Genomic DNA, 72089 nt, shown 5'->3' with positions numbered 1-72089 from the left:
AGCTGTCACATTGAATCCAAAGTTCTTCTTGAAGGATGAATAAACCTTTATCAGCACAGATTGGCTTTCTTGAAGGATCCTGTGAAGTGGCCACTGTATCTCTTTTCCTCCCTTGTACTTGAATACTAACCTTTCAGGCAGATTCCTGTAAACATCAATCCCTCTAACTTCTTCCAGTTCATCTAGATAGAGGTTTAAGTTTGAGAATTCCTTGACATCACAAATGTACATGATGTCTCCCTTGTAGACTTTGGTTTGAGCTTTGGTTAGAGATTTGGATCTGAGAGTCGATGGCTTCACTTTCTTGAATGCTCTTGTCTTTGTCTTATGTGGCTTCATGAATTGAGGTAGATTGAGTTCAGGTATTGGTAGACTATCCCAGTCTATTGGCACATCCTTTGAAATGATAGGTTCACCATGAAAGTTCTTGGATGGATCTATCTTGAATTCTCCATGTGCCACAGAGGGCATGGATGTTTGAGTTGTTGCAGATGTAGACTCTTTGGGAAGGTATCCTTCCATCTCCTCATCACTGAAATCCAACTTTCTTTTTATTCTTTGCTTGTACCTTGGCTTCTTTGTCTGTGGAGGTTCATTTTGCATTATTTGATCTTGAGATTCAACTGTTTCAGATGGTTGTGCAGAAACTTGTTGTGTAGGTTTCACAGCTTGTAGCTTGGCCAAGATAGCAGTTTGCTCCTTTTGTTTGACCTTTTTAGTATCTAGAGCAGCTTGCTTCTTTTCTTGCTTCAATCTTGCCTTTTCTTCTCTCTTTGCTTCAGCAAATTGAGGGTGTCAGCCACCACACAAATTTCTTTACCATTCCTGAAAACTTTAGCAATTCTTCTTTTCAATGCTGAATCAGCTGGATCCTTGTCGAATGTTATGGACCTGGCCAACAGCTTCTTTTCATCAGGCTCTGATGTCTCATACACTGTTTTTAAGGGGTTCATTAGTGAAGATTTTGGATAGTTCACCCTTGGCTTCAAAATTAGCTTAGCCTTTGGAGATTTAATACAGGATGGTTGTCCTCTTTCCAGATTCTTCATGCCCATTTCATTCACAGATATTTGCCTAACACGAGAGTGATGAATGGCTGATTTTTTTGCCTTCTTTACTAACCCAAATCTCTTTTGTATATCTTCATCAATTTTCTCCCAGTTGATTGGACTCAACTCCTTCTTCTCAGTTGCTCTCAATGTGGCTGATGCTTCATTTATGAGATCAATACTGTTTGTTGTTGGTGGCTTGGTGAAAGCAATTGTAGGCATAATTACTTTACTGACTTGAATGTTAAGCTGTTTCTCCCCCTCACTTGATCCTTTCTCCCCCTTTTTGTTATCATCAAGTTGTGTGGGAGGGTGTTGAGCTGCCACCAGTTGTTGGAGTAATGCAGTTTGAGCTTCTTGATTGTCTAGTATCTTGGCCATTGACTTCTCTACAGCGGATAGTCTCGAGTTCATGGCCTCAACTTTCCTGTTTAGATCAGCCTTCTTCCTTAGTTTGTGAGCAATTTCAGTCATGGTGGTTGCAGGGAGTCTAACATCCATCCTTTCTATAACATCCAGCTTGACTTCAGAAATTTCCTGCTTGATGGCATCCACACTCTGACTGTGTTGGAGGGCTTGAATCTTATGCAGCTGTAGTGCTTCAAGATGTGCTTTGAGTAGTTGCTTTGTGCTAGCATTGGAAGATGCCTGAATGGCTGCTTGGGTGTCATGAATCAGCTTGAAAAGTGTTGATTGGAGATGTGAGTAGGAGCATTCTTTTGTGAGCATCCAGGCAGGAGTATCTGTATTTCCCCCTATGTCCATGCTACCTTCCTCATCATCACCACCATCATCCCCAAAATAAGTCTCATCCAGTTCTAAATCACTGCCAATGTTGGAAGGCATAGCAGTGATTGCATCCTTTACTCTTTGTAAAGATTGTGTTGTATGCACCAAATTCAGCAATCTTTCAGCCTCCTCATTGCCCTGTACAGCTAGAGTTTGGTAAGCTGTCACAGGGTGAGTAAATGTCTCAGCATCAAGGGAAATGGAATCTATAACAGCTTGATATTTTTGCTGAAATAACCTTTTCCTTTCTGCATCATTGACACTCATTGACTTACTTGCAATGGAATTCACCCTTATCACTCATGTACCTGCATTTCTCTCTTGATCTCTCTTTTGTTTCATCAAGGTCTCACCTTGGCTCCCCACCCTCACACCCTCACCTTCACCATCTAAGGTGGGACTCCTCACACTCACTTTTACCAACCCTGAAGAACTGGATTGTATTTGGTCACTCTTTTCCTCTCCTTTTTCCTGGGAGCAACCCAGACTCTCACTCATTTCACTCCCTTCCCTCAATCCTAGGAGTGATTGCACTACCACTAAGTCTTCTGCACTTGTGATAATTGAGGAAATTTGAAGTTGTGTAGAGACACTCGACAGATAAGGGATAGCCGTCGGGTTAGTGGTTTGCCTATCCGACGGATAACTGCTGTTAAGCTTATCCGTCGGGATACAATCACTACTCGACGGATGAACAATATCCATCGAGTGAGTAGAAATGAATGTGTTTGGAGTGAAAACTATTGTGGACTCTGTGCAGATTGATGAGAATTTTGGCACAGATTTCTCAACAGTTTCAAAAAGAAATGCCAAGTGAGCCAACAAATCATCTAAAAGATGATGCTCACTTGCTTGAATTTTTGACTTCTCCAACAAAGTTAAAGATGGAGAATTTGGAAGTGATGTGTTTATCATGTCAACATCCAAGGAGTGTGTGGAAGAGTTTGGTGTTTCAGGGGATTCAATTGTTAGAGATTTTGGCTGTGACTCCACATTTGTTGGAGCCACATCAAACTGACTTTGAGAAGGTGCAGTGATTGTGTCTTTAGCACCAGTTTGTACAGTGTGTGAATCCTGTGTATCCCCAAAGGTCTTTGGTTTCTTCTTTCTAGTATAGGTTTGGGGTGAGCTTGTGTCCCTTACCCTTTTGGCCTGTACTCTTGGTTGAGAGCTTTGTTCAATAGTCACATCCTTTTGGGAGGATGCAACTAGTAATGAGCTTATATCCTTATTAAGCACTGCAGTTTGTTGGGAAACTGCAGTGTGGCTAGGCTGGGAAACACTCACCTCTCCAACCTTATCCTTAAGGTTCCTTTGATGTTCACCCTGTCCCTCACCTTTCTTACCCACCTTCACACTCCCCTCTTTTGGTTTGGTGGATTTTACAACTGGCATCTTTTGAGAGACACCAGAGGGGGCTTTCTTTGACTTGGTTTTTGAAATTTTGGATTTGGTAGCTTGGGCAGGCAACTATTGGGTCAATGACACAGTTTCCATAGCTACACTAGAATGCAAAGAAGTGTGTGAGACTGGAAGAGTAGAGACAGATGAACTTACCTCACTTACCTGAGGTGCCTCCATAACAGGAAAATAGAAGAGTGGCACCTCTTTGTGATGGTTTGCCCTGTTCAAATCTGCAATAATTCTCCTTTCTTGAACCCAACAATCTAATTTTTTGGTTGGGTTCTCAAGCACAATATCCTCAGAGAGGTGGTTAGCAAACATCATTAAAAATTCTAGCATATTAAACATTTTTACCCCTCTTATTTAACTCTCCTAACTTAAACCCCAACTCAAATATGACAAGATTACTAAAGTTGAAAAATTTATCAGTAACTAGCATGTAAAGAATGTTAAGCATAGAGATATTGACAGAATCAAAATTACTGATTTTACCAGAAAATACCTTAGTAACTACATCACATAAATAACTTCATTCCTTCCTAAGACCCAACCTCCTAATTTCACTTAACTTAGAAGTAGAGAGTGCATAGCCCATGGAGTTAAGCATATTAACAATGTCAGTGTCTGTGTGTGGTGAAGTTACAGTATTATCAGGAATTTTGAAACATGCTTTAACAATATCACTATTAACATATAATTCCTTACCTTTAATAGTGAAAGTGATAGTCTTATCAGCTGAGTTATATGTTGCAGTCGTCCACATCTCTTCAACACCTTCACAGTATATGGTGGGTGATTCCAGCATGGCATAGTTGAGTTTGCAGTTCTTCACAAAATCCATCATCTTGTGGTAGTCACCAGACTGTTGAATCCCCTTGTTCACAAGAGCAATGAAGTTGTTCTTCTCATAGATAAATCCAGTTTGAGACACTATCTTGACGACTGGTGGCATTGTTAGAGAGTAAAAACTTGCAGAGAGAGAGTAAGTGCTTTTGAGAAAGAGAGAAGTTAGAGCAGAGAGAGAGTAAGTGCTTTTGAGAAAGAGAGAAGTTAGAGCAGATGATTTGAGAAAGATAAAAGAAAAGCAGTGAAAATGAATTGTGTTTTTATACTCTCTCAAAAATAATTGTCAAAATTGTCAAAAATAATAAAGTAAAATAAAGCAACCAATAAGAATTGCCCAAAATAGCCGTTTTAAAATAAACTGTAAAAATTCCATCAATTATCCGTCGTGTTATACTTACTAACTGTAAGTATACTCGGTGGATAATGTTCAGGAAATTAACGGCTAGGATTCAGACAATTCGACGGATGAGAATAAATAGTTATCCGTCGAGTCATAAAATATTCAAGAAAAATAATTGATTCCATTGACAAAATGTATACCGACAGATGATCAAACTCGATGGATAATGATCATCCGTCGAGATGTAAATTTTGACTTAGCCAAAATTTCATCCAAGACTGAAAAACCAATTAAATTTATGGTTTCAATACAACTTACAAATTATTAAAAAGAATTCAAGAGTAATTTAACATACCTAACTCACTTACCAACCTTGAAAAGGTGGATTCATCCAGTGGCTTGGTAAAAATATCTGCAAGCTGCTTTTCACTTAGAACAAAATATAGTTCCACAATACCATTCATTACATGTTCCCTTATGAAGTGGTACTTGATGTCTATGTGCTTTGTTCTTGAATGTTATACTGGATTTTCAGTGATGGCAATAGCACTTGTGTTATCACAGAAAATGGGAATTCTTTCCACTTGCAGACCATAATCTAACAATTGGTTTCTCATCCACAAAATATGTGCACAGCAACTGCCAGCAGCAATATACTCAGCTTCAGCTGTAGAAGTAGAAACTGAATTTTGCTTTTTACTGAACCAGGACACAAGCTTGTTTCCTAGAAACTGACGGGTTCCTGTTGTACTTTTTCTATCAATTCTACAACCTGCATAGTCTGCATCTGAATAACCAGTTAGATCAAAACCAGAATCTCTAGGGTACCAAATGCCAAGTTTTGGTGTTCCCTTGAGATATCTGAAAATTCTCTTAATAGCTACCAAGTGAGATTCTCTAGGATCAGCTTGAAATCTAGCACAAAGACATGTAGCAAACATTATATCTCAACCATGCCCCTATAACTTGAAATATCCACAGACTTTTCAGTAGTGTTTAATTCAAGATTAGTTGCAGTGACCATGGGAGTTTTTGCAGATGTGCAATCCATTAGATCATAAATGTATTTAGTTTGACTAATGAATATTCCATCACTAACTTGCTTAACTTGCAAACTAAGAAAGTAAGTTAATTCTCCCATCATGCTCATTTCATACTTACTTTGCATCAATTTGGCAAACCTTTTGCAAAAAATTTCATCTGTAGAGCCAAAAATAATGTCATCTACATAAATTTGAACAAGTATACTAGAGTCATTAACATTTCTAAAGAATAAAGTTTTGTCTACAGTACCTCTAGTGAAGTGATTCTCTAAAAGAAATTTTGACAAAGTGTCATACCAGGCTCTAGGTGCTTGCTACAGTCCATAAAGTGCTTTCAAAAGATTGTAGACATATTCTGGAAAATTTGAATCTTCAAAACCGGGAGGCTGACTGACATAGACTTCCTCCTCCAAATCTCCATTCAGAAAGGCATTTTTGACATCCATTTGATAGACCTTGAAATTGGCATGGGCTGCATAGACTAAAAAGATTCTGATGGCTTCAAGTCTTGCAACAGGAGCAAATGTTTCATCAAAATCTATTCCTTCTTGTTGACAATAGCCCTTAGCAACCAATCTAGCTTTGTTCCTGACTACTATGTCATTTTCATCCATCTTGTTTCTGAATACCCATTTAGTGTCTATTGGATTCTTCCCTTTAGGCTTGGGCACCAGCTTTCATACCTTATTCCTTTCAAACTGGTTTAGCTCCTCCTGCATAGCTAAAATCCAATCAGGATCCAATAAAGCTTCTTCTACCTTCTTTGGTTCTTCCTTAGAGAGGAAGCTGCTATAAAGACATTCTTCATGAGTTGCTCTCCTTGTCTGAACTCTAGAAGATATATCACCAATGATGAGCTCAAAGGGGTGATCCTTTGTTCATTTCCTTTGTTGAGGTAGATTAGCTCTAGATGAAGAGACCTTATTGTTGTCTTGATGTGTGATTGAGTTTTGATTGTTAGAAACTCCCCCTGAATTTATGGATCTTTGATTTGAGAAAGGAGAACTTTCTGTAAGTGATCTATTCTGACTTTCAGCTTTTTTTGATGACCCGACGGATGGTGAATTTTGAGTACCGACGGATGAAGCTGGTTGTCTCCCGACGGATAAAGCAGATTGTCTCCCGACAGATGAAGCATTTTGCAACTCGACAGATGTTGAATTTTGTGCTTCATTGGTAGTGGATTTTTCTGCATTATCCTTTGATACTGTTTCTTGATCACTTTCATCATCACTAACCATCTCTACATTGTCAAATTTGAGGCTCTCATGGTAATCTCAATCTTTCAATCCTTCAATCTTTTTATCATCAAACACAACATGTATTGATTCCACAACAATGTTGGTTCTCAGATTGTAGACTCTATATAATTTACCAACAGCATATCCAACAAAAATTCCTTCATCTGCTTTAGCATCAAACTTCCCATTCTGATCAGTTTGATTTCTCAAGATATAACATTTGCAGCCAAAGACATGAAGAAAACTTAGAGTTGGCTTCTTGTTCTTGAACAATTGATAGGGAGTCATGCATTTTGCTTGATTAACCAGAGAAATATTCTGAGTGTAGCATGCAGTATTTACAACTTCAGCCCAGAAATATGTTGGTAACTTAGACTCTTCAAGCATTGTTCTTGCAGCTTCAATAAAAATTCCTTCATCTGCTTTAGTATCAAATTCTCATTCTGATCAGTTTGATTTCTCAAGATATAACATTTGCAGCCAAAGACATGAAGAAAATTTAGAGTTGGCTTCTTGTTCTTGAACAATTGATAGGGAGTCATGCATTTTGCTTGATTAACCAGAGAAATATTCTGAGTGTAGCATGCAGTATTTACAGCTTCAGCCCAGAAATATGTTGGTAACTTAGACTCTTCAAGCATTGTTCTTGCAGCTTCAATAAATGATCTATTCTTTCTTTCTACTACTCTATTTTGTTGTGGAGTTCTTGCTGCTGAAAATTCATGCAAAATCCCATTTTCTTCACAAAATAATCTCATGACAGAATTCTTGAACTCAGTTCCATTGTCACTCCTGATTCTTCTAATTTTGAAATCAGGATGATTGTTGACTTTCCTTATGTGATTGATGATGATTTTACTAGCCTCATCTTTAGACTTAAGGAAATATGTCCAAGAGAACTTTGAGAAATCATCTACAATTACTAGGTAAAATCTTTTCCTTGAGATGGACAACACATTGACTGGTCCAAACAAATCCATGTGTAGCAGTTGCAAAGGTTCTTCAATTGTTGAATCAAGCTTCTTTCTGAATGATGCTTTAATTTGCTTTCCCTTTTGGAAAGCATCACACAGTCCATCCTTAGAAAACTCCACTTGAGTAATGCCTTTAACCAGTTCTTTCTTTACAAGTTCATTCATGGTCTTGAAGTTTAAATGGGATAGCTTCTTGTGCCATAGCCAACTTTTATCTTGACTTGCTTTCCTGAGAAGACAAGTAACAGATTCCGCATTTGATGAGTTGAAGTCAGCTAAGTACGCATTTCCTTTTCTCACACCAGTGAGAACCACTTTGTTGCTTTTCTTGTTCGTCACAACACAGGCCCCTGAGGTGAAGGTTACTGAATTGCCTTTATCACACAGCTGGCTGATACTCAACAAATTGTGCTTGAGACCATCCACTAAGGCAACCTCCTCAATGATGACATTGTCTTTTGAAATCAAGCCATATCCCACAGTATAACCCTTGTTGTCATCTCCAAAAGTAATACTTGGGCCAGCTCTCTCTTCGAACTCTGTGAGTAGGGTAGAATTACCAGTCATGTGTCTTGAACAACCACTATCCAAGTACCATAGATTATTTCTGTTTCCCTGCACACATTAAAATCAAATCAAGTTGATTTTGGTACCCAAGTTTCCTTGGGTCCTGCCTTGTTAGCTTTCTTTTTCTGTTTCTTAGGTTTGATCTCATTTGACTTAGGGATATCAGATTCATCCTTAGTCATTTGAGTTGGACCTTTGAAACCATTCATTACAACAGAATTATCATGCACATTTTGATTAACAGGAAATGGCATGTTATTAGTAAACATGTTATTCCAGTAGGGCATGCTAAATGGCATTTGAGGCATACTAAATGCAGCATAATAAGGATTAGGTGCAAATGGCATATTAGCAAATTGTGCATTCATAATCTGTGTAGACATAGCATTCATAGGCATAGAAGGCATGGCATTCATGTTGGGAAAAGGAGGTGGCACAGATATGGAAGTAGGCATGGCAGTTTTTCAATTAACAGACAGATGATTTGTACTACCACTCACAGATTTTTCTTGGAGCATACTTATCAGGTGTGTACTTGTTATGCTTGTTAATCCCTACTTTACCATTTCTATTGTTTTTCCTTTTAGCCTCTGTTTTAACCTCAATCTTTTCTAGTCCGTCATTTAATTACTTGATAGACAGATGACCAACATTCACTTTTTTTTCCTTCTTCACTTGACTAGATTCTCCTGTAATGAAGTTTTTGGAAACTGATACATATTTTTCATTTAACTTGGCTAGTTTGGCTTTACTCACAGGTTTGCTCACAGCCGACAGATGAGGATTTATATCACTCGACGGATAATCCTTTTGATTATCTGACGGATGACTCTCATCATCCGCCGAGTCCACATCTGTTAGCAATCCTTCAACCAAATTGGATTCCAGCTTCTCCTTATTCTTCTTCCATGCTGCATCACAAAAGGACACAATACCTTGAACTTTGGTGATTTGAGCATGAACATCCCTAGATATTTTTCATGCCTTAATCACCTCATGTTCTCGTTCAAGCTGCTTCTTCAAGATCTCTTCTTTCTTCAAAGACCTAGTTAATTCATCCTTAGCAATTTTACACTCAATTCTTAATTTTTTAAATTCAATAAACTGAGATTCTAGCACATTATTCCTCTCACTCAAAAACAAATTGTTTTCTTTGATTTTAACATTTTCCTTAGTAAGAGACTTGAGTATAACACGCAAATGATATAATTCTGTAGACATGTCATTTATTACATCATTACACTTAGCTTTAGATAAATGTGCAAGGTTAGTGGTGATTACCTGATTACTTGAAGAGTTTGTCTCTGTTTCATCAGACTTGGCCATTAGGGCTAGATTGACATAGCTGACATCTTCATCCTCATCCAGACCATCTGCTGCCTAGTCATTTTCTTGTGTAATGAAAGCCCTTTCCTTTTGTTTGAGCAACTCAAAATATTTCTGTTTATAATCCACAGGCTCAAACTTCTTCTTGCTGGAATCTGACTTTCTACACTCACTGGAAAAGTGCCCTGCCAAGCCACATTTGAAACATTTGAGTTTTGATTTATCCACCATGTTTCTATTTGGCTTAGCTGCTCCAAAGTTCTTCTTAAACTTGAGCTTGGTAAATCTTCTGGAAAGAACTACTAGATGTTCATCAATATCCTCCATGTCATCTTGACTCAAAGAATCTTCATTTTCTAGCTACCAGCCCCTTGCCCTTGTTTTCACAGACCTTTGAAGTAGACTCAACAGCTTCTATCTTCACCTCTTTCTCTAACTCAGCAACCAGTGCAATGGACCCTCTTTTCTTTCTCCATTTCTCCATTCTTTTATCTTACTCTATTTCAAGCTCATAAGTGTTTAGAATGCCATACAGTCTCTCTAGTGTAAACTCCTTGTATTCTTGTGAGTTTCTCAAGGAGACTGTCATTGATTTTCATTCTTTTGGTAGGGATCTCAGAAATTTGAGGTTAAAATCTTTGGTTTGGTAGACTCTTCCATGCAACTTTAGAGCATTTAGTAGCTTTTGAAATCTACTAAAGATATCAGTGAGAGATTCACCTTCTTCAAAGTGGAAATGCTCATATTGCTGAATTAGTAGATGCATCTTGTTTTCTCTAACTTGTTCAGTGCCATCACAGATGATCTGTATTGTATCCCAAACTTCTTTCGCAGTTTTGCAATTGATGATGTTGTCAAACATGTCACCATCAACTCCATTAAACAGAATATTCATGGCCTTCTTATCCTTCCTGACTTGTTCAATATCAGGATCTGACCATTCATGCCTTGGCTTGGGAACTGATGGCTCATTTCCAGTTACAGCTCTCATTGGTACATGAGGGCCTCTCTCTATACAATCTACATAGGCCTCATCTTGAGAAAGTAAATGAAGATGCATCTTTACCTTCCAGTGATGGTAATTATCTTTGTCCAGAAAAGGAATCTTGACTCCAACATCCTTCTTGTTCATCTTGCTATTTGTTGTGATCTTTAAACTCTTTGTTCTTTAAGAGTTTGCTCTGATACCAATTGTTAGTCCCTAACAATGCAACAAGAATTACAGAAGGGGGGTTGAATGGAATTCTTGAACCTTTTTCAAAAATATATAATGTTCTAACTTAAAATATATATAACAGTGTTTTAATTTGCAAAGTGCGGAATAACAAGTTAAATATGAATCAAAACACAAAGTAATAAAAACACAAGTCTTTAAAACTTTCTGGTGGATTAGAAAGTATCCACCAGAGATATATAAATATATCGAGAGAACTCTGTGAAGCTTGAATAGCTCACAGCTACTTACAAAATAAGAACAACTAAACTTACAGAAAAATGCTAAGAATACATCTTACAAATATTTCTCTGAGAATTTACTTTCTTAGTCTTGTTGTTGTTCTAATTGCTACTCTTGCTTTATATATCACCAAGATTACACAGTAATAAGACAAGATAATAAAACAAAATCTATCAAGTCTAATACTATGCTACTTCATTACTCTATTCCAGCATCTTTGAATATCTTCATAATAGCATGGAAATGACAATGCTTCTTTATTCTCAAAAACCCAGTTGAATAGGCTTCCACATTCCTTTTGCATACACTCGACGCATGTGACTGTGTTGTCACTGTCAACAAATGTTTGAATTGATTATCCGTCGGGTACATGATCATCCGTCAGGTTGCCTTGTTGATCATCCGTCGAGTAGCATTATTGATTATTCGTCGGGTAGCTATTTGGCACTTGACTTCATTTCATTTATGCAGAATTACAAGACATCATCTATGTACAATTAATCAACCTATTCTGCATATCTAATTAAAGTCAACATGACTTATGTGCTACTACAGAATCTAAACAAAAGGTGTTTGCAGAAATGTGCTTCATGACTTATTATTACATAAGCTACTCACTCGATGGATAACAAATCATCATCCGTCGGGAATATATTGAGTCATCCGTCGGGACTTTATTCCTTATCCGTCGAGTGCTATATTTTTCACTAAGTTAAATCTACTAAGGTGTTTTGTTAACGAAATCATCAAGTCCATAACATATCCATAACAGAACTTCTTCATCATCTTCTCGTGGTCGAAATGGATCTTTATCAGGCTCTAAAGATCTAACCACCATTGGAGTAGTCAATGGATGAGATTTATCCATGTAAAATCTGTTCAAAACCTATTCTGTATATGTAGATTGGTGGAGGAAAATTTCTGATGACAAGTGCTCGACTTGTATACCAAGGCAATATTTTGTCCTTCCAAGATCTTTCATTTTAAACTCTGTCTTTAGGTATATGACAGCTTCATCAACCTCTATAGTTGTTCCTACAAGGTTTAAATCATCGACATATACAACAATAATCACAAAACCAGATTGTGATTTTTTGATAAAAAAACATGGAGAAATTTGGTTACTAATATGCTCATTCTTTTGTAAATAACGACTAAGTCTGTTATACCACATAAGACCAGACTGTTTCAGTCCATACAATGATCGTTGAAGTTTATTGGAGTATATATGACGAGGTTTCTTGAACTCATCCATTTTTAACCCTTCTGGGATTTTCATAAAGATTTCACTATCAAGTGAACAATATAGGTATGCAGTAACGACATCCATAAGACGTGTTTCCAAATTTTCTTTAGATGTCATACCTAATATAAAACGAAAGGTAATTCCATCCATCACTGGCGAGTATGTCTCTTGATAATCAATGTCTGGCCTTTGAGAAAACCCATGTGCTACAAGTCGGGCTTTATATCTCATAATTTCATTCTTTTCATTTCGTTTTCTTATGAATATCCATTTATTCCCAACAGGGTTTACACCAATTGGTGTTTGGACAACAAGCCCAAATACTTCTCTTTTACGCAATGAATTTAATTTTGTTTGGATTGCGTCTTTCCATTTTGGCCAGTCTTTTCTTCGACGACATTCATCTACACTTTGTGGCTCGGGATCACAATTTATGTCGACATCTAACGTCGCAGAATACACAAATACATCATCGGTTATGGCTTTACTTCGATCCCATAATTTCATATCATGCACATAATTTATTGAAATTTTGTGATTATTTAATCCCGTATCTTCGAGGACTGGAATCTCTTCAGGAGATAATACCACTTCAGGGGTATTTGCTTCTTCTAGAGCATGTGCCACTTCAGAGGAAATTTTCTTTATTTTTCTTTTTCGTGGTGCAACATCTTTTGCACCGACCGGTCTACCACGCTTTAGGCGTGGCTTTAATTCTGTAACCATTTCTTTTATATCTGATTTTTGAATTGGTATATCTATTCTAGCTGGAGTATTTACTGCAAGTATATGAGATTTAGTTATATTTCTATAATCATTAAATACGTCAGTCATTTGGTTTGCGATATTTTGCATATGAATAATTCTTTTAACTTCAAGTTCGCATTGACCGGTACGTGGATCTAGAAAATATAATCCTGATGCATTCCATGTTATGTCAGGATTAACTTTATTTGAATGTTTATCTCCCCCTAAGGGAGGAAACATGTAATATCCCATATTTTCAGATATTATTTTTATAATTATTTGGAATTGTTTATGTGATTTTATGTGAATTTTGGTGAATTATCTGATAAGTGGAATTGATGTTTGGGTGTTTAGATGTGATATTATTTGAGTATTTAAATTTTTATATGTCCAGAATAAAATATAGATAATTGTGATATTTTTCTGGTAATTTTTGGACTGTTATATGATTTTATAATGATTTATGGATTTATTAATTATTTTCTGAATAATTAAAAAACTATTTTATAAAGCCGGGAATCGTCCAACCTCAACTGTTTTTGCGTTTTTACAACCCGAAACTCTTCCGAAAACTCCTTCCTAACCCAATCTGGTAATTCCAGACATTTTCCGTGTTTTGACTTTTTCGATCCGGATTACGGTTTGACCTGTGCGCGGCCCGGCGCAAGATTTTCGATACGATAGTTATTTCGGTAATCAACAAAACCCGTATTCTCGAGAGAAGGGATATTTTTACGTTATTTTCGTATATAGTGTTTTATAAAAAGCCCAGTTTTGATGATTATTCAATTCTGGTATTTAATTGTATCGTTTTTATAGTTACTTAGCGGCTAAGTAATCTATTTTCGGATCTGATATGTAAATGTAATTATCGAATTACTAATTAAATAAAATAAAGATTTGTTGCAGTTGTCAGCTATATGTTGTAGTCGTAATGGATTGCATGTGTGTAGTATTTCATAGTGAGTGATTTTATTTATCACTATCGTGTTTTGTGGATTAAATTGAATAATTATTAGTGATTTACCTGCAGTTTTATTTTTATAAAATTAGAATGTAATTCAAAAATTATTTTGAGTGTTTATAATTTCAATATGTATTTTTAGAGATTTTAGAAATTATGAAAAATTTATTTTATTGATTTATTATTGCTGTGTGATTTAATTAGTGTAATTAATGTTAAATTAGTTATTAAATTCAGAAAAGTTTCAAAAAAATTACGAAATTCGTATTTTATTAAATTTGGAATATTCTGAGAATTTTAAGATTATTATGGAAATTTTCGGATTAAATTCCCCCGCACATTTACCCGTTAATTTGTAAAATGCGCGTCTAATGCAAGTTTTATAAAAAAAATGTTTTTAAAATTTTGATTTTTTTCATTAATTCCTACTTATTCCGAGAATTGTTCTAGTTGTTGGGGAAATTCCAGGTTATTTCTACTCGTAAAGAATTCGTTAAATTGATACATTCGGTGCGAAATCAGAATTTTTCGAAGTAATTAAATTAGATAAATACACTTGATTTTAACCCCTGTTCTTGTTATTCCAGCCGACTATTTTCTTCTTCCTCATCTTTGCAGTCTCTCTTTCTCCATTTCTGTCGTCCTCTCCTTCGATCGATCCCTCTCCTCTTTCCTTTCTTTTTCTTCGTTTTCTCTTCTTACTTCCGCAGCGGTGTATTACCCTGATGCGGATCTTTCGAGTTGATCAGGACAAGACGTTGGATAAAGAATGAGATGAAATGGTATTGGATATCTGGCTTCTAGCAATCGCAGGAGCAACATATCAATAAAGTGTTGAAAATAGAGACGGTGATATTTTGAGGCAGAATGTCAGAATAGATGCGGTTTTGCGAGTGTGACTAACTGCTAAATCCCAAAGGCAAGTATACCTACCTTCACTTATTGTTCAAGTGATACTATTATGAATTCTATTCTGCAAGTACCCCTAACTTCACTTATTGTTCAAGTGATATTTTTAATTTTAAATCTTCTTATGCAAGTATTGTTTTCCCTATTCTCAGCTCAGAATAGAAAAATGTTTTACATATCGCTGAATTAAATAATTATGTTTATGCAAGTATTCTTCTGCTGCTATTCTATGTTCAGAATAGTCAAGTGATTTTACTTATCCAATTATCGGATTTACAAATGTTTTGGATTTTGAGAAAGTGATTTGGTTGCGAATATTCCTACCCAAGAATTGGGGGAATAAAATTATTTCGGGTATCGAGTATTATGACCCCATTTCAATAAAAGGTTTTAAGATTGGATCATAATTGCGTAAGTGACCGGGACTGACGGTCCAGCGGAGGGCTATTTCTAAGTGCCATATGAATATTATGACACCATTTTGCCACAGGCTAGTTATGCCTTTTTATTTGAGTACTCGTGTTTTTGGGGTCACGTTTCTAAGAATCATGACCTTGTGCTATCACACGGGCTGATCAGCATGTGATAGTACGTCCGTCGGAGAATGATCCTAATCTAAATTATCATATCATTTCTGATATTCATAGAATAAATGATTTATCAATTGATTCTGTTTTGGATTAAAAGTGAATTGTGGCTTTGATTCAATTTCTGATTTTGAGAATACTTAGTTTGTTGTTAAATATCAAAGGTGGTATTAGTATAGATGACTGATGTTGACTTCAGTATGGGTGTTGTGAGCATCAAAGTTCGTATTGATATTTAATTTGATATGACAGGAAAATAAGTATTGATTTCAAGAGTTCGGTTTGAGTAAAGTTTATGATTCATTCCATGATCATTGTTTCATGTTATTGTTGTTTACGATATTTCCGTAAACACTGTTTTACGAGTTTTATTCTCGTCAAGATTCAAAGTATTGCTGAAGCATTTCGCTCAAAAATATCAAAATGGTTTTGAATACAATTAAGGAATCAATTCTGGGATTCCTCAACTAAAATTTTATGATTCAGCAATTATGATTTTAAATGTTATGCTCTGATGCAGATGTCGGTTTTATATCAAAACGACCCTATATTTACTATAATGATCTTGCTGAGCATTTCTTCCGCTCATACTTGCCTGTTTTTAAATTTAACCTCCAGTGAGGATTAGCTCGTGTTGTTTAACTCCGTAATTCGAGGAAGCAAGAAGAAGTTTTTGGGAAGGTGGTTGGTCCAGGGTTTGCGGGCTAGTGTAAGTTTTATTGTATAAATTTGTTTATATTATATTATATTATAGTTGTGTTATTTTTGGGCCTAGTATACTTCTTTTCGAAGTTATACTAGGGGGTTTAGCCTTGAGTTTGGAAATTGTTGAAAAGAGTTTTAAAGAGAAAGTGAAAAATTATTTTGGATTTTGGGATTCTTGTTTCTAGAACTGTAACCTTAAAAGATCTTGGATTAGTTGGGGTCATTTATGATAAATATCTTCCGCTGGCATTTATTTATTAATTAAGCAGGTTAATTTGGATTGAAGTTTTATAGTGACGACCAAATCCTCTGACCCCAGATTTGGGGGCGTTACAGGTTGGTATCAGAGCTGAGGTTATAGTAAACTAGAAACGAGAATGTGTAGGAGTGTGTATAGCTATGTGAGGACGTTTGAGCTCATATCGAGTTCCTGTTAGACTACTGGATATAGTACCAACGAGTAAGCTAAGATTGACGTATTCGTTTGAGATGATTGTGCTGAGCTGGACAAAACTCCTGGCAGCTGTAAACACATAGTGTGGAATCTTCCGAGACTACGATTCGACGATGATGAAGATTATCGATATCTTTAGAACATGAAGAAGTGTCTAGAATCGGACGACGAGTCAACAGAAGAGCTCAAATAGAAGATAAGTATTAAGACTTTGGCAATACCTTCTGTTTCTATAATTTCTTTTGGTTTCTCTCAGAAAGGGATATCTGTTAGAGGATATATTCCCTGACACTCGTTTAATCATTTTGTTCCAGAATTTTGTTTTCTGGATTTCATTTTTCTTCAGAAAAATATCAACCTTGAAATCTTTTCAGTTTTAATCATTTGAGTTTGAATTTCTCTAATGCTCTTTTATTCTGACTGAGATGAACAACCCTAACTATTGGGGACACAAGGTATATCTGTCTGTGTGATAGGAGTTGGATGGGACGCCAGCACTTGTGTGTGTTGTGAATACATGAAGGTTAACAACCTTTAGTAGTGTCTTGATTTTGGACACGCAATACCAAGTTCATTTGATCATATTGATCTCTCAGTTATTCTTTCATTTCAACAACACTTTTCCACAAATTCAGATTTTGGTTCCGTTATGGTATCAAATTCTTTTCTTTTTGAAATTCCATGATTTTATCATTCCAAACAATCGAAGGTATGACAATCAAGTTAAGCTGAGTTATCCTGGTCAAGTCAAAGCAGGCTTATGTGATGGGATTACCACTAGCAACAGTGGACTGCGATGCGGTTATAATATTAGTGGCATATACCGAAGTCAATCTGTTCTTATATTTCTCTCTCTATCTTTCTTTCTTTTCTCCTCTCTATCTTTCTCTCTATTCTTCTTTCTCGCGATCGGTAAAATTGATTCTATTGAAGAATTGATTAAGAGGTGTGAATGGAACAGTGGTGCACAGTGAAGCTCCTGTAAAAGTTTTATTATACAAGGAATACAAGATTTGTTTGAGATTATGGAAAATTAAGGTTATTTAGAAATGAAAAGTTGGCTAGAAAATCCTTTAGTGCTTTCTTCGGCAGATTCCGAGTACGGAATCCTTATAAGGGGGGTAGATTGTAATATACCATATTTTCAGATATTATTTTTATAATTATTTGGAATTGTTTATGTGATTTTATGTGAATTTTGGTGAATTATCTGATAAGTGAAATTGATGTTTGGGTGTTTAGATGTGATATTATTTGAGTATTTAAATTTTTATATGTCCAGAATAAAATATAGATAATTGTGATATTTTTCTGGTAATTTTTGGACTGTTATATGATTTTATAATGATTTATGGATTTATTAATTATTTTCTAAATAATTAAAAAACTATTTTATAAAGCCGGGAATCGTCCAACCTCAACTGTTTTTGCGTTTTTACAACCCGAAACTCTTCCGAAAACTCCTTCCTAACCCAATCTGGTAATTCCAGACATTTTCCGTATTTTGACTTTTTCGATCCGGATTACGGTTTGACCTGTGCGCGGCCCGACGCAAGATTTTCGATACGATAGTTATTTCGGTAATCAACAAAACCCGTATTCTCGAGAGAAGGGATATTTTTACGTTATTTTCGTATATAGTGTTTTATAAAAAGCCCAGTTTTGATGATTATTCAATTCTGGTATTTAATTGTATCGTTTTTATAGTTACTTAGCGGCTAAGTAATCTATTTTCGGATCCGATATGTAAATGTAATTATCGAATTACTAAGTAAATAAAATAAAGATTTGTTGCAGTTGTCAGCTATGTGTTGTAGTCATTATGGATTGCATGTGTGTAGTATTTCATAGTGAGTGATTTTATTTATCACTATCGTATTTTGTGGATTAAATTGAATAATTATTAGTGATTTACCTGCAATTTTATTTTTATAAAATTAGAATGTAATTCAAAAATTATTTTGAGTGTTTATAATTTCAGTATGTATTTTTAGAGATTTTAGAAATTATGAAAAATTTATTTTATTGATTTATTATTGCTGTGTGATTTAATTAGTGTAATTAATGTTAAATTAGTTATTAAATTCAAAAAAGTTTCAAAAAATTTGCGAAATTCGTATTTTATTAAGTTTGGAATATTCTGAGAATTTTAAGATTATTATGAAAATTTTCGGATTAAATTCCCCCGCACATTTACCCGTTAATTTGTAAAATTCCAATGCAAGTTTTATAAAAAAAATGTTCAAAAATTTTGATTTTTTTTTATTAATTCCTACTTATTCCGAGAATTGTTCTAGTTGTTGGGGAAATTCCAGGTTATTTCTACTCGTAAAGTATTCGTTAAATTGATACATTCGGTGCGAAATCAGAATTTTTCGAAGTAATTAAATTAGATAAATACACTTGATTTTATCCCCTGTTCTTGTTATTCCAGCCGACTATTTTCTTCTTCCTCATCTTTGCAGTCTCTCTTTCTCCATTTCTGTCGTCCTCTCCTTCGATCGATCCCTCTCCTCTTTCCTTTCTTTTTCTTCGTTTTCTCTTCTTCCTTCCGCAGCGGTATATTACCCTGATGTGGATCTTTCGAGTTGATCAGGATAAGACGTTGGATAAAGAATGAGATGAAATGGTATTGGGTATCTGGCTTCTAGCAATCGCAGGAGCAACATATCAATAAAGTGTTGAAAATAGAGACGGTGATATTTTGAGGCAGAATGTCAGAATAGATGCAGTTTTGCGAGTGTGACTAACTGCTAAATCCCAAAGGCAAGTATACCTACCTTCACTTATTGTTCAAGTGATACTATTATGAATTCTATTCTGCAAGTACCCCTAACTTCACTTATTGTTCAAGTGATATTTATTTTAAATCTTCTTATGCAAGTATTGTTTTCCCTATTCTCAGCTCAGAATAGAAAAATGTTTTACATATCGCTGAATTAAATAATTCTGTTTATGCAAGTATTCTTCTGCTGTTATTCTATGTTCAGAATAGTCAAGTGATTTTACTAATCCAATTATCGGATTTACAAATGTTTTGGATTTTGAGAAAGTGATTTGGTTGCGAATATTCCTACCCAAGAATTGGGGGAATAAAATTATTTCGAGTATCGAGTATTATGACCCCATTTCAATAAAAGGTTTTAAGATTGGATCATAATTGCGTAAGTGACCGGGACGGACGGTCCAGCGGAGGGCTATTTCTAAGTGCCATATGAATATTATGACACTATTTTGCCACAGGCTAGTTATGCCTTTTTATTTGAGTACTCGTGTTTTTGGGGTCACGTTTCTAAGAATCATGACCTTGTGCTATCACACGGGCTGATCAGCATGTGATAGTACGTCCGTCGGAGAATGATCCTAATCTAAATTATCATATCATTTCTGATATTCATAGAATAAATGATTTATCAACTGATTCTGTTTTGGATTAAAAGTGAATTGTGGCTTTGATTCAATTTCTGATTTTGAGAATACTTAGTTTGTTGTTAAATATCAAGGGTGGTATTAATATAGATGACTGATGTTGACTTCAGTATGGGTGTTGTGAGCATCAAAGTTCGTATTGATATCTAATTTGAGATGACAGCAAAATAAGTATTGATTTCAAGAGTTCGGTTTGAGTAAAGTTTATGATTCATTCCATGATCATTGTTTCATGTTATTGTTGTTTACGATATTTCCGTAAACACTGTTTTACGAGTTTTATTCTCGTCAAGATTCAAAGTATTGCTGAAGCATTTCGCTCAAAAATATCAAAATGGTTTTGAATACAATTAAGGAATCAATTCTGGGATTCCTCAACTAAAATTTTATGATTCAGCAATTATGATTTTAAATGTTATGCTCTGATGCAGATGTCGGTTTTATATCAAAACGACCCTATATTTACTATAATGATCTTGCTGAGCATTTCTTCCGCTCATACTTGCCTGTTTTTAAATTTAACCTCCAGTGAGGATTAGCTCGTGCTGTTTAACTCCGTAATTCGAGAAAGCAAGAAGAAGCTTTTAGGAAGGTGGTTGGTCCAGGGTTTGCGGGCTAGTGTAAGTTTTATTGTATAAATTTGTTTATATTATATTATATTATAGTTGTGTTATTTTGGGCCTAGTATACTTCTTTTCGAAGTTATACTAGGGGGTTTAGCCATGAGTTTGGAAATTGTTGAAAAGAGTTTTAAAGAGAAAGTGAAAAATTATTTTGGATTTTGGGATTCTTGTTTCTAGAACTGTAACCTTAAAAGATCTTGGATTAGTTGGGGTCATTTATGATAAATATCTTCCGCTGGCATTTGTTTATTAATTAAGCAGGTTAATTTGGATTGAAGTTTTATAGTGACGACCAAATCCTCTGACCCCGGATTTAGGGGCGTTACAAAACATAAACTCGTCAAATTGACAATCTGCATATCTTACGGTAAATAAGTCTCTGGTTAGAGGCTCCAAATATCTAATTATAGATGTGGAATCAAAACCAACGTAAATACCTATTCTTCTTTGAACTCCCATCTTCGATCTTTGTGGTGGAGCAATCGGTACATATCAGCACTTCCGAAAATTTTTAAGTGAGAAATATTAGGAATTTGACCAAGTACCAGTTGTAGTGGAGAATATTGGTTGTAGGAAGTTGGTCTAATCCTAATAATATTAGCAGCATGAAGTATTACGTGACCCCAAATAGATGTAGGTAATTTTTCTTCTAACAATAGCGATCTTGCAATAAGTTGGAGTCTTTTGATAACGGGCTCAGCTAACCCATTTTGTGTTTGTACATGGGGAACTGGGTGTTCAACTGAGATTCCTACAGACATGCAATAGTCGACAAAAGTTGCCGATGTGAATTCGCCGGCATTATCTAAACGAATTGACTTGATGCAATGATCTGGGAATTCAGCTCGTAATTTGATTATTTGGGCAAGTAATATTACAAAAGCATCATTACAAGTTAAGAGATGACAAACATGAGACCATCTAGTTGAGGCATCGATTAATACCATGAAGTACCTAAATGGGCCAGATGATGGGTATATAGGTCCACATATGTCGCCTTGGATCCTTTCTAGAAAAGTTGGGCTTTCAAGCTGAACTTTAATAGGGGATGGTCGAGTAATCAGTTTTTCAAAAAAACATGTTGAACATGGAAGGTCATTGTTGGAAAGAACTTTAAAATCTTTAAGAGGATGACCGGTATAATTCTCTATAATATGACGCATAATAGAGACGTCGGGATGACCTAATATTTCATGCCAAGGTATAAAAGATTTTGGATCTATGAGTTTGGAAGCAATGACATTTTGTGACTCAATAGTTCTAATTTTCATCTTATATAATCCTGAGGAAAGTGAGTGAAACTTTTCTAAGATTTTCTTGTTGCTAAGTAGCGGAAGTATTAAGAAGATATTCTTTATCAGCCTCAGAGGTAGTTTCGATGTGAAAATTATTGAGTCGGATATCTTTAAAACTAAGAAGATTTCTAGTAGACTTACTGGAATATAATGCATTTGGAATGTGTATGTGGGTACCATTAGGTAGGACGAAACTAGCTTTTCCAAAACCTTCGATTATATTAGATACGCCGGAAATCATTCGGACTTGAGCTTCAGTTTTGGTTATTTGGGTAAAATATTTTCGGTTCTGTAGAATCGTATGAGTTGTACCACAATCAGCAATGCATATATCTTCAGAATTCATTCTGTATATAATTAAGAAACATAATTTATTTGATAAGAACATAACACACTACATAGTTCAAACAAAATAAAGCACACAATACATACTACTATAGTAATTATATGAAAGTAATCTTCAACCTCCCATATGGGAGTTTCGCTAGGTTCATTCGGACCATTAATGCTTATTCCTCCAGTTGTGATTCTCGGAAAATCATCTATGTTATTGTTGGCGAAATTTGTTTCTACCATTTTCTCTTTTGATTTTTGAGAAGATTGGTACATCTTAACAAGATGATCTGGGGCATGACAATTACGTGTCCAGTGCCCATCCATGCCGCACCTATAGCAAACATTTTCAGTTTTTCCTCCTCGTGGTGGCTTTCTTTTACTCTGTGATTCAGATGGCCACTTCCGGTGACCAGAGTTGTTATATGGACGAAAATGCCCATCTGGGGCATGACAATTACGTGTCCAGTGCCCATCCATGCCGCACCTATAGCAAATATTTTCAGTTTTTCCTCCTCGTGGTGCCTTTCTTTTACGATGTGATTCAGATTGTCACTTCCGGTTACCAGAGTTATTATATGGACGAAAATGCCCGTGGCTCCGACCTCGTCAACGGTACCGCCCTTGGCCCCGTCCACCTCTATACCCTTTTTCCACGTATATTCTGTTGGAATGACATGTTATTTACTTCAGGTAATGGGGCAGATCCTGCTGGACAGGATTAAAGATTCTTAATCACCAATTCATAATTATGTTCAGCAACGAGGAGAGTTGATAGAAGATCCCCGAACTTAGTAAATTTGCGCTCCATGTACATCTCTGCTAAGTTGATATTGTTGGGGTGAAAAATTGATAGTGTTTTATTGATTTTTCTTTTTTCCGTAACTTTCTCACCACACATAATAAGCCTAGAACTTATTTTGAACAAAGCAGAGGTATATGCTCGGACACTCTTAAAATCCTGAAATCTTAAATTAGCCCAATCATTTTCAGCTGCAGGTAGATAAACAAGTTTCTGGTGATCGAACCTATCCTTTAGATTTTCCCATAAAATAAAGGGATTCTCGACTTCTAAGTACTCAGATTTTAAATCTTCATGCATGCCTTTATTGTACTCAGATTCTTTAGTCATAGATTTATTTTATGCCTTTATTGTATCGCTTAATTTCTTTGAACTCAAATGCAACTTTACATCTTGTACCCATGATAAATAATTATCGCCAGAAATGTCCAAGGCAACGAACAACAAGCTTGTAATATTTGTCATACTAAATCTGAATTAACACGAAAATTATTAAATTTTAATTCATCAATGTAAATATTACATAAAATCCTAGTTAATCGGGTGCGTTAACAAGTACGCAATAATCAACGTATATATCATTATTATCATTAATATTATAAACAGATCTATATATAAAATGACAAATGGATTTTCACCCGCCATACGGACGTCTGTGTATGCAAGTTATCTCCGACTAATAATAAATTAAAGTGGACAATCCTGCATAAGTTAGTTAAAGGCAAAAATTTATTATTCGATAGTTATGCAAATTATAAATTAAAGTTCCCACTATACTTGAGTATTACCCATAATTAAATGGTACCGTAAAATAATAGGTGGTGCTCCGGCCATATATATTTAAATTATTAGTAGAGGGTATAACCACGTCTACTTCGGTCATATATATATTTAAATTATATGCAGAGGGTGTAACCACGTCTACTCATATATATGTACATTTAAATTAAAACTATACCTTCTCAGTTTCGGCAAGGCTTCGTACTGATAACGTGTTGTAATATACTAGCTTTAATAATATTAGAAGGGGTTACTAAATCTAAGAGGGAAAGACTGATAATCGTAGTGAGATAGAGAGCATATATTAGGATGCTTCGTGCAAATTTTACATTCACCAAGGCCATGTATTTATAGCCAAGATGAAGAACAAAAACAATCAATGCATTAACAAAATTTCTACTCCTAAAGCTTAGCCCTACTATTACAATATTTGACCACATGGCAAATCAATTCACAACAAGTTCCCTTTTTTAAAAGGGAAAAATATTTTTTTCATAAAGAACGTATTCTTACAGTTTTTCTTATTTTTTTTAATAATAGCAAAATAAGGGCTTTTCATTTCGATAATGACTTTTCTCATAAATCATTTTCATGTGTTTGGCTAAAAATAATGGAAAATATTTTTATTTGATATAGCCAAACACAGGAAAATAATTTATTTTACATGAAAAATTCCAAAAAGATGTTATTTTCTGCGAAATAAATTAAGGCTCTGTTTGGGATTGCTGTTAAAAATTGTTGTGCTGCTAGAAAACGTGCTGCTGAAAAAAATGCTGTTGTAAAAATCAGATGATTGTTTGGTAATTTTTTTGGTATAAAATTTTTATAAATCCAGTATTTGGATAAGCAAAAACACTGAACTATTTTGAACTTAGAATAACAGAGAGTACTTGCATGATAAACATTTAACTCAGCGATATGTAAAATATTTATCTATTCTGAACTGAGAATAGGAAAGCAATACTTGCTTAATCATAAGCAGTTGGATATGAAAAAATATTGAACTATTCTGGAATTAGAATAGCGTAGAAAACTTGCCTTTGGTTTAAGCAGTTAGTCATACTCGCAATGACACATCTATTCTGGCATTCTGTCTCAAGACATCACCGTCTTTATTCTACTTATCCTTTGACCTGCTGCTCATGCAGTGCTACGAACCCAATATTTCATACTATTCAACTCTACTTTTCATCCATTTCGTCTATTCCTGGTTGTCTCGATCGACTTGTATCTATATAGTCAATATATCGGTTAGAAAGTGAAGTGGAACAGGAATTTGGTCTCAAAGTGAGAATCGGCCGGAAAATAAAAGGGAGGAGAGGAGAGAATCACCGGGAGAGGAAGGAGAGAAAGGCCGAGAGAGGTTCTACAGAGAATCGGGACCAGTAAGAAGAGAAAAAGAAAAACGGGCTGGGTACCAACAGAACACCTCTTATAAACAGGTATCTAATGCTGGGTACCAACGGATCAACCCCAAGCTTCTTTGAGATGCCAACTACATGGATGCAGGGGAAACCTGCTATGACATGAAAACAAGATTAGCCTTAAGCGATCCTAGCTTATTATCATATCTACACTAAAGAACCTACTTTAAATGCACCACATGTGATCAAGCAAAAGAAAAATGCATTACATCACCTATTTTGTCACTGACTGTTCTAAATCAAGGGATTTTACAAATTTTACTATTGTATAGTGCTACTAACTGAAAATAAAATTCAATAAAGAGAATTTACATGGAAGCATGATGTTTTATACTTCTGTATACCTATAAGGCTATTATAACTAATACAAGAACCAAGCACAACTAATCCATCTCCATGCATAAGAAACCTTAGAAAGAATTGGTCACGACAGTTCAACACTTCCCTTTTCACCATGCTACAGGGAGCTCCATGTGCGCTTTTCTCTTGCTCAGTGAAGTCATATTGGTTGTTTCGTTTCTAGGCACCTGAAACAAATACATTTTCTACGTGCCTAGTCGAATATCTTGTAGCATTGATGAACATTGACATGTACTTGATCATAGCGTCATTTACATGAGCAAATCTATGCTTTAGCAAGCTTATGACTTATTTTCTTATTTGATTCAATTAAGATTATTCGCCACACTAAGGAATTTTAGGCTACCCCAAGCAAAATAAGCAAAATATAGCGAAAGCAATTATGTAGATTAGAAGCATGGGTTCTCAAAATTAACGCTTTTTCTTGGAGTAGGCTTAAGGTCTCATACGGCTTAACCATTGCCACACCTCACTTTTGAGTGTAATATACGGGATATGTTGGTTACACACAAGGAAAAATATCTAAAATTAAGGATTCAAGAACAGAAAAAGCATAGATCCATACTAAGATAACATGGAAGGGACAAAAATTTGAAAGGTCTCAAAAGGGACTAGAAATAATGCCACATGCTATTAAAAAGAGGCCGGGAGACAAATTGGAAAAAAGAAACTATTCTTGCTTTACGAAACAATGAATCTTTAGCAAAGAAAAGCTCAAGTAAAAAACAGACAATTTTTCAGCTTTTGACAAATGGAAAAACTAAAAAAAACTCTTACTAGATGTACCATCAATCACTGTGACACTGACTACTGATCAACTTATCCTCCATACATTTGCCTTAAGGTCTCAATTGCTGGATCAAAATTGGAGCGCAGAGGAACAACTGATACAACTCTTTCATGTTGTGCATTTGCATTTTTAGGTTTTGACAGCGTCACTCTCAACATCTCGCCCTCTAGAATCTTCCCTGCAGTAAGAGCTACATAAAAACATCACCATGGATCAGAAACGATGAGAAGTGTTTCGACAATCTGTACGTCACACATACACCAAAAGCGCTTAAAAGCTACATAGTCATATTTACAATATTATCTATCCCTTTACGTTAATTATGCAATGACAATTTATGCATTTGCATTACTTATTTTTCATGGTATTGATGTTAGTTATAGATTAAAACTCAAACTCTTCTCCCGTTTCTTTCAAAAAGTACTAGTAATCGAACCAAAATATATACTAGAAATGTTACACCATAAAAATCCCAAAAAGTACAATTTATCATCCGCGCAGAGCAGAAAAAATCTCTGTATGAAACTAATGTAACTACAATATAAATGTGAACACACGCACAGGAAAAGAATGCACAAAATGGCACAATTTTGACAAAGATAACCCAAAATGCCCCAATCAAAAAAAGAAAGAGGCTCAACTTTTTACATCAAGTACGCATTTTTAATTAATTCGAAAAGTTGCACATTCTTAGTAAGTGAGATAAGTGCATCTTTATAACACGTATATGCAAGATAAACATTTGAAAGCACGATGTAAAAAAAAGAAGATGATCCTCATTCTGAAAATTACGCAACCAAACAGAAGTAAAAGGGGGGATTTTACAAACCCGAAAAGGGATGCAACTTGGCAAAATGAAAGAAGTCATCAGCAGAGCAACCAAACAGAACTCTAGCTGCTCTATCAAACATAACCACCACAAACACCTCTGTATCAGAAGCTAAAGACATCTGTATCAAAAATCAAGAAAATCACACAAAACCATTTTCATATCAAGGCAAAATCCAAACCTACTTGCATATATAAATGAAGCCCAGATAGAAAATACTTACAAGGACACGAAAGAGGCGTTTAGGAGGCGAAGGAGAAGAAGGGTTGTTGAAATGACAGTGATTGCAAACAGGAGAAGAGGAGGGGTTGTTGATATTATTATTGTTGTTATCTGGGGGTAGAGATTTTTGACAGAGAGAACAAACAGAGTAGTAATAATTGGAGTGATCTATTGCCACCACTGTGCAATTTAGTGTTCTTGAATCCCCTGTTTCCATGGCGCTACCCTGCCTTGTCTAGGGTTTTTTATTTAGGCGCGCTTGCTGTTTCAAATGTATACCAATTCTGTTGTTAAAGAGGAGCTTGTCGACAAAGTCAAGCGGTCTTGGTTGATTACTGGGTTCGGTTTTGCTTGAGCGGCGTTTCAAGTGATTATTCCAAAAAAAAAAAATGAAAATAATAATTTATTTAATGAAATTATTCTGGTTGCTGTGTTCCCGAATCTAGGATAGAAAAGAAAAAAATAGAAAATAATCAATTTTCCTTTCTCTTCTAATCTTTCCAAAAGTGGGAAGAAGATTTTGGAGACAAAAATAAAGAAAACTTCTTCCCAAATCTGCAGCTTTCTTTTCCTTTCTTTCATATAAGTTGTTCGGGAACAAGTTAAATGTATTCTTTACATTTCTTTTCTTTTCCCTCCAAAAAAAGTTTCTGGAACACAGCGTTAATGTTAGCTTGATAATGAAAAATAATTGGGTATTTGGGGAAGGGAAAACCTTAAAATATAGAGTGACCAAAAACTTAGATTTGTTGTAAATAACGTGTTGTAAATCTTGAATTACTTGATTATGAAAATCTTGAATTGCTTGATTATAAATAACTTAATAATTGCACGTATAGAGAAAATAAAAGTTGAAAAAAGAATTGTATTTCAATATAATTGAGTATATCTGATTTCAATAACTGAAAGTTCTATTTATAGAGAGGTTGGTTGATAAGTCTTACTAAACAAGTTATCTAAATCTTTTTTTATAAGTATAGTAATTCTTTACGAGTAAGTATAGTAATTCTTTACGGGTAAGTATAGTAAAAGCATCTCCAATGATGTTAGTTATAATTGTTTGGCTATATTGGACCTATAGGATAATATATAAAATTTATTGAACATGTAAGACATTGTACTTCGATAGTATTAGCTATATTGGTTAGCTATATTTTAAAAATAGTACTCCCTCCGTCCCACTGGATTCTTTACGTTAATTTTCGGCACGCTTTTCAATGCTCGTTTAAAGTATAGTTTCATAATTTTTTTTTTATAATTTTTTTTCTGAATAAAAGTTTTATGTTTAAACTTTTATTCAAAAAAAAAAAATTTGAAAAAACATTATGAAACTATACTTTATATAAGTCTTGAAATGTGTGCCGAATAGTAACGTAAACATCCCACTGGGACGGAGGGAGTATGTTATTAAAATTTTATGTTTTTATAAATAAAATATATTACTTCAATATGGTAATAAATGATTTTTTTTTTATTACAGGTCTGTAGTTGTTCGACAAATATAGCTAACATCAAGAAGTTGGATATATTTATAAGAGTAAATTGCAGTTTGCATCCCTTTGGTTTAGACAATTGGCACTTTGGTACCACTTCTTTCACTAATTACAGTTTGCATCCAAGACTTAAATTGGCGCTGCAAAACGCACCCTTCCAGTGCACCGTCAAATATGACCGTTAGTGAGAAATATGATAAGGCCTAAATGGTCTTAAATTTTGTAACTCTTTCTAACGGTACTGTTTTTTCCCCATGTATATAATAACCTTCCCCCCCTTGTAAATATGTATGTATATGACATTTTTGTGCTAAAACCATTCAGAAAAATGGCTGAGAGGTGTGTTTGTGGAGCATGGATTTATGCTAAAACGGCTTGGACAATTATCAATGCTGGTCGACGTTTTATGTCATGTACTCGATGTAGTTATTTCAGATGGTTGGATGGTCCATTGCGTGAGCGAGCAAGAATAATCATTCCCGGTCTTTTGCGTAGGATTAACCATCTTGAAAGCATACAAAAAGAAGCTGAAATTCAGAGGGTTGATGTTTGTTTGGATGAAGGTGAAGTATGTAAGAATCTGGGCTACAAAGTGTTTGATGAAAAGCCAAGTAGCAAGTTACCACTTACTTTGTTGATTGTGACATGGATTGCAATACTACTGTATTGGATTTGCAAGACAGAAGCTATAGAGAAGATGTAGTAATTTAGTTTCCTTTTATTAATGTAGAAGAGACATGTGTTTACTTGATCTTGATTGTAAGAAACATGGTTTTATTGATATTTAGTTAATTTACTTAACTTGGTTGTTTTGTTGATCCTTTTGTTGTTTTAACCAATATGATATTGATGTAGTTGGTTTAGTAGTTAGGAAATTTAAGTGCTGAATTGAATTTGAATTGATGAGATGCTATAAATGCAAACCAAACTATGAAATGAAAAATGACAAACAGATGAGATAGCATAAATGTTCAAACTTCATCAAATACAAGATATCACAAAAGTGAGAACAAACTCACATCCCATACATTCACAGCCATTGTTCAACAAAAATCTCATCACGAGTGACCACAAAAGATGTGAACTGAATCCCAAGGTTTAGCACATAATAAAAGCTTAAGTCTAGTAGATATTGAAGAACACAAGTCTAGTACAAATTCATCAAACATTAAGGTTCCTTTTCCTTTTTCCCAAGGCTTTTTTCTTCTTTACCAGTGCAGCCTGCAACTGTCTCAGTGTTACTTGTGCTGGTGGTTTGAAGGGCTTCACAACTCCTCCATGCTTCACAGTGTTGGTCTTCTTAGCATTGTCATGAGACTTCTTTAATGAAGATACTTGAGCACACATGTCATTTTGTGATTTTTGCAATTTTTCCAATTTCTCCTTGAAGGTTGGTTGCAATTATGCATCTGCATCTTTCTTCTTCTTTTTAATGTCCACAATCTGCACATTCATTCTCAACATTTACAGGGTGAAACTGAAACTTTAAAAATAGACATAAATTTAGAGGTTCATACCATAGAAGTGCATGATCTCATGTTATGGCCTTCTTCTAAGCAATAAGAACACTTCGGAGTTTTAGGTTGCCAGTTAACTCCCCCTTCACCTTGTGCTTCTTCAGCTTGCTAGAGAACAAAATTTACTGCTACTTAGATTAGTTCCTAAAAAAATACATAAATACCATGAATTAAATCATACCTTTCTTGGACAACTCCTCACATTGTGCTCCCATTGGCCACAGTGTGAGCACCTTAGAGTAGTTTCTTGTCTCTTCAGCATTGTGGGATTATTTGCTCTAGTAGGGACAACATCATTTCTCTCAACTCTGGCTTTTTTAGGCCTTCCTGGAGGTGTTCTCTTTAATGGAAGCAAGGGCTCCTCTTGCTCAGTTTGTTCCCAATAAGCCTCTCCACTTATTGGCTCCAAGATATGACTGTAAACCTGCAGGTAAGTTTCCTTGCTATAGCACTGGTGAATGAAATCTAGTGGATCCATTTTCTGGAAAAAAAATGCAGGACACGGCATGGAAGCATGGTATTCCAGTCAACTGCCATTTTCTACAAGCACATGTTCTATGCTTCAAGTCTACAACAACCTCATGTCCACCTGCTAACATGGTGACATGGTACTTGTCTCCACCATTCCACACAGGAGTAGCTTTACCAGCTAGTTTAATTGCCCTAAAAATTAACATAATTATTTGCACATGTACTAAACAACTGTTATAGTAAGAGTAATTTTCTGAAACTGGTATAACTTACTGATTTATTTTCTTCATGCTCTTGGTACAAAATCGAGTATTTTTCTTCTCCATTTTTGATTTCCTCTTCTGTATCCTCTGCATTCAAGTCTTGTGTATATTCTTGAACATAGTGACAATGCCATTGTCTCTGTATTTTTTATGGCATTGTTGAAACTTTCAAAGTTATTATTCACCAAGACATCTGACTTGCACACTTTCCTAAAACCAGCCCTAGACCACGGGGACTTGGGTTTGGCTATCAACCAGTCATAACAAGTCTTGCTCAGCCGTCATATATTAAAAAAGTGCTAAATGGTAAATATGATATGAAACTGTTAAGTGCTAAATATAAAATGTTAGTACTTGAATTACCTTTTTTATGGATTTCATGTTCATGTTAAAGAAGTAGTCTGTTGTTGATCTTGTTGCCTGCCACATTGTCTTACTAATGCCAAATCCATTACTTATACTCTTCATATTGTTGTATAAGTGCATGACACAGAATCTATGTTCAGATTCTGGAAAATGACTTTCAAGTGCATTAATAAGTCCCTACAAGTGAACACATACAAGAAAGTTATAAAACACTTAACATAAACAAACTACACAAAAAGTGCATTAACAGTTACCTTTTGTCTATCGGAGATAAATGTGTAAGTTCCAGTATTTTGAATCATCAAGTCTTTGTTCAACTTCCCCAAGAACCAATACCAACTTGAGGTATATTCTGCTTCCACTTGTGCCCAGGCAATAAGGTACATCCCTTCATTGCATCTTTGGCCTTTCTCAGAGCTCTGTATACCATGATCTCTGATACATGACATTGTAAGTCATTCACCACCTTTGCATGGAAAGCATATGTTGGCCAGGTAGGGTTCATCTTTATCTCATGTTCATATGCTCTGGCAATCCATGTAGAATTCAGTTGTTTTTGAACCCATATAGGGTTACAAGTGTGTAGCTTGTACAAGGTCCTTATCTGAATATTACTTAATCTTTGTTGTTTAATTCCATAACATTTCCACTGACACCCTTCTACACAAATCCACTTTATTTTATCAACTAGGTTCTTATTCAGTCTAATCCCTCTTTGCTGTGTAATTGCAAGTTTTCTAACAGCCTCCTTAAATACCTTCCCACTGCTGAATAACATACCCAATTCAAACTGAGGATCCTCCATATCAGTGTTTTCATTAAATTCTGGGTATTTTATCTCTTCCTCATCACAGGAAGAGATGGTCATTCTATCTCCATTGTTATCATATGAACTCTCTGAAGAGTCACTATCATAATTACCATCTTCTCCTTCAAATTCAGCACCCTCACCTTCAGTCAATACACCTTTACCTTCTTGCTTACTACCATCATCAGGATCCATCACCTTTTGCTTGGTTTCTAATGAATTGTTCCCATCCCCTGTAGTTGGATGCATCTGTTCCTCACCCTCTGCTTCATTCTCAATATTAGATGATTGACCTTATGGAAACTGATCCTCACCTTGTGGCTTGTTATCATCAATTTTATTTTTACCCTTATCTGTGGCATTTTCTTTTCCAAGTTTTTCCTTCTTTGCATGATCTTTATCCTCTTGTTTCCCACTTTTTGCCTTTTTTCCCTTTTTTAGGTTTTTCCTTCCCGCTCTTTTTGTTGTCATCATCAATGTCATTATCACCATCAAGTATGACAGGTGTATCTTCTGTGTTCTTGAACAATCCCCTCAACATAGAATATCTACCTCTCCATCTACTCCTGTAAGGTGGATTGGGAGGTGGCACTCTCTTCACTCTCTTCTTAGGTTTAGGATATTGACCATCACTGGAGTCCATGTTGGAGCTGTCACCAAGGAAGCTTACTTTATCCTCTCCTGATTTTTCTGATTCTTTTATAGCCTCTACCATCAACTCATTCAAATATCCTTCTACTTCAACTCTAATGTCTTCTATCCTCTTAATTCTTTCATCTATAACCAATTGTGTGAAGGAGAAATCCATATTTTCATCATTCGAATCAGGACAATTTGAGGTTGCATACATGGTTATCATTTTGTAACCGGACTCAACCCAGTCAATTTTTATATCCAAATCGCTTTGAGTCTCAAGAGGAAATAAATTATCAGCACACACATCCAGTTCATTCGACAAAAACCAAAAATTCATTATTCTGGTACTAGCTAGATCCTATTTCTCCATACATAGCTTCCATTTCAGTCAATTTCAGTTTTTGAACAAAATACGCAATCTTCCCACCAAAATACAAAGTAAAGTCTTTGTTGAATTTTTCATCAAAATGCAGTTTAATCGTAAAGTAAGGACTAATTTATGCAAAATACATAAGCCACATGCAAATATAAATTGAACATACTTTAACAAGAAAAAAACATGCAAAATCCTGTTAAAACACATCAATACATCACTTTAACATATATCATACTGCATGTAACAACATATATTAATCCGCAACTACGTTAATATGCAAGGTTATTATAAAAACGATACAAAGAAAATTACCCTTATATGTCGGATACTCTTTGCCATCAGAAAGACCAAAATCGACCACAACACCCCCGTCTTTACTGGATTCAACTTCATTCTTCGATTTCTCGGGAGTTTTATCGGATTCAAATTCATTCTTCGATTTCTCGGGACTTATTACATGATCAGCATCGAATACAACTCTCAATCGACCTCTCATGGCTCTAGATTAATGGGATTTTGTGTTTGTAATTTGGGAATTAGGGTTCTCAAACATTACATACATGTAATAGAGGTTTGTTTTGGGGAGACAATGTAATCGACGCTTACTTTTAACATTCATATGCCAATTAAAATATAAATTGTATTATGAAAAGACTGAAATGCCCCTGACGTTAGACATATATATAACAGTCAACTTTAACTGAATGGGTCAAAAGGGTGTGATTTGCAGCGCCAGTTTAAGTCCTGGGTGCAAACTGCAATTAGTGAAAGAAGTGGTATCAAAGTACAAATTGTCTAAAACAAAGGGATGCAAACTGCAATTTACTCTATTTATAAATAAGGGGAATGTACCATTGGAGATGAATTTTTTTACATAATCTCTATATTTTTTATTTATATTATGTATTAATGATTTTTAGCTAAGTTTCTATGTGGTTGGAGATGCTTTAAGTCTTCCTTAAAAAGTTTTACAATTTTTCCTTACTAAGTTTATTCTTCTAAGAAGCTCTGCAAGTATTCCTCAATAAATTTTGAGAGATTTCCTCGATAAGTTTTATAAGTCTTTTGGATTAAGTTTTGACAATCATTATTACTCCCTCTGTTTTTTATCATATGACGTTTGACTTTTTGGCACACATGTTTAGGAGGTTTGACCATATAGCTAAAATAATTTTTTTCAAAAAATTATTTTTGTGAATAAAAATTTTGATCTCATATTTTTATTCAATTTTTTTAAAAAAAAAAATCATAATTCTAACTATGTGGTCAACCCTCCTAAATATGTACCCTCCTAAATATGTGTGCCAAAAAGTAAAACGTCATATGTTAAAAAAAAATATATTATAAACAAGATTTACATTTTACAATCATGACTAGGGAAAAGTGATAACCCTTTATTTTTCCAAAATTACTGTAGGACCGAACAATGGCTAAATAGTAAATACTAGTCCCAACTCCCCAGTCACAGTGTACTCCTGCTCCTGGCCAACATTCTTAACTTCAGTCTTAAATACAAAAACCATCACGGAATTAATAATTAATTAGTAAAACAATCTTCTATAATTTACTCATTTGTTACTCAAATGTTTGTACAACATGATGTTCACAATATGACATATACATGCAACACCGGTTCCGGTTGCAGAACTGGCTACATCATCAGTGTTGAAGAACCATACATTTATACAAGAGGCACAAAAATACAATATACAAGCAGACCAGACTCCAGAATCCAGATATTGAAGAAGATGAAAACCCACTAAACCACTCTTAGAAAAAAATACAAAATTATCTAAATACTAGATTGAAGCCATCTGAGGAGTTTTGTTTGTATTTTGCTGAACAAGCTGTATTTGAAGTCTACTTTAGGGACAACATTAGTAGAGTGCAAATTATTTGTGTTAGTGAATGGATCTCTGAAAATTCCCAAATAGGAAATTAGGGGATCTGCTCGAGACTTGTCGATAACAAGCCTTATGCCATGTGTTTCTGCTTTGGGGAACAATAAAAGCCTTTGATATCCTACTGTAGTGCCTTTAGCCACTTTCTGCCACTCTCCTTTCTTATTTAGAATATCAAGATGGAATTTGATTATACGTTGCCCCATTTGGATTGGCTCTTGCACAAGCAAGACGTTGAATGTCACCAACTCTGGGAAATCTAGATACAACACCCAACTTGACTGATCCTTACGAGGAGCCCAATAGCTATAAATTCCCTCTTTGAGGACATTGTAAGATTCAAATCGAGAATCATTTAAACCTCCCCGTGTGCTGCTGACAGAGAGTTTAGCATTTTTAGCTAAATTGTGGGAAAATATAAAGCTCCGGAGTTTGGTAAATTCGCCTAGGACCTCTATATCTTTGTCTGATATAAGACCTGATGAATTAGGAGGTATGTTGAGCAACAAAAGACAGTTTCTGCCAACTGACTTATAGAATAAGTCAAGAAGATTCAACGCAGATTTTGGAACTTCATCTGTATGCCAAAACCAACCCGGCCTAATGGAGACATCACACTCGGCAGGTACCCAGTCATGGCCATAGGGGTCTCCTTGTTGAGAATACCTGGTTTTTCAATTTTACAAAGAGCAAATGATTACTGAGGTGTACATATTTCTTAGTTCAATGTAGAAAAAATAACAGGTAATTATTATGGGCATCACACGTAAAACAATTAAAGTAAATTTGCATTTTTCTAAAGAATCAACAGATCAGTTGTAGATGCAGTGTTGTGTACAATTAGTATATAGGAATAACTCTTTGAGAATCTGCCGTCTTGGGAATGGATATTTTAGAAGGAAATTTAATAATTCCATAACTCAGCAAACATATAGATACAAAGAATTTACTGGTTATTTAGCGGAACTGGTAAGGACAAAAAAAAGAGTTTGATCCACATATGCTTGTAAAATAAATTTGTTCTATGTAATCATCACAATAATATCTTGAATGCATACATAGTAATTGCATTACTCAACTGATGCGGGAAAACTATGAATTGTGATAAGTTGCCCTATTGGCTTAGGCTTATTCCATCAGATGATGTTATCAAACACAATAACCTTTTCAAAACAAATAGAATCACCATTTAACTAATTTGATCTTACTAGGCCTGCTAAGTAGGCAAGAACACTTCGAATAACAAGGACATATATTTAGGTCAATGGGAAGTTCATATCATCACATGAGAAAGCCTAACAATTTAAAGCCGTTGTCATCTAGTTGCATAGTTCTGTCAAATCCATGAAGAGCTGCATTCAAATTGCTGTTGAACTGGTGCTAGATAATAAAACACACGGGCTCAGCTTTAATATATGACCTCGTGTAAACATCCAAATGACACATTTTTTTCACTAGAATCAATTATGAAGATTTTGGCACTATATTCTATAGGAATATATATTTATCGAAGCTAAAAAAACTCACAGAATTCAATGTAAACTGATAAAGATATGTGCATTGAGAAAGGACTTACTGAGTGTCAGTGCCACCTATAGTTGCATCACTACGATTAAACAGGGACCAGCATGTATTGCTAGCATAACCAGCTTCATCTCCAACCCATCTTGTGTCCGGACCAGCATCAGAGAAAATGACCGCGCCAGGCTGCAGTTGATGAATGAGACTAAACCAATCATCGAAAAAATATTCCATATCCTTTTCATCCTCACCTTTGGCACCATCCAACCATACCTCCTTCACCTCACCATATCTAATATATTTCCAAACAAATAACAACTTATAACTCAATCATAAGTAACAAGTAAAGATTTCAACGTAATTAAACAAGCTCAAAAATCAATAAAAACCGAAATTCTACCTTGTAAGTAGCTCAGTCATTTGTCCCATATAGTACTCATTGTATTCCACTGTCTTCCCATAGACCCTTTCGTGCCGATCCCATGGAGAAAGATAAAGACCTAACTGAATCCCAGCCTTAGCAGCAGCCTCAGCCAATTCACCCACAACATCACCACTCCCATTTCTCCAAGAACTTGACTTTACTGAATAATCAGTAAAATCAGAAGGCCACAAGCAAAACCCATCATGATGTTTAGCTGTTAAAATAACTCTTGAAAACCCATTTTCTTTAGCTACATTGACCCATTGGGTCACATTAAGATCCATGGGTGCAAATACAGATGGGTCAGCATGACCTGAGCCCCATTCAGTGTTGGTAAAAGTGTTTGGCCCAAAGTGGAGAAAAAGGGCCATTTCTGAGAGCTGCCATGAGAGTTGAGGTGAAGTTGGGAGGGGTAAAATTGGAATTGGGGGTGGTATTGGGAATGATGATGAAGAAACTGTGAAATTGAAAATTGAGATGAGGAAGATGCAATTGAAGGTGAATCTTGAAAAGGGTAGTTGGAAAGTTGAGATTTTGATTGTTAGAAGATGGTGATCTTGGTTTGAGTTCTTGATTTTGTGCAGTTTCATTTTGGGAGTTGAATTGTGTTAGTTGTAGTTGTAGTTATTAGTTCTTGGTTTAAGAATGGACGCAGAGACTGTATTTAGCTTACAAGCAAAATGATGCAGGGACTGTATTGAGCTTAATTGTTTAGCTTACAAACAAATCAAGAACATAATCTGCTAGATGCAGTAAAAATTTGATCATAAACCCTGTAAGTATCAAATAGCCAGTAAAATTATTTAATTTGACTAACTAATCAGTGTAGATGACTCTTTCCCATGTATCAAGCGTTATAGATTTTGGAAATCGGAACTATTCAGTTGAGGTACCGATTTACGATTTATCGGACGATTTTTAAAAAATCGGATGATTAATCGGCGATTTATCGGAAATCGGTCAAATCGGACAAATATTTTTGACCAATTTTTGAGCGATTTATCGGCGATTTTTAAAAAATCGGCTGATTTTTATAACAAAGCATGTATTCCCTATATATACTATGTGAACCCGAGATAAATTGTGTAATAATAAATTTTTCTCCCTGAAATTGAGTGTGATCAATAGGATCCAACTAAGCAATCTTTGCTGGCATTCTATATATACTTAAAATTCTTCTCGTTGAAAAACGATTTATTAAATACTATTCCCTCCGTCCTTTTAATTTGTTATCAAAAAATTGGACACGAAAATTAAGAAATATGTATAAAGTAGCGAAAAGGATAAATAAAAGTGGGTGAAGTGGCGGGACCCATTTTTAATATATAAAATAAAAATAGTGGGGTAAAAATAGTGTGAAAAGAAAGAAAAATTGGAGAAATAAGAGGACCCATTAACTATTTTTGGTAAGTTTTGAAATGTAAAGAAATGAATGGGACATCTAAAAAAGGAAAGTGTAAAAAAATTAAAAAGACAGAGGGAGTATAAAATATCAATAATAATTTTAATTATTAAAAAAAGTTAATATGCATATGTTAGAAAAAATAACATGCACTATTATGTAAATTGCAACAAAAAAATTATATATAAATATTTTTTGTTACAATTTAATACAATAATTTTTAAATAATTATATTATATAATTAAAAACAAACAAAGAGTAAAAAAAATTATACAATTTTATTATTCTTTGTATTTAAGAATTAAGCCTATTTTCCGCTCATTTTTAACTATATTGTGATGTGGTAAGTATATCATATTGCTAAATGAAAACGTATGTTTGTAATTAGAATAAAATTACAAATGAAATTATAACCAAAAATTAAAAAACTTAAAGGAAAAGGGAAAGAAAAAGATCATATCAGAATCTTTAGTTCTAGCTAAATATATACTTTCTTTTTATTTTTTTGATAAATTTTTATGTATTAAATGTAATACTTCCTTTGGTCTATGAAAATATAGTAAAAAATATATTTTTTTTCAAATTTCTTTTTTTTGAATTAAAATTTAATATATAAATTTTTATTCAGAAAAAAAATCAGAAATAATAATTTTTAATTTATTTTCAAAGCCCCTAAAAATAAGTCAAACTACATAAATAATGGATTAGAGCGAGTACCAAATTTGTCAAAAGTGAAGAACATTATAGTAATTGTTGCAAATTTTTACTTTATTTAGCAATCATGATGATTTTTAAGGCACTGCCTCCATCTCATATTAGATATTAGGTGTCTTATTTTAATTATGATCAAATTTTTTATGTTTTGACCGTAAATTATTCTTTATTTATAATTAAATATAATTCAAAATTTATATTATCAGAAATTATATCTAATTTTCTTGTATTTTTTAATATTTTAAGATAACATATAAATTTATAGTTAAAAAGACATGTATGGAGGGAGTCATTTTACAGATATGAGCCTTTCATTTCCTCATTTCCTGTGCAAAACATATCATTTCTAGTTTTGAGAGATAAATTAAACATACATTATATAAGTATGTTATTTTAATACATAATAGTTTAACTTATATCTTGTATAAAATATGTTAAACCTGATTTTTTGAAAATTTTAACAAAAAAAATATCCATATTATATACAATATATGTATAAAATATTTATTCTCCTCTTTTTAATAAGTAAAACATAATTTAATATAATCATTCATATTCCATCTTATGTATATTATTATATTTTATACCTAATACATCTAACCCTATTTTTTGTAAGTATAACATATAAATAATTTAACTATACACATATATTTCATGCATTTACAAAATATAATATTTTAATTTATACATATTCTTCTTTTTTATACATAGTACATTTAATTTGATATAATCATGCATATTCAATAGCAATATTTTAACACATTGTATTTTATATCCAATATATTTAACTAGCTTAAATTTTTTGAAAATTATAACAAGTAATTAATTTAATTATTCATATTCTATTTCATGTACAAACATAACATATTAATACATTTATGTACTCAAATTTTTATATATAATGCACACACTAAAACTTTATATACTCGTTTATATTCTAGGTATATATACATATATATGACATATTTTTACTTATAATTTCATATATCTCTTTAGTATACAAATTTAAAATATATATCCTATCAGTCATCATTCATAAATCGGGGACGCATCATGAACCATGGGAGCTTCCTCATTTGTTATTCATCAAAGTTGGTAAACATCTCCTATCAAGTTTTTTTTAATACACAATTTTTTGTCTATCTTTTTTGTTAAAAATACATAATTTTATTATAATGTACTAAAAAATAGTGTACTAATATGCTCTTTTTTAATGTATATGTTGGATGTCTACAATATAATTTTTATATTTAAAAAAAATGTATAACACATAGTTACAATATTAACATATTTTTTATTTGTTCTTAGTCTTTTAGTTTCTTAGGGTTTTTTTGCCCTAGTGGAAAGATACCATTATTTTAATATATTATTTAACAAATCAATAAAATTTTATAGTTTAATCATTATTTACTTTATGGCTAATAAAATTTATCTTTTAGTTATATATTTAAATTATTTTAATTAATAAATTTAATTGTAATATAATCTGGATTGTTGATCTTTTTTTAGAGGAAAGTATTTGTTTAGTCATGGATGGAAAGAGGAATCTAACGTAGGTCTTATAATTAATTTGTTTTCCAAATATTCTAATATTTCTTTTGCTAAACTATTTAATACATCTATAAGTTGTTATCAATATTTACATTTATATTGTTTTTGCAGGATGTATATTTTGATCTCAATTCCAATAAATTAGTGAATATTGGTGTAACATCCGGTAATTTTTAAAATTAGATTAATAATAAAATATTAGGAAAAAAGGAATTAAAATTAGAAAAGGACTGAGATTTAAAATTTGATTAGACTTATGACCTAAAACTTGGATAACTTACGGGCTAAGAAATATGAAATATGGTTTTGTATCATTATACATACATCCTATTCATTTTTCTCATCTTTATCTTTACGCTCCATGTGCATCTGTGCTAAGTTAAGGGCTATATGCACATCCTGAAGTCTCTTTACGCTCCATGTGCATCTGTGTTAAGTTAAGGGCTATATGCACATCCTGAAGTCTTATATTAACCCAGTCATTTTCTGCTGCATATAGATAAACTAGTTTCTGGTGAGCGAACCTATCCTTTAGATTTTTACATAAAATAAAGGGATCTTCGAATTCTAATCACTCAAAATTTAAATCTTCATGCATTTGCTATTGCTATCAGAGAAAAATTATAGAAGTAAAATTTTCTTTAGATGTGAATTTATTTTATGCCTTTATTATCTCGCTTAATTTCTTTGAACCCAAGTGCAAACAAAGGAATTAAATGCACTGCACCATTTCCTTTACATGCTCAACTTTACTATTCTTTTACATGCCTAACGGAATTATAATTTGACAATGATAGTAAATTGAGATGACTAAATGCAATGCAGAAAATAATGTGTAGAAAAGTAAATAGAACACATAAGAATTTTAGTCAGGTTCGACCCCTAAACCCCTATAGTATACGTCCCGGTCCCTTACCAACTTGGTAAGAGAATATATTATTGATCAATGAAATTTACAACTACAAGATACAACAATATATCTCCCTTTATCCCAGCTGCTGATAATGGCTTGCTGAAACCCTGTTTAAGAACCTGCTCTCTAAGTACTATACTACCCCGTAGTACAAACTCCTCTAGCAAGTACCACTAAACCCTTGTTTCCCTTAGCCAACTTATCCAGCAACTAATCAATACATTTTGAACAATACAAATCAAATGATAAAGTGATTACAACTCAAACTATAGACTCTCTTAAATAAAATACGTGTATATAATTAATAGCTCGAGAGTATTTTCGAAACAATAAAGTTCAGGAGTTGTGAGTGTTCTTACTTGCAATTCGTCAGTCATAAAAACTGCAAGAAACCTCATATATAAACACACATTAACGTTTAAAACAACCTCAACAAATTACAACGGCTAGAATCCAATTCTACCGTTTAAAATCGTTGGGATGGTTTCCAACGTTCATGTATACGTTGGATAAAAGAGAAACAAAGATGTTCAACGATCAGAAAACATATCTTCTATATAGTAGAGTATAAAACGTTTTAACATATAGAAGAAGATAGAGTTTGATAGAAAAATAAACTCCTATAATTTAGGAAATCAATTTGAATAAGTTAAAACGAATTATACTTGAGCTCTATATATATGATGCACGTATATTTATTAGGGAAGTCCTTACAACTGATATATAAGAAGTTCCTGTAATATCTCCATGAAATTCGACTTCCTTGTTGAATCTGGACCGTGCAACTTAGCTTGCTGTTATTCTGAAAATTTTGATCATAGCTTGCTGAAATAGATCACTGTCTTATGACAACTTGCTGTCATGATACTTAAACAACAATGGCATTAAGCTGTTATATCCTGCAAACATTCTCAAATAACAACATGATGGCTTGTTGTGTTGTGATCATCAAAACTAAGGAGTTACAATCTCCCTTTTTTTGATGATTACACACATTTATGAGAATTATAGAACTCCCCCTAAATCTATGCATATCTCAAAATTTTATAACCTGTTTCTGTAATTAAAAAAAATATAAATGGCACACATGCATATCCAAACATAACTAACAAAACAACATATATCACCAAGTCTTAAAAATCAACAGTTAAAGCAAAAACAATCAGTAGCAAGCCTTAACAACCATCATAAACAAAGTAGTAAACACATACATAAGCTAACAGAATCCAAATCAACACAGAAACCAAGTCATAAATAAGTCTTTTAAAACCAAACAAAAATAAGTCTTTTAAAACCAAACAGAAATCTCCAAAATTTCTCCCCCTTAAAGCATAAAAAAGATTCAGGTTGAGGGCTGCTCAGAAGTATTGACAGCATCATCCTTTGGAGAGAAATAAGCATCTTGTTGATCTTCATTTTCCATATCTCCAGCAGCATTAACCAAGTCATCCAGTCCAGTCTCCAAATCTGCATTTGATTGAGAAGCAGAGGGTTTTGCAGTAGACATGAAGTTAAGCATAATGTCTTTCAAACCCTTAATCTCAGTCTTAAGCTGGTTTACTTGTTCTGTAGTAGCAGCCACATGACCAAAAAGCAGAGTATTATCATCTTGAATACCCTTAAGCATCTGGATAATTTCAGACTCAGAGTGGCTAGAAGGAGCAGCAACAACAGGGGTTTTAGTAGGTAGAGTGGGAATGATCCTGACCAACTCACCATTTTCAATATGCAAGTTTGACATTGCTATGGTTTTAGCATCCAACACCTCCTTTACAAACAACTTAGCAGCGGACTTAAGATCAATCTTAAATGAGTCAAAAATCTTGGATAATAACAAACCATAAGGCAACCCTATTTTCTTCTGATTCACAGCAGCTAGCATATTCTTGAGAATCAAATGAGACAAGTCAAAAGCCCTACCAGCTAGAATCATGCCAACCACTGTCACATCCTGACAACTAAAAGTGAAATTATTTCCACCTCTAGGACACACATTAGCACGACAGATTTTAAACAAAAAATGAGCCATTGGAGTAACTAAGGTAGTCGATGGGAGGTTGGGGGTTATCTTCCACATTGTTGTCAGATCCTAAAAGACACTTAAACTGATCCATAATAGAAAAATCAGTAACACAACATAACCCTTTCCAGTAAAAACCTCAATTTCAGTGGAATTCTCAAACTTAATTAACGAACTAAGAAAAGGAAGGTTCAATCGAATACACTTATCACGAACTGTAGACACACAATTACCAAACTTATCCTCATGCAAATTGGCATAAAATTCATGAACTAAATCAGGATAATAAACTTTCGGTAATTCAAGCACGAAATTGTCCATACCAATAGTCTGAAACAAAGCTAAAGCACCGGATTGTTGAAGAAGCTTACCGTTAACCGGAATACCAGGAAGAATGGGACGAGAATCCAATGCATTTTCGGTGAACCTTTGTTCCAAATCAGGCGAATCAAATGATAGAGTGAGCTTGAGCTTCTTTGAATCGGGGGTTTGAGACACTTTATCGGCACTTTCGGTTCCCAAATCGACCACAGTGTTATCTTGTTTAGAGACAGAGCGATTGGCGAGGAGGCCTGATTTCCTTGTTGCTCGAACCATGATGAGAGCGAATTGCGATAATCTTGGAGAGATGACAGTAAGTAGTGAAAGTAACTGAAATGGTGGTGAAAATAGAAGTGAAACCCTAACCCGTGTTTGATAGCCTTTTTAGGGGAGAGTTTATGATAAAATTTTAAAATAATATAAAGTTATCCTAAAATCTAACACTTATCAATATAACAATTCATGTATATCCATTTAATGAGTATCACATAAAAAATAATCCAAAAAAAATAAAAACATAACAACATTACAACAAGCAATAATATTCAGATAATTATATGTCTCAATTAATAAATCAAATTAAACACAAATTATGACATTTTATAAACAATCATAGTAAGCTAACATGAAAAATTATGGTAAGCCAACATTACCAAACTTCCAATGATAGTTAGCCATTATACACTGCACATGCCAAGTTCCCTTCGAATGGTAGAAAATCTTGTTTCGCCAAGGGGTTTTGTAAAGATATCTGCCAATTGATATTCAGTAGGTATAAAAACTAATTCAGTCTTACCTTTGGCAGCATTATCTCTCAAGAAATGGTGACGAACATCAATATGCTTTGTTCTTGAGTGATTCACCGGATTTTTTGATATGTAGATGGTGCTAGTATTGTCACAATAGATTGGAACTTTGACACACTTGATTCCAAAATCTCATAGAGTCTGAATCATCCACAAAATTTGAGAGCAACAGCTACCAGCTGCCAAATACTCACCTTCTGTTGTGGATAATGCAACTGAAATTTGTTTCTTACTTTGCCAAGATATGAGACTTTGTCCTAAGTATGTACACACACCACTTGTGCTCTTTCTATCAGTTTGACAACCTGCATAATCTGCATCACTATACCCCACAAGATCAAATGTGTTTGTAATAGGATAAAATAACCCAAGATTAATAGTCCCACTTAAATATCGAAATATTCTTTTAACTGCATTTAAGTGTGATTCCTTAGGTTTAGCTTGAAAACGAGCACAAACACATACACTATACATGATATCAGGCCGAGAAGCAGTAAGATATAAAAGACTACCAATCATGCCTCTATACTTCTTGATATCAACATCTTTACCTTTCTCATCCGATGTCAGCTTGTTGTTTTGGTTTATTGGAGTAGATTTTGGCTTGACATTGTCAAAACCAAACCTGGTCAGCAAATTCTTGACATATTTTGATTGATGCACATAAATTTCATCTTTAGATTGCTTGATTTGGAGCCCCAAGAAATAATTGAGCTCACCCATCATGCTCATGTCAAATTCACTACGCATACACTTAGAAAACCACTCACACATAGAATCATTAGTGGATCCAAAAATTATATCGTCTACATATATCTGGATATCAAAATATCATTACCATTTTGCCTAGTAAATAAAGTAGGATCGATTTTACCTCGAATGAAGCCATTTTTGATCAAAAACTTACTAAGCCTCTTGTACCAAGCCCTTGGTGCTTGCTTTAAGCCATATAATGCCTTCTTGAGCTTGTAAATATAGTCCGAATGTTGTTCATGTTCAAAGCCAGGGAGTTGTTTGACATAAACTTCCTCTTCCAGAAATCCATTAAGAAAAGCACTTTTAACGTCCATTTGATGTAACTTGATCTTCTTGTAGCATGCATAAGCAAGAAGCATCCTAATTGATTCCAATCTAGCTACTGGAGTATAAGTTTGATCAAAATCAATGCCTTCTTGTTGATTGTACCCTTGTGCCACGAGCCTTGCTTTATTTCGAGTAACAGTACAAAATTCATCCACTTTATTCTTGAAAATCCATTTTGTACCAATGACTGAAGCATTCTTTGGTGGCTTGACAAGTTCCCAAACATCAGATCGTTCGAATTGATTGAGTTCTTCTTGCATAGCCGTGATCCAATTTTCATCTTCAAGTGCTTCTTTGACATTCTTGGGTTTCTCTTGAGCTAGAAATGCAGCATAAGCACAAAAATTTGCAGTGTCTTTTCTTGTCTTGAGTCCATCAGAAATATCATCAATAACCTGTTTTGAAGGGTGATCCTTCATTGTCCGTGTAGCTTTTGGCAATGAATGCTTTGAGATATCTTCATGTGAGATCTTCCTTATCTTAGATGGAGGAGCTAAGTCTTCTCCATCATAGATTGATATTTTATCCTTTACTCTATTTCCTCTAGGACCATCAAGAATCATCTTTGCCATCTTTACAATTGCATCATCAACTGGAGTAGAAGGTTCTGCTTACTGATTTCCAGAGGCAGTTTCAATTTCTGCTTGCTGTTTTCCAGAATTAGTCTCTGTTTCAGCTTGTTGTTTTGGAGTAGTCTTCTCTATTTCAGCTTGATGTTGTCCAGCTTCACCTGCATCATCTTCCTCGTCTCTTGGAAGATCATTGTTAGGTTCTTGAAAAGTAACATCTATAGATTCCTCAACAATATGCTTAGACAAATTATAAACTCTATAGGTTTTACTATTCATAGAATAACCAATAAAAATAGCTTCATAAGATTTAGTATCAAATTTACCATCATTACCAATTGTCTTGAGCATAAAACACTTTGAGCCAAAGATTCTGAAGTAACTGATGTTGGGCTTCTTTTTCTTGAGCAATTCATATGGAGTCTTGTCCAAAGTAGGCCTTATCAAGACTCTGTTCAGAACATAGCATGCTGTGTTGACTGCTTCTGCCCAAAAACTTCTAGGTAGCTTGCTTTCTTGCAACAATGTCCTTGTTGTCTCTTGAAATGACCTATTCTTGCGTTCCACCACACCATTTTGTTGTGGAGTCCTTGGAGCCGAGAATTCATGTGATAATCCTATTTCTTCACAATAAGTAACAAAGTCTTTTTGGAATTCACCACCTCGATCACTCCTTATACCTACAAGCTTTGTATTGAGCTTACTCTCAAGTAATTTAATTAGTTTCTCAAACTCATTAAAAGCAGCATCTTTAGTTCTAAGAAACAATACCCATGTAAAACGAGAATAATCATCAACAATTACAAAACTATATTGCTTACCTCCTATACTTTTATAAGCTTCTGGACCAAATAAGTCTAAATGCAAAAGTTCTAAGGGTTTAGAAGTAGATACCATCTTCTATGCTTTGTGAGTACTTCTAATTTGCTTGCCTAATTGGCATGCCGAACACAACTCAGTCTTGACATACTTGATTTTGGGTAAACCTCTGACTAGCTTTTTCTTTGAAAGTTGATTAAGTAAGTATATGTGAGCACGACACAATCTTTTATGCCAAACATAAGGATCTGTGTCTATTACAGCAAGACATCAAGTTGTTTTCTGCAACTCAAAGTCCAAAATATATATATTTCCTTCCCTTCTGGCAACTAGGGGGACTTTTTTAGTACCAATAGTAATAATACACTTCTCAATACCAAAATCAACCTTATGACCATCATCATATAACTGACTTATACTAAGCAGATTATATTTTAGGCCTTTAACATATTGAACTTTATCAATTGAAATGTGTTTATTACCTATTTTACCTTTTCCAAGGATTTGAAGAGTTTTGCTATCACCAATAGTCACTCTTCCACCCTTTTTCATCTGAAGACTCAAGAATTGTGCTTTGTCTCCACTCATATGTCTAGTACATCCGCTATCCAAGATCCATTGAGTTGATTTGACTCGAGCGGCAAGATATATCTACAAAATAAATAAAACAACTCAACCTTTTGGTACCCAAAGTTTGTTGGGTCCGACATGGTTAGCAGATAAAACATATAAAACATGTAAATCAGATTTCTTTATCCATTTTTGGATAAATCTAGGTGATTTAACTCTGCCAGCCTGATGATAGTAAGTTGTCTGTGTTCTGCCATTCTGACCATAGTAAGCTGTTTTCTGTTTGTCTCCTCCATCGTATAATTTCTGTACATTCTGAACTCTGTAATATTTTTCCAGATGCCCTTTCTTTCCACATTTGTTGCATATCTTCCAAGGCATAGCATAATCATAGGGTATGCCATGTTTTCCTTCATATCTTAGAGCTTTGTCCTTCTTGTTGACATTCATTCCAATTCCTTCTCTGACCAATGGAATATTTGTGTTGTTCATCATTGATTTGAGATTCTCTTCTCCTTGAACAAAAGATCCCATGCCCCTTTTCAGATCCTCAACTTCTTTTGTGAGCAGATCAATCTTTTCAACCTGCTGACTTATGATTTCAGCTTGCTGAGATGGTTCTTCTGCTTGATTTGTAGGTTCTGCATTGATTGATTCTCTGAGTTTGAACAGCTCCAAACATTCATCCCTTACTTCAATCTCCTTCTTTAGCTCTGTGATCTCCATTAATCGAGTCTTGTTTCTTTTGAGGAGAATTTTGTTGAAGTTTTCCACATGACTGACTTTAGCTTGAAGATCCTTGATTTCAGCCTCTTTGTCAGCTTGTGTAGGTACCTTCTTGTCAATCCAAGTATCCACTTTGCTCATCAAATCTTGAACCATAGTCTTGAGATAATTATTCTTCTCTTTTAACTTGCTATTTTCAGCTTTAAGGGAATAATATTCTCCCATAGATACATCCTCACATTCCTGCATGGTTAGTGGTTCCAAAACAATATATTTAGAAGATAAATTATATTTACAAGAGTTTACCTCACTCTGATCTTCTTCTGAATCACTTTCTAGGTAGCCACTTTTTGAATTTCCTCGAACAGAATCATCATCAAGTCCAACTAGGGAAAGATTAACCATTTCTCCACTTGAATCATCACTGGAAACTGAGTCATCATCACTCCAAGTCATTAGAGCTTTAGCTTTATTCTTATCCTTGAAGACAGTTTGTTGTTTTGACTTCAATTTGTAGCAAACCCGCTTATAATGGTCTGGCTTTCCACATTCAAAGCATGTCTGATCTTTAGAATCCTTGTTGACCTTTTTGTTGTTGGAAAATCTGCCTTTGTCTCTTTTCAGCTTGTTCTTCTTCTCGATCATCTTTCTGATCTTCCTGGATATTAAAGCTAGTTCTTCATCTGATTCATCTTCAGATTTCAATAAGCTGTCATTAGTGTGAAGAGCTAACTGCTTCATTTGAGCAAATGGAGCTTGCATAGAACTTGATTGGCTTTCCTTGATTTTGCTTTCAAATTGTTCGAATTCTGCAAAAACAACCAATTGATCCATAATATCTATAGTTGGAGAGGATTCCAAAGCGATTACCTTTGGTTCATAGATAAATGGCACAACACTAAGTATCTTCATGTTAATTTTCTCTTGAGGGATATGTATGCCAAGTTGCTTTAAGGCATTCAGATTTGTCTGGAATCTAGCTTGACTTTGTCGAATCGTTTTTCCATCTCGAAGCTTGAAATTTCCAAACTCATTCATTAGTTTGCTCAATTTCACCTTCTTTAAGCTCTTGGATCCTTCGTGATACAATTCCAGAGTATCTCATATTTCTTTAACTGATTTGCATGAAGAGACTTTATCACATTCACCAGGATATAACTCATTCATGATAGAATTCATAGCCTTTCCATTGAAACTGTATTTGAGTAGTTCAACCTCCGTGAGATCATCAATGTCTTTCACTTTACCTTCTTTGTCCTTGAACTCAAATGGACCCTTCTGAACAACTTTCAATGCTAGTGGCTCCCTGGATAGATAGACTTCCATGCGGCCTTTCCACCAGTTGTAGTTTTTTGTACCAAGCAAAAGAGGTGCTCGGTAATACGAGGTTCATTCGGGATATTTGTCAGCCATTTCGATCGAATACTATTCCTGTTACAGAAAGATTAGTATACCAAAGCTCTGATACCAACTGAAAATACACCTAGAGGAGGGTGAATAGGTGATTATGGCTAACTAGGATTACTTTTAAATTTTACCCGATAATAGCTTACTGAGATTTTACCAACAGAACTATCATTTGACAATGATAGTAAGCCGAGATGACTAAATGCAATGCAGAAAATAATGTGCAAAAAAGTAAATAAAACACACAAGAATTTTAGCCAAGTTCGACCCCTAAGCCCCTATGGTCTACGTCCTCGTCCCTTACCAACTTGGCAAGAGAATATATTATTGATCAATGAAAGTTACAACTACAAGATACAACAATATATATCCCTTTATCCCAGCTGGTGATAATGGCTTGCTGAAACCCTGTTTAAGATCCTGCTCTCTAAGTACTATACTACCCCGTAGTACAAACTCCTCTAGCAAGTACCACTAAACCCTTGTTTCCCTTAGCCAACTTATCCAGCAACTAATCAATACAATTTGAACAATACAAATCAAATGATAAAGTGATTACAACTCAAACTATAGACTCTCTTATATAAAATACGTATATATAGTTAAGAGCACGAGAGTATTTTCGAAACAATAAAGTTCAGGAGTTGTGAGTGTTCTTACTTGCGATTCGTCAGTCATAAAAACTGCAAGAACCCTCATATATAAACACACATTAACGTTTAAAACAACATCAACAAATTACAACGGCTAGAATCCAATTCTACCGTTTAAAATCGTTGGGATGGTTTCCAACGTTCATTTATACGTTAGATAGAAGAGAAACAAAGATGTTCAACGATCATAAAACATATATTCTATATAGTAGATTATAAAACGTTTTAACAGGTAGAAGAAGATAGAGTTTGATAGAAAAACAAACTCCTATAATTTAGGAAATCAATTTGAATAAGTTAAAACGAATTATACTTGAGCTATATATATATGATATGAAGCACGTATATTTATTAGAGAAGTCCTTACAACTGATATATATAAGAAGTTCCTATAATATCTCCATAAAATTCGACTTCCTTGTTGAATCTGGATTGTGCATCTTAGCTTGCTGTTATTCTGAAAATTTTGATCATAACTTGCGGAAATAGATCACTGTCTGATGACAGCTGTCATGATATTTAAACAACAATGACATTAAGTTGTTATATCCTGCAAATATTCTCAAATAACAGCATGATGGCTTGCTGTGTTGTGATAATCAAAACTAAGGAGTTACACTTTACTATCTAGTATTATTGATTATAATGTTAATCTATTACAACAGCAACACAATAATCTTTAACTAAAATGATCTTGGAACTATACTTTTTACTAGAGTGAAACAGAGAGGCTCAACAACTATTTATACATTTAAAATTCACAAAAAAAGACAGAATTTTTAAAAGAGTTTATCAAGATATTAAAGACCGAGTATCAAGTGCCAGAAGAACCCTCAATGATATCTTTAGAAATTATTCAGCATGAATTTAAGCAGCGCCAACGGTAACATCCTTGATAATTTTGGTGTCGAAGATTTCAATCCAATAGCCATCAGGGTCCTTAATAAATGCTATTCCTTTCATTTTACCTGTAGATAGTGTACCTTACCTTATGACTTTTGCAATTACTTGAAACTTTGTTCTTATAATCCAATAACTGAAATCTATTTACAACATTATAAACATCTTTCATATATGATACAGGGAAATGAAAACCTAGACCATACAATGTTGATTCGAAAATGATTCAGATTCGGCACCTTAATACGTGATCAAGTTGTAATATCAATGGTACACAGATTATATTGCTTTGGGAGCTTTATAAGTGATAATGTGAACTTGGCAAAAACAAAGTGATAATGTGATTTTCAAGTTGTAACCTTGTGAATTGTGATTAAAACCATGCTGTGTAAATAATTAAATTTTAGACACAGTAGTTTACAAATATATAAAGCTCTTGATACACTGGAATCATACTAAATAAATTAATTTCAGACAATAATTTCATAAATAGATCAAGCTCTGGGTTCAACAAAAAATGCTACATTGTTCAGGCATAAAATATTACATTCATTGATTACCAACAACAATCGATAACAACGAATTAAGAAAGGATGGTAATAAATATAAAGTTTAAGAAAGTCATACAAGGAAAAGGCTAAAACCTAACACTAGCAAGGAATCCAATTTCATTACATCAACTGATTATCTCGGTCACGGGACAAAGTATTTATGTTTATTTTTTAGTACATCAGAAGGGGGATTACTCTGCAGGAATAAAGCCGAAAACCCATTGGACTAGTTTTGTTTTTAGACTCAACCCATCTCCTTACTCAATCAAGTGTAATTTTGTTTTCATACAAACGACCACTCCCCCGACCAATGATCCAACATAAGAAAAAAGAAAAAAATATGTATCACATATTTATTTCAAATTATGATTTCCAAGGTGTACATTTACAAATCTTGGCCCGGTTTCATGAAGCATTTGAGTCCTACATTAGCTTGAACAATTTCAAAAGTTCCAAACATTTCTCTCAATCTAAACAATCAACTATTCTAATGTTGTGTAAAGTTTAATTTCACACTATTAAGTGACACATTATAAATTAATTAGCATGATATATATATATATATACTAGCCTATAACCCGTGCGATACGGACTAATTATATATTTATAATTTTATTATTTTCTAAAAAAAACTTATAAAAGACGGTAATTATATATTATTGAGATTAATGAAGTTAATTATTTACATATTATTTTGTGTGTATTATATCGAATGATTCAAAATTTGGATAAACTTTAAAACAAAAAAACTCAAAATATTATAAATGCTATGACTATGGTTCGAGTTATGAAAATGGAAGAGAAGATAAATATGGGACAAATTTTTAGAAGATGTTAAGAATTTTTGTGTTAAGAACTCTATTGAAGTACCTAATATGGATGACATAATATCGATTCGTGGTTGTTCAAGGCGTGAAGGACAAATTGTTACATAATTTATAATTTCATCTGTTGAGATATTTTGTGGGGTTAGTTACTTACTTTCATTATTTATGTATCTTTTTTGCTTTAGTCAATTTATAACTTATCTATTTTGAGTCTTCCACATCTTCTGTTCAAAATTGTTTTTCAAGTGATTGATATAATATCCCGAGAGATGGAATACAGAGGGTAACACCGAGTTACTTACTTGCATTGCCTCTCTTACAAAACTTCTTTGACTACCACCTTTAATCCAAATTATGATTTGGTATTATTTTTTGTAATTTTATTTTCTAAATTTTTTCATGGTTTATTAATTATTTTTGTTATATTATAATTTGAATTATTAAAACTAATTTTGGAAGGTTTTTGTTTCCGGATAAGAAAGAAGTTGAGTGCGATTATAAATTAAGTTGGATAATAATTTATAGAGTTTGTAGTTATATTAGATACATGATTTAAATATTATTGAGATTAATGAAGTTAAAATATTTACGTATTATCTTGTATGTATTATATTATTGAATAATTCAAAATTTAGATAGTTAAAATCTTAAAATGCCCTCCTACTTTGGGTCGCTTCGCGCAGGTGCATAGACTATTGAAAAGTGGGAGTTTTGAATAATAATGGTGTATTTGGATGATTTGGTATTGTTTTTTATAATATTGTTTTTTGTTTTTTTCTTGATTTATTAATTATTTTTGTTATATTATAATTTGAATTATAAAAAAAATTGGAAGGTTTTTATTTCCCTATAAAAGAGATAAGAAAGAAGTTGGGTGAGATTAGAAATCAAGTTGGATAGTAATTTATAGAATTTGTAGTTATATCAGATACATGATTTAATTTTTTTAATAATTTATAAAAGATAATAATTATATATTATTGAGATTAATGAAGTTAAAATATTTACGTATTATCTTGTATGTATTATATTATTGAATGATTCAAAATTTAGACAGTTAAAATCTTAAAATGTCCTCCTACTTTGGGTTGTTTAGCGCAGGTGTAGAGACTATTGAAAAGTGGGAGTTTTGAATAGTAATGATGTACGTGGATGATTTGGTATTGTGTTTTAGAATATTGTTTTTTTTTGTTTTTTCTTGATTTATTAATTATTTTGTTATATTATAATTTGAATTATAAAAAAAATTGGAAGGTTTTTATTATCCTATAGATGAGATAAGAAAGAAGTTGGGTGCGATTAGAAATCAAGTTGGATAATAATTCATAGAATTTGTAGTTATATCAGATACATGATTTAACTTTTTTAACTAAATTATATTTGTTTAAACTTTATTTTGGAAGATGTTAACATACATTTTAGGAAGGTGATAACCAACTGACCAAACAAAACCATGTTTCACTTATAACAGTATAGTATAGATATAGGCTTTTAATCAAATAAAAACTCCCCTTCAAAAAAAAACCAAAAAACCCTTTATTTAACACTACCCACACACCCTATTTTCACTTCCCTCGACATTCTCCATTTCAAAACCACACCCCTGAACCTACCCACCCGCTATCATCGCCATCATCCCCACCACCGCCATCATCCCACCACCGCCATCAACCCGTCGATTTCCTTCAATTTTCCTCATGTAATTCCCTCTTAATCTTCTCTAAACTTTTTTTTGATGCCCTCTCTCTTCTATACTTGTAAATGTATGAGATTTGCATGATTTTATTGAAGTAATGATATTTGTGAAACATGTTTTGCAAGATAACTCGTTTTACAAGATATTTATTTGCAGAACATAGATGGACTCCGAGGACTCCAATAAAAAGGTGTACTCCATAGAACTTTACTCTCTCCATATATATATAATAGCCTATAACTCGTGCGATGCACGGGCTGATTATGATATTTGTAATTTTATTATTTTAATTATTTATAAAAAAAAATTATAAAAAAAAATAATTATATATTATTGCGATTAATGAACTTAAAATATTTATATATTATTTTGTATGTATTATATTATTGAAGGATTCAAAATTTAGATAATTAAAATCTTGAAAAGTCCTCCTACTACAGTCTACGGCCTATAGGTGGCTTGGGCTAGAGGAAGCTAGTGGGAGTCTTGAATGATGATTTTGTCTTATTTTTTAAAAACTATTTTTTAATTTTTTCTTGATTTATTAATTATTTTGTTATATTTTAATGTGAATTACTAAAATTTATTTTGGAAGTTATAAATAGGTAAGAAAGAAGTTGAGTGCGATTAGAAATTAAGTTGGATAATAATTCACAAAATTTGTAGTTATATTAAATCAATAATTCAATTTTTTTTAATAAATTATATTTTTTAAACTTTGTTTTTGAAGGTGTTAACGTACTTTTTAGGAAAGCGTTAACCAACTGACCAAGCGAATTTCTATTTCACTTATTATGGAAAACAACAATATATCAATATTATGAGGAAGATAATTCAGCTTGTAAAGAATACCCTAATTGATATAAGATGATGCAGACCTCAGAATTTGGACAATTATATGAATTCTGAGAGTCGTTGGCAATTTGAGGCAGCTAATTATAATTGATGTGTTAAGTTGTATGAACACAACAGGAACAATTTGTTTTCTGTTCTAAATATAAAATTGTTTTTTATTTTATGGGTGTCCTATTTTAAATATAATATATGTATCCTATTTTAAATATAGTATGAAATATAATTTAGGTGACCTATTTAAAAGATAATAGAATAATCAAGTAACAACAGCCAAAATTTCAATATTTCGTCTTCTTCGGTTTTTTTGAGTATTTTGGATAGTTGAATTCCGAAAATAAGGTATTTTGGTCATTATTCCTTTTTTTAAAATAAATATTCAATAATTATATATAATATAAATATTATATTGATATAATATTTGATTATATTATTAGCTATATAATTAATTTATAATGTTGATATCATACATTTGATTACCTTTTAAAATTATAGCATTAAAATATACGATTTTTAAGGTGTATATCTTGGTTTGTTTTATAGTTATTAATAATAATTTTGTGACGTCAACTTTATTTTAAGGTAATTTCCCTGTTAAAAATTATCACTTAAACACGTGAATTTTTAGAATATATTACATAATTACAAATAGCATAAATAATCCTTAATTTTGATATACTATTTTATTATATCAGACTTATCTTGTTCACTTAACCATAAACTCGGGGGATGATAGTAGAGTTGGCAATCAGTAAGTACTACGGGTTAATGTCTTGATGAGAAAGATTGGAGGTGAGGTGTTTGTTTTTTCTTGTGTATTGTCCTCCGTATGTTGTATCATAATTCTTTATATTTTTTATAATTTATTTAATAATTAAAATATGGGTTTGCTTATATAGGAAACTGTTAAGTATTTTTATTGGAAGGTGTTAACCAACCAACCAAATTATTCTATATTTTGCTTATAATAATATAGTATAGATAGTATGGATAGATAGATTAAAAATATTTTTAAATATTTTTTTCTTGATTTATTAATTATATTATTATATTATAATTTGAATTACTAAAATTAATTTTGAAAGTGTTTGGTTTCCTACAAAAGAGGTAATAAAGAAGTTGAGTGCAATTAGATATTAAGATAAAAATTCATAGAGTTTGTAGTTATATTAGATACTTGATTTATTTTTTTAATAAAATTATATTTGTTTAAGCTTTATCTTAGAAGGTGTTAGCATATTTTTTAGGAAGGTGTTAACCAACCGACCAAAGGAAACCATGTTTCGCTTATAATAGTATAATATAGATAACTTCATATGTCAACGGTCAATATTTAACATTAAACCTGCAACTCAAATCATAATCTATAAAAAAATAATGTTCACCTCAAAGCCTTTTTCCATAATCAGTGATAATAAGTAAAATTACACGATCAAGGTACTAATCTTATAAATCCAAAAAAGAACTACCATGGAACTTGCGTACTATATATATTATATAAGCATCATATCATATCACATTTTATATTTCAACTTATAGGAATAGAAGTACCGTCATTAGGTTTTTTCACAAATTCCACTCCAAGACTTTCAAATCTTTCACAGGCCTTGTATGTGTCATCAACAGTAATGCCTATGTGTCCTGAAAGCAAAGCAATATGAGACTGTAGTTTATAATCATGTATATCCAAGTATCAATCTTAAAACAGAATATCACACATAGGGAACTTCTACATCCAAAGAGGAAGAAAAAGAACGGGATTAAGATCATATAGGAGAAAGTTTAATAATGGATGTGGTATGTGGTATTTTGCGAGGATAATTAAGGTTATAAAAGCGGAACAACATCGTCCGCGAATTGTTTTGCTCTACTTGTATGTTAGTTGGGTTTTTTTTGGGGTGGGGGGGAGTCTCTAGTGTACATTGATGTGAGCACGGATTTATACAAAAATAAACCTTTTGAAAATATATACACCCTGGGATGGATTTTAAGATTCAGTTCATCATTCTCTTAAATCATATATGTATGCAGATATACATATTTAAGTAATCTTTTCAGAGTGGGTCATACCGAATCCTCGAGGATCAGAGTTCCCATTATGGTATTTGAAATCAGGATCGCTTTCTGTACCCCAATTACTGTGACAAGTTTGAGAATTAGTATGTGACACAGCCAGTAAGCTAAAAACGTAAATGAAATTTGATCTTACTGTGTGAGCTCAATTGTGGCCTTCTTGCTAAAGGTCCAAGCAGTGCGTTCAGCGGAATTTTCAGGAGCTGCAGCTGGATCCTAAGCCAGATAGATGAAAAATGCATTAATGCAAGTTATATATGCTTTCTAGTAGACAACTAGGAATGCATACTGGAAATGCCAAAGTAATGCACCAGTTGCAACCAAGTTTTACAAACCATACCAGATATAATCAACCACGAATTGATTTCTCATATTAAAAACAGACATTAGAGAGTAAGACAGTTCTAATGTGGAGCTCACTATCTTTACCTCATATCCAAGAAAATACAAGCTAAATTTACTATCTGGGAAATCCAACCTCTTGAGCAACCTGATAGAAAACAGAGCCAACGATAATAATAGCATGCCTAAAGAAATATATTAATAAATACAAATCACTCTGGTAGAATGTGTCTTTAACTGTGTAGTTGCACAAAAGTACATACTGTGTGTGGCAGTACTGATAGCAAATATCAAGTTGCAATGATTCGGTTTAGAGCTTGTTAGAATAGGAACTTAAGAAATCTAATTATGAACCACTGGATGATAAAAAAAAAAAAGAAAGAAAGAAAAACAGTTGGGAAACTGTTTGTCAGTTTTATTTGCTCAGAACTTGGAATTCATTTAAACTTCTGGATTTGGTACAAATGACACGTTTAAAAAAATCAAAAGAACTTAAATATGGATTTAATTCAATTCCAAGGCATGCAAATACATGCATAAATTTGAGAATTTGAAATGACAACTCAAACCATGTTTGAAATTCATCATTAAAAATTAAAAATGAAACTAATGTCCCCAAACACAATCTAAAGGAATTTATAAAACAAATAATCAAATATGATTCTCGATGCTAATTAATCATGTATGCTTGTATCTCAGTGATATTATTACTTTTAAGCAATCTGCATACCTTCTTCGCCACGTCTTGCCCAATAGGCAAATAATATTGTCAATACATCTTAAATTATATTGACTCTGAACCACAAATATTTAGTGCTGTACTTCGTCTTTAATTTGGATTTGATCAACAAAAATAAACAAGGGTACTTAGTTTATGTTTAATTTGTCAAAAAATTATTTGTTAACCAGTGCAAATTAGGAAAACATCAAGTTAACCCTGTTATGTACATTTGACAACACAGTCAACACACAAAGTATAACAGAACAGGTAAGTCGCTGTCGTCTTTGTGCTGTAGAAATGTACAATCGGCAAACCCGTTTTTTTAAGCATGAACTAAGTGATGGAAAACATTACTCTGCTCAATCAGATTTTGCATCTAATAAACATATGAAAGATCAAAATTACAACTAAGTTTATTTGAAAACTTAAAAAGAAGACTTACGACATGCCGAGCACGCGCGAATAGAAATCAAGGCTGACTTTTGGATCCTTGATCCGAAACATCTAAAATAAAATAGAAAGTTTACTTAGATGTAGGCTTGCTCATTATTCATAATATATCTGATAAAATAAGAATAATATGCACATTTGCGATGCTCCACATTTCTAAATATTACACTCTTTCATAAAAAAGAATCCATAAAACTCTACAAGGTGTTGCATAAATAAATAAAAAAAATCCTATAAACTTCCACAACTTCACTCCAACATTTCAGGTTAAACTGTGGACATGAACACAAAGAACACCAGCATTAGTAGCTTAATACTATGTGCAAGCAGTTAAAATATAGTAACAACCATTATAAGTTGGTAATAATCCAGAGATTGGCTCTCAATACCGAGTAATTAGAAGAATGTCTGCTGCACTTTACTTCCACAAGAACAATAAGATCCATCAACAATATTGTAAAATGAATCACACCGGTTCTTTAATATGATAATTAACAATAATTTTGAAGTTGGTAAGCAGCATAGCTAAAGAAACTTGACTCGGAAAAGAACAGGTTCTTCAATTCCACAACAGTCCCACGTGCTACCACACACACACACACGTACATAAACTGTAAAATTTTCCTACAATAGATTCTTCTTTAGAGGATTTTCTTGGACTTTCATTGTTCAAGAACATTGTATCAAAATTTAAAGGCACTGCAGAAGAATATCACCACATCTTCTAAGCATCAAGACTACCTTCTAAATTACTCACAAAATCAACCAACAAAATAAGTTTAGTATATCGGCTTTTAAATCTAAAACTCAACATAGGGGATTTTAAATAACCGCTCTCAAAATAGATGGTAATAGATAAAGACTGCGGTCAAATAATAGCCACAGAAGGTCCTACACACTCGGCATTGCCGTTATGGACATCTTAGTTATAAAAGTGTTGAGATTTTTTAAGTTCTGAAAACATAGTGGAAGGGCAACCAGAGCTCAAGAAACCCAGGCAAACTTTGCTCAAATCTTTGTGGTTCATCGCACGAGACACAAGTAGACAAGTGGGACACTATCATATTAATTAAAACTTTAGCGGCGCAAAAGGGATTTAAAGTCTCCCAGCTTGATGTAAAGGGTGCATTAATGAGGAAATAAATGTAAAGAGCGCATTAATGGGGGATTAAATAAGACAGTTAATGTAGATCAATCTCAGGGTTACATGAGGAATGCTGATAAGAAGCAAGTATACAAGTTTAAAAATAACTATACCGGATGAAGCAAGTTACTCGTGCATGGTACAATCGCATTTACTTTATTAAAGAAGGATTTACAACGTGTCCACATGACCGCACTCTGTTTCTCATAATTGATGGAGGTAACATACTTATTTTAGCTTATATGTTGGTGACTTAATAGTTACGGGAACAGTATTAAGGTTAAAGAGTTTAAGAAATGCTTAAAATATGAGTTTGACATGTCCATTCAGGAGAGATGCGTTATTTTATTTTCTTAGGGTAGAAGTAATTCAAAGTACAAAGGGAATATTTATTCCTCCAAGAAAGTATGCAAACATATACTTGAAAGGTCTAAAATAGGACAGTTTGAAACCCAATAGCCCCTGGATTATAAACTTGTTAAAGGAAGTATCAAGTGAGGTAAGGAAAAATGGTTAGTTGTTGAATGTACATGGCAGCTACATGCCCAGACCTTATGTATGTGATAAGCCTGGTTAGCAGATACATGCGGAGTCTGAAGATACATGGGGAGTCCTTCAGAATAGCAAATGCAGGCAGTGAATAGACTTTTCCATTACATTAAGGGAACCACAGATTTTGGAGTGTCGTACAGGAAAAATGGTAATGAAGAAGTTGTAGCTTTTTCATAGTGATTATGCAAGAGATTTGGATACTTGTTGAAGCACCTCTCTTGTTGAGTGGGGGAGCTGTGTCGTGGTCTTCCAAAAGGCGACCAGTGGCCACTTTGTCTACAACAGAAGCTGAGTCTGTTTCTGCTGCTGGTGGTGCTTGCCTAGTTGTGTTGATATGAAGAATTCTTAAAAGCATTGGTCTTAGACAAAAAGGAAAAACATTCTTTATTGCAACAACCTGACAGTAATTAAGCTTTCGACGAATCCTGAATTGCAGATATTATGACAAAAGCGACAAGAGTTGACACCTTTGAACGGCTGCGTTAAGTGTTGGGGCCATGTTAACTGTCTGAATCAAACTGAAAGCCTACAATTTATTTTAGGAGAGGCTATGCTGGAGGCTGGAGCTGCTATAAATAAGTTTAATTATTCTTTTGGTTAGGCAATATTATTAATTTATTAGTCAATTCTGTTTATTAGAATAAATCCCTGAAGTTATGGGTGGTGCAGCTAATTGGTTTTAGTTTACCCTTATCCTCACATTTCAGCTAGTGATAATTGTGGTTGGTTTAGTTTGTTTCATTATACGGTTATACAAGTCCTTGCCCTTGGTTTGCTTTTCAATCAAATAAATAAGCAGTTCTTTATATCTTCAGTATATACTTTCAACAACACACCCCGAAACAAAAAAATGCCCCTCCTACCCAACTTTCATAAATTTGCATAAAGGCCAATTGACAGACTGTTGTCCTCAATTTTACATACATAAAGCAGTTCCTTATATCCTTACTATACATTTTCAACAACACCGCTCGAAAGCCAAAAATGCCACTCCTATACCTACTTTCATCAATTTTGCGTAAATGCCAATTAACAGCCTGTTGTCCTCAAACATCCTATAACTATGATCCACAACATAAACAAACATCACTATAAACAATCATCTCTTTATACAAGCATTGTAAAAATACATATTCGACATATTAATGCTAGAAAACAAAATTAAATACTATCACCGAAAAAAATCAAGAAAGTTAAAATATAAACACAGTGACTTACGGTTTGCTGCATTATATATTCTTTAGTAGCTTCATCTGGAGTGACATGAAGACCCGGATTGTTAGATGGGTTTTCTTTTGGACCCGAAGCCATTGCTGATGTAATCAAGAACCGCCTAGACAAATTATAATAACCTACAAAAGAAACAAAAAAATTGTAAGAAAAAAAATAAATTTAAAATATGGGTTTTACAAGATTAATCAAAAAGTTTGAACCTTTGGATTGATTGTGGGGAATAAACAAGGGGTTTGGATTGAATCGGAATAGGGAAAAACGATTAAATATACAAGTTGTAAGTAAAGAAGCCATTTTTAAGATACAGAGGAAGCTCACCTTGATGATGCGATGGTGGTTGTTTTTTGTGGGGTGTATTTTAATTAGAGAAATGTGGATTGAATTCCGATTTTTTTAACTTTTATCATATATTTTCGGTTGCCCAAAAAAATCATAGACCTGGCTTTAATTACATATTAAAAATAATTAAATTAAATGAATAAATTCTTTATCTATTATACCTATTACTGGTTTAAGTTAAAATGTTTTTCATAGAAATCAAACCCATGACCTCATGAATTAAGAATAAAGTTTACGACCATTACGCCAACACAATCTTTGATACAATTCGGTAAAATCATTAACTAACTACATGTATTTTTAACATGATATTTTAAAACTATTTAACAAATTACACATATATCACTTTAACATCGACTAACCCTATCAATAAATGAAATTATATTCACATATAACCATGGTAATAGATAAGAGTTATAATTATTAAAATATATTTTTTCAAAAAAAATATGCATATTATACAAATGATAAAAATATGTATAATGATTAAAATTTATTTATACAAAAAATCATTTAGGTGAACAACGCTTTTTGAGCCGCTAGTTTACATCCTAATAACAAATTTAATATAAATTATAAATTTTTTAACACAAATACAAATTCTTTTGATCCCACGATTCAAACAAAATCGGAATAGGTGGGAATATAATAAATTTAAATGTGAATCTTCTCATAAATCATCAACATTTGATTTTTGTATTCACCATCCTCTTCATAATCACAGTGCTCTGAAAATAATTTAACATGATCAGAGATTAATATAAATAAATGAGAAATGGTGAGAGTGTGAAATATGGGTGGTCAAAGGAAAGATAAATGTACCTATGAGATGAATGAGGTGATTTGAAAGATTAAGGTGGAAAGAGTGTAGTCGGAGGGTGACAGAATAAGTAGGTAGGGGATCTTTGAAAATAAGTTATAGGAATACTATAAAGTATGAATATGGGTAAAAGCGATAAAATGTTCATTATAAATATTGTGACTAAGATTTAAAGTAGTTAGAAATGTGGGGTTTAGATTGGTTATCCTTTCTCATTCCCGGTTATAAGATATTTTATCCTGACTAAATGACTTCAATTGCAATGAAAGCACCGATATTGTTGTCTCTAAATTTTGTCAAAAATGTGTTTGTTAAGAAAATAAAAATATGGTTAACACGTTATCCTCCTAAACGAGTATACAAGATTTTCATGAAGATATTTTATTAAAATTTATAATCTCAACTTTTACGGTGAACTAGGCATAAAAATTACTTAATATGCAAATCTTACATGTGAGTAAACAATTAGACTTAATTTTACTTCTAATAAACAAATAAAAAATGTGCTGACATTATAAGTTTTCATATATTATATGGTGCGACTGAAATAAATAAATAAATACTTTAATTTATGTCATTTACACGATATGTATAAACTTAAAGGATGAGATGCAAACATAATCAACAACTCCTATATTGATATATAAATAATGAACTATAGGAATTAGAATGCACATCACCTTATGCTTTGTAAGATTTTCCAATTTTTATTACAATCTTCTATATATAAAATAAAGAAATGATAATACAATTATTATAATAAAAATCATTTGATGTTTTAGAAATTCAAAAGTGTAACATTTTGCTAAATCACTACTAGACTAAACACCTTAGACATCTTTAACCGATGTCTATGCAAAAAATATGTGATGTCTTCACGACTGATGTTAAAAATATTTTCTCATAGACATCGGTTTTTAACCGATATCTCTGTAACCTTACACAATGTTTCTCGAAAATTTCTGATGTCTAATTCACATTCTTGTTATCTAATTGAGTAATGTCAAGTTCAGAATTGCAATATTAGGACAATTAGGACTATTTAAAATAATAGCACACAAGCAATATTTATGAGCCAACATCGATTTAAAAGAAAAAAATTGATGTCTTCTACCTATTAGACATCGGTTGTTTCTGAAGAACTGATGTCAATTGTAAAAATAGACATCGATTATTTTCTAAGTAACCGATGTTAATATGATAAATAGATATCGGGTGTTTATTTTTGAATCGATGTTATTGCCATTTTTACATGTGCTAATATCCCTTGATTAACATCGAATATTTCGTTTTGATTAATGTCTTCGTGATTTTAAGACATTGCTTTAATATGTGTAAACTGATGTATATTTATGATTTTTAACATCGGTTCTAAAAAAATGTGATGTTTGTTTCTATTGTAATAAAATTGAGCATCCCTGTTTTTGCATGAATCAGAAAACTACCATAACTAAAAACTGTCTTAGCAATCAACCAACAATTTTTCATCCAATCAACAACCATTTTTCATCCAATCAACAACCAAGATTCAACCAACAACCTAAAACATCTACTAGAAAATTCAAAAGATCTACATCGACCAACCAACAACAAACATAAATGAAACAGTTCTAAAATATTGTCAAACCATCTTACAAGTTCGATCATCTAGTACATTATGAAACCAGAACTTACAGTAGCAAGGAAAGGAAATTTACAATCTACATTTTATCCCGAATGAAGTCGATAACATCATAGCGAACCTTGTCCAGCTCCTCTAGAGTATAAGACTTGCGAGTCTTGGTCGCCCACTAAAAATTGAGTAAACCAAAAAGGGAAACTAGAAAAAAAATCATCTTAAATGCCACATTCAGTCATAAAAAAATGAATGTGTAGACCTTAGAAGTAAAATATATTTTCTTGTCCTAAATATTTTCCTTCATGTACCTCATGACCACATAACCACATTCAACCCCACAAGGTTGTTTCGAGGATCCCTGTTAAGATAAAAATAAAAATCAGCTCAATTTATAAATTGATCAAATCATAATTACTGTCTACAAGATTCTTACTACAAAAATTATAATATAAATTACTTACTGCGAGATTCTTGATTTTAGGAGCTTTTTGCCCCTTCATGTTTGAGAATTAACTTGTTTTATTGTTCTGCATATTATAAGGACACGGTGTCAAGAGTCATATTTTGAATACAAGAAATAAATTAAAATAACCTAAAAATTAAAATGAATAATTTTACTCTGATAAAGTTTTTTTCAAATCATCAAAATGAGTTGGATGAGGCAAAGGATTGAGAATGTAAATGTCGCCATCCCATATTACGACCAGAATCCAGTTAAAACTGTATTATTATAAATTTACACAAGTAAGATTTTTTTAAAAATAGCCTAAAAACCTAAAAGAAAATTAAATTAATAGATTAAAATATGCATTTAAAAATACTTACTGATGATTATGTGGCAGGAAGAAGATGTGATTTTGATTACCCTCTTTCAACCGACTACCAACATTTTGTTGAAATTCAGCATTCAAGTTAAAGTTGGCGCCATGATCAAAAAATCCATACATGACCACATTATCATTCTTGCGAACCATATTAATTGTACTATGCAGGTGCCTATACATATGTGGGAGATATTAAAATTACTAGTAGACCTGTTGTGCGATAATTTAAACATTACCTATAACCAGGAAAATAATTTACTTACGCCATATACGCAGATATCGCAGCTTGTCCAATCATGTCAAACTCTAACAATGCCTTTAAATTCTCATGCAATATATATATTATCTTCTCAACTCCAAACACATCAGAATCACATGGAATAGGGATCGATTCCCCGCTGGCTTTCATAAATATCGTAGCATGTTTGTACACTACCTTGTATTAGCGTGGCACTTTCTCGCTCACCTTGATGTGATTGAACTCTTGCTGAATTTTTTGCACCTCGCCCTTGTTCTTTGACTGCGATACATCTATTTTCTTTTTCTATAAAAAAATGAAAAGAATATAAGTAGACATTTATTCACCTAATTAACCCCTATTTTTTAACTTTTATACAACTTTAGCAACCAACAAGCACATGTAAATACCATCACTGTCCGGAGGCTGATTAAATTTTGAGGCCATGCCAAGTGAGAACCAACAGCTTCACGAACTTGTTCTATTTCACCAGGTATAGGCACGAAAATTAAAGCGTCTGGTTGGATATGTCCATCAACTGACACACAAGCATGTCCAGGCTTCAGGGGCACTCCATGTACCAAAATATTTATTTTATCATCTTCGAAAACAGTACCAAAAGCAACCTTATTTTTGATGATATCCATAGAAAGCTCAAAAATTTGTGGACCCTATAATTATAAGGAGTAAATTATATAATTACTCTACAATTTGAATAACCGTATAATTAGAAAATATTTATGAAATATACCTTCTTTTCTGATGGAGGGGGTTGATCATAAGTAAGACAATCATCATTCACCAATATTTCTTTTGCTTTTGGTGGTTTACACTTTGCTTCTCCTTTAACCGGTTGGCAACTTGCTTTATCCGAAAAATTCGGAGAGTGCTGATTAGGCCATTTCCCGCCTTGTTCTTTCCAACTCCCCTTGTAGCACTCTATCACGGGCAAACAACTCCGCCTTGGTAATTGCAGGCTTTCTCTCTTTCAGCAGATTAAAGAACTTTTTTGGGATGACAAAACCTCCAACTCCTCGAACCCTTCGTGAATGCTCAGGAGTTCCGAGTGTCGTAGTTAACACATCATCAGTTCCACACGGTATGAATTCACCCTTCTCCTTCTTTTCGAGTAATTCATCCTATCAATAAATCAAGAATAAACTTTAGAGCTAGATTAATGGACAATTTTTCTAACTAATGCAGATATGAATAATCTACTAGACAAATACTAATTCTAGATCTTAGGGACATATATTGTTAGGTCACACAACACTGTAGAAGGGGGTTGAATACAGTGTAGAATGAAATCAAATCGATTTAAAGCACAAGTAACAGAAAACATATATATTCGATATAACAATCTCTGTTACAATGGAACTGTTCTCTCTCAGTGATGAACAAATATCACGAGAGCTGCTAGGTTACAATATATGATCTTCTCGATGATTGTAACTCTTATAGAGTAAACCTATGTCTGTGTTTATATAGACACACAGTTACAAGATAACTTCTAGTTGATATGGAATATAATTTTGTCTCCTAAAATATATCATCCAGATATCTTATAATTCTTCTAGTCCTCGAACTCTTTTCTTGCATATCTTCTTCTTGTATTAGTCTCAATCTTCTTTCCTGTAAATCAGCTTACTTCCTTAACTATAAGTCCTCCAGTACTTAAGTTCTGATATCCATATTCTGATATTATCTTCTGATAATCTAAGTTCTGATATCCTTAAGTTATGACTTCCAGTAAGTCCTGATTCCAGTAAGAACTGATATTTCCTGTTAGTTAAGATCTGAGAACTAAACATGAAACATATTAGACATGACATCTCAAATATATTCAACAATCTCCCCCAACTTGTAAATTATACAAGAATGTACAAGTTAATAGATTTGATGATGTCAAAAACATTTAAGTTCAAATGCAATAAGAGTTTGACTAAACAAATAATTACAACTTACAAAATATCCAGCTTTACCAGCATCACTGAATCAATCTGAATCCATAATGATTCTTAACAAAATCTCTTATCAGATTATCTTCAGCTTTCTTCAGAACTTCAGCTAACTGTGCTTTGACCTGCATCAGTTCTTCTTTTTTACTATCACCAATTTGATAAATGGCTTTCAAGTCCATCACCAAGTCTGATAACCTTAGGATGTGAAGAGTTTTCATTATAACATAAGCATCTTCCTTTCAGAATAACTTCCACCTTAGCAGAATTCTTCAGCATAGGAATTTCTCTTCCATCACCTTCAGTAATCATTGGACTGTAATGAGAAGTCTTTGTACCAGAGATTCTGAATATATCTCTTATAGCCTTCAAAATATATTCTGACCATCTTCTTGTAACATCAGATTTTACTTCCAGAAGATAATGAATATGTTGAAGCTCTCTGATAGACTTCTTTAATACATCAGAATTAGCTAGTCTATAAGTCCTTCCATCATTGAGAAATAAGATCAATTTCTCTTTTAGATTCTCCTTATCATGAGCATCTATCACAACTTGAGCAGACAACACCTTGTCAAGGTGTCTTTGTTTGATTTGTTCATATGGCTTGTCTGTCAATATGAAAGGATCTTTTAGAGTAACCTCTACTCCTGTTTGAATCTTCTCTTCATCAAAACCTAATCCATCTGTATCTCTAGGTTGCTTGGATCTCAACCCAAATGTAGCAAGTTGACTCATCATGAGATTGGATTTTGGTTCAACTGGAGTAGCTTTCTTCCATAACAGCTTCTTCTTATCAGCAATTGTCATTTTGTCCAAATCAACTTGATCAGAATTTGTTGTTTCTTCTGTAGCTTGCTGTCCTTTATTCTGAACAACAACTTGAGCAGTGTCAGAGGTTGTTTTAGAATTTTCACTTATCTTTCTTCTTTTCAGAATTTGAACATTTTCATCTTCTATCAAATCATCATCATGCAATGTAGTTTGATAGACTGGAATGAAAGAATTTTTCTTTTTCTTTAAAGGTTCACCAACCTTTTCTTTTCCTTTTGATTTAGAATCAATCTCAATTTGTGATCTTGTTTTGGCTTTAGATGCCTCAGTGATTGATTTCTCCTTGATCACAATGCCTTTCTCCTTAGGCCTTGGAGGTTTCTTTGCATCAGAAGCTTTAGACTTAGGATTTGTCTTCTCAGCAGCAAATCTAGCTTCTTCCTCCTTGAGAGTTTCCAAATCCATTCCAGGATTGTGTTTCAGAAATAATCTTCTTGCTATCTCCTCATCAAGTGTATGGATTTTAGGATCTTTGTAATAAACAGTAGTCTGCTTCCCCTTTAACTTCAGAGTTTGCAAAAACCTCTGAGAGTCTTCAGATCCTGACTGAATCAGAATATCAGAACTTGACATCAGACTTTGCTTATCACCACTTAACTTCAATCTTTGAGCATTCACAGCATCAGAACTTGACTTGTTCTGAATAGAAGATTTTCCTTGAACTTTTCTTTGACCTCTGCTCTTTTCAGAGTTTCCCTGGTCATCACTTGTATCATCCTTTTCCTTCAGTTCTTGAGTAGGTGAGCATTTGGACTTAACTACCTTCTCCCCCTTTTTGGCATCATCAGGAAGTAAGAGAGAAAGAAGAAGTTCAACTGAAGATTGGATTTCATCCAATTGAGCTTTCTGAGAAGCTTGATTAGCCAGAACCTCAGCAATTTAGGCATGTTGCTTCTCTTGAGTTTTCTCAATGGCTGCAACTTTCTCAGAAATAGGTCTGATATACCTGTTCTTGTCAAGCTTGAGCACTTGATCTAGCTTATCAGCTTGTTCTCTGAGTGTATCAACCTTTTCATGAGTAGCAGTATGTAGACCTTGAAGATGTTTTGTAGACAGAGCTGTGATCTTGAGTTGTGTCTTGAAATCAGCATTTGTAAGCAACTCATCAGCTTTTGCAATATGCTCTGTCAGAATTTTAGAACATGGAATGAAATCTGATTGATTCCACTTCTTGGTCCACTCAACACCTCTGTGAGTATCCTCCCAAGGAATAGGTGCTTCCTTTTCAACAAATTTCTTCACCAATTCTTCCTTGCCAGAATAGGTACTGGAGTCTCAGTAGAAACACTGTCATCAGAACTTGAGGAAGACTCATTGTGATCTGATAGCTCAACAGTATGTGAAGCAACTGGAGATTCAGGAATAACATTATCTAAATTCTGATCAGCAAAATTTATCTCCAGAGCTGGTGTCTTTGATGTAGATGGAGCTTCCAGATAAAGAACTTCAGGTATATTCAAATTATGAATATCTAAATCAGAATTATCAGTCTGTTCTTTAGCATCATATGTAGCTTTAATAGGAGAGACATGAGGTGTAAGAAATGTGTCATTAGCAGTGTCTTTGGCTTTAGCTGGAAGGGCTTCAATGATAATTGGTTCCTGTGAGATCAGAGATTCCTAATCCCCTTCCTCAGCTTCTTCAGTATCTTCTGATATAGCCTTAGCCAAATACCTCCTTGCCTTCATTTTCTTCAATCTCCTTGCCAATGAAGGAGTTGCTTCAACAACATCAGAATGTACAGCTTTCCTTTTCAAAGTATCAGAACTTTGAGATGCTTTTTCTTTCTGAGAAGTAACATTCTCAGCTTCATTTATCACAGGTTCAGATGCATGAACCCGTGCTTCAATTGTTTCCTCAAATCAAAATTTATTATTGACCATTATTAAATCAAAACATTCATCACAGGATAAAGTTAAAAAATCGATGAAGTAAAGATTAACAAATTGCAATTAAAACATGCACAGTCACATAATTTGAGAAACAAAGAACAAATCTTGCAATAAAAGGAAATTTCATTAATATATCAGATGAGTACATTTCATGAAATTTATCAATTACATGCAAAAATTACAAGATAGTCCTATTCTAAGATTCTTAACATCAACAGCCTTAGTCCTAGTCTAAGAAGACTGACAAAGCTGATGGTGAAGAGAAAAGAATGGATGACAATTAATTCTTCTTCCTACTTTCAATAAAGAGAACAGCAAGATGAATGATTTGCTCCTGCTGTTTAAGAATACGAAGATGAACTTCTCTTTGGAAAGACATCAGATCATTTTTAATGTTGCATGGAAGTTGAATCCAAATGTCGAATGGAATGCTGTTGATATGATATAGAGTCGGAATTCCATTTCGAAAAATGGTCACAGTTTCTGTACCATAGCAGTAAAACCAACTATAATGTGCCATTGTTTGAGAGAAATGAAAAGATGTGATTTTACTGATGAATGATCAGTCATTTAAATAGGCAATGGAATACCAAGGGACACGAGGAGTATTTAACAATTACAAGTAAAAATAATGATCCCTCGACTCCCTAGACTAATGTGTAATAATAACAGTCAATAGAAGATCTAAAGCCAGAGTTAATGGGCACAGAAAATAATTAACAATTACTGTGCATATGTAGGTTTTCAAGACATACACGTTAACCACTAACCCATAATGATTATGACTGTTTTATTTTACCCCAATTATTCTGATTTAAATATGACTATTTCAGATTTTATCACAAATAAGTCAAGTAAAGAAAAATGCCATGTAAGCATCAAAGATTTCATCAATATTTAATATCAGAACTTAATTTATGTCAGATTTTAACAGTCATTAGAACATGGCTTCTGTACTCATCAAGTGAATATCTTTTTCTGTGATTCTTCATACAAATACTGACTTGTTTTCTTCAGAGTTTAATCATCAGAACTTGTCCTTAGAATTTATGCAACTGACACTTAACTGTTTGTCAAAAACAACTTAATCACCACAGTAATTTTCCTCATTCATATGGAGTGAAAGTGTGTGCATTCAGCAAGACATCAGATAAAGATTAAAGTCTGATCAACTTCAGTACATCTTAGAAATAAGGCATAACTAAGAAAAATGCTTAAAATCTGTCATCAGTCATGATGTCTACTATAGAACAAATTTATGCATGAGTCCACCTCAACTGTTTGTGCTCATTTTATGCATCTTTTGAAATTCCTTTTTACAGTGGCTTCTCAGTGTAAGTGAGTCACGACTGCTTATCATA

General features: G+C 33.4%; 5 protein-coding genes across 6 annotated transcripts; all 5 read right to left on the bottom strand.

Annotated features, from left to right (window-relative positions):
- Window positions 1-22563: 22563 nt before the first annotated feature.
- LOC141689479 (uncharacterized) lies at window positions 22564-27751 on the bottom strand. Its single transcript, XM_074493781.1, has 5 exons — window positions 27536-27751; window positions 27313-27433; window positions 26526-26673; window positions 23119-23144; window positions 22564-22991 (listed from the first exon to the last, which is right to left on the bottom strand). Exons 1-5 carry the CDS (start codon window positions 27749-27751, stop codon window positions 22564-22566), a joined length of 939 nt encoding a protein of 312 aa, XP_074349882.1.
- A 2677-nt stretch (window positions 27752-30428) lies between these two features.
- On the bottom strand, window positions 30429-32701 carry LOC141689471 (uncharacterized). Its single transcript, XM_074493773.1, has 7 exons — window positions 31985-32701; window positions 31642-31821; window positions 31317-31417; window positions 31123-31207; window positions 30726-31025; window positions 30545-30652; window positions 30429-30470 (listed from the first exon to the last, which is right to left on the bottom strand). Exons 1-7 carry the CDS (start codon window positions 32699-32701, stop codon window positions 30429-30431), a joined length of 1533 nt encoding a protein of 510 aa, XP_074349874.1.
- Window positions 32702-35005: 2304 nt separating this feature from the next.
- LOC141707401 (alpha-L-fucosidase 1) lies at window positions 35006-38045 on the bottom strand. The gene is made up of 3 exons (XM_074510541.1): window positions 37287-38045; window positions 36942-37178; window positions 35006-36031 (listed from the first exon to the last, which is right to left on the bottom strand). Exons 1-3 carry the CDS (start codon window positions 37898-37900, stop codon window positions 35257-35259), a joined length of 1626 nt encoding a protein of 541 aa, XP_074366642.1. The 5' UTR covers window positions 37901-38045; the 3' UTR covers window positions 35006-35256.
- An 8686-nt stretch (window positions 38046-46731) lies between these two features.
- Window positions 46732-49842, bottom strand: LOC141689465 (uncharacterized). Its single transcript, XM_074493761.1, has 3 exons — window positions 49137-49842; window positions 48342-48935; window positions 46732-46907 (listed from the first exon to the last, which is right to left on the bottom strand). The coding sequence occupies exons 1-3, from the start codon at window positions 49840-49842 to the stop codon at window positions 46732-46734; spliced, it is 1476 nt and encodes a 491-aa protein (XP_074349862.1).
- A 1618-nt stretch (window positions 49843-51460) lies between these two features.
- Window positions 51461-62654, bottom strand: LOC141707400 (lactoylglutathione lyase). 2 transcript variants are annotated; one of them, XM_074510538.1, is made up of 8 exons: window positions 62524-62654; window positions 62191-62324; window positions 59269-59330; window positions 58193-58253; window positions 57900-57979; window positions 57761-57828; window positions 57242-57331; window positions 51461-51832 (listed from the first exon to the last, which is right to left on the bottom strand). In XM_074510538.1, exons 2-8 carry the CDS (start codon window positions 62281-62283, stop codon window positions 51732-51734), a joined length of 555 nt encoding a protein of 184 aa, XP_074366639.1. In that variant the 5' UTR covers window positions 62284-62324; window positions 62524-62654; the 3' UTR covers window positions 51461-51731. The 2 variants fall into 2 exon arrangements, with proteins under 2 accessions (XP_074366639.1, XP_074366641.1); XM_074510540.1 differs by having other exon boundaries at window positions 62406-62558.
- Window positions 62655-72089: the final 9435 nt, after the last annotated feature.

This window comes from Apium graveolens, chromosome 2 (genome assembly GCF_009905375.1).
Source record: "Apium graveolens cultivar Ventura chromosome 2, ASM990537v1, whole genome shotgun sequence".
NCBI lineage: Eukaryota > Viridiplantae > Streptophyta > Magnoliopsida > Apiales > Apiaceae > Apium > Apium graveolens.
Note: the sequence above shows the minus strand (reverse complement) of the source record. Positions and strands in the feature narration are given on the sequence as shown.

Excerpts from the sequence above, each read along its gene's own strand:
- LOC141689479 (XM_074493781.1), bottom strand. The coding sequence starts at position 27,751 with ATGGAAACAGGGGATTCAAGAACACTAAATTGCACAGTGGTGGCAATA. Across the intron at positions 27,434-27,535 it reads AACGCCTCTTTCGTGTCCTT|ATGTCTTTAGCTTCTGATAC; the intron begins GTAAGTATTTTC and ends TTTTTGATACAG. Across the intron at positions 26,674-27,312 it reads CAAGTTGCATCCCTTTTCGG|CTCTTACTGCAGGGAAGATT; the intron begins GTTTGTAAAATC and ends GTTTTTATGTAG.
- LOC141689471 (XM_074493773.1), bottom strand. The coding sequence starts at position 32,701 with ATGCATCCAACTACAGGGGATGGGAACAATTCATTAGAAACCAAGCAA. Across the intron at positions 31,418-31,641 it reads ACATGAAATCCATAAAAAAG|AGACAATGGCATTGTCACTA; the intron begins GTAATTCAAGTA and ends TAAAAAATACAG. Across the intron at positions 31,208-31,316 it reads GAAGAAAAATACTCGATTTT|GGCAATTAAACTAGCTGGTA; the intron begins GTACCAAGAGCA and ends GTTAATTTTTAG.
- LOC141707401 (XM_074510541.1), bottom strand. The coding sequence starts at position 37,900 with ATGAAACTGCACAAAATCAAGAACTCAAACCAAGATCACCATCTTCTA. Across the intron at positions 37,179-37,286 it reads ATGACTGAGCTACTTACAAG|ATATGGTGAGGTGAAGGAGG; the intron begins GTAGAATTTCGG and ends GAAATATATTAG. Across the intron at positions 36,032-36,941 it reads ATAGGTGGCACTGACACTCA|GTATTCTCAACAAGGAGACC; the intron begins GTAAGTCCTTTC and ends TTGAAAAACCAG.
- LOC141689465 (XM_074493761.1), bottom strand. The coding sequence starts at position 49,842 with ATGAATGAGTTTGGAAATTTCAAGCTTCGAGATGGAAAAACGATTCGA. Across the intron at positions 48,936-49,136 it reads AAAAAGTGGCTACCTAGAAA|TGGATACTTGGATTGACAAG; the intron begins GTGATTCAGAAG and ends TGATGAGCAAAG. Across the intron at positions 46,908-48,341 it reads ACAGAAAACAGCTTACTATG|ATGTTACTTTTCAAGAACCT; the intron begins GTCAGAATGGCA and ends AGGAATCTATAG.
- LOC141707400 (XM_074510540.1), bottom strand. The coding sequence starts at position 62,499 with ATGGCTTCTTTACTTACAACTTGTATATTTAATCGTTTTTCCCTATTC. Across the intron at positions 62,325-62,405 it reads TCCCCACAATCAATCCAAAG|GTTATTATAATTTGTCTAGG; the intron begins GTTCAAACTTTT and ends TTTCTTTTGTAG. Across the intron at positions 57,980-58,192 it reads TGTATTTTCTTGGATATGAG|GATCCAGCTGCAGCTCCTGA; the intron begins GTAAAGATAGTG and ends TATCTGGCTTAG.